We start from the raw sequence: 72089 nt of genomic DNA, 5'->3' as shown, positions 1-72089 counted from the left end.
CGGCTGAGTTTATGGATCAGAGATAGTTTTCAGTTTACGAGTTATTGAGTTTGTGTAATCGGTGATCAGTGAATCACGTGTTTTCGGTTGCAATACAACGTGTCTTTGTTTATTGTAACGTGTGTTTAATCGTGTTATCGTGTATCGTCTTCTACGCTCGTATCGTCTTACGTAGGGATTCCGCACCTACGTAGAACGAGATATTCCGTGTAGATCCGGCTGGGAACCTACACTCTCACTCTTCCTCATCCATGTCGTCTTGGTCGAATAGGTCATCATGATTCCTTGATACCTGTTCGATGAGGACGAAGCATTATGTTGTGACATAAGAGCTAGAAACTCCGGGTCGCTAAAAATTCGATCTAGTTGAGCCTATAAGTAAAAAGAATAATTAATTACTAACATGTATGGGTCAAAATTACCTAATCCAAATTACCAAAATAAAAAAATATATATATATATATTTTTACTGGTGTAAAGAATGGCTGTGATGTCGGCTCCTTATCATATTGATCCGCGACACTCGAAGATGCGGCTATAGAAGGCTTAGGCCCGATACCTCTCGTACACCCGCGTCGACGACCCAACACCTTTTCAAATATTCCAACCGCATTTGAAATCGGCTCATCAGTTTCTTCAAATTCGCCTTCGCTATTAGGCTCAGTTTGCTCCTCGATCTCTCTCCTTAATTCATTCTATATTTTATAACAACACAAAATATGATTAATGTATTTGAAAAATATACTTTAATAAATATATGTGAAAAATATACTTTAATAAATACATACATATTGACGCTCCGCCACCTCACTATCAATAGTGCCATCCCGTCGACAATGAGCTTTCTTAAAAACTTGGAGCTCGTTCAGGCGGCGCCGTATAACATTAAATATTAATATGCAGACAATAAATATATATATATATATAATTTTTGTATGTGTGTGTAAAAATATAAATCATTACATTTTTGTAGCCATAGCTGCTATAGGATGCCGTCCCCCCCTGTTTGTGTATTGCTGCTTTTGTCGGTTTGCTGTGTTGACTGACGACCAGTTTTCATGTGACACGGTCTGGAAAAGGTTGATAGATTTCTTCCAGTTTTCGTCACTCATCTCCGTGGGGGGTTTGCTCTTTGTTAAGTCTATATTAGCCTTTCCACCCACAGCCGTATAATGGCCTTTTGCTTTGCTTTTTCGATCTCTATATCGCTTTGAGATCACAAAGTCAATGCCACCCCTTAACCGATTTTTTTGTGGATCTTGCTCTATCTCTTGTAAATTGAAGTATCGCTAGAAGCAATTAAAAGAAATTAGTTAATTAAATAAAAGACAAATAATTAAATGAAGAATATTCAAATTAACAAATCACTTACACCAAGATGCTCGAACAAAGCATTTTTCTCCGCTTCAGACACATTCGCCCAACTTTCCTTGTCAAAGGCGATGTTCCTCCCCATGAATATTCCCACTTCGCGAATAAACATGTCGGCAACCTCACCAATCGGAATGAATGTAGCACTCCTGTCAAATATGAGGGACAAAGGCCCCCCATTTTTCTTGTATGCAGCTGCCAATTTCTTATTTTTGGCAGGACCTCGTCCCTTACGTCGAGGAGGTAAAGCTACAAATACAATTAAAATTTATTGGTCACAACATGTATAAATATAACAATATATGTATTTATAATAAATGAATAAAATATAGTAAATAAATAAATTATAGTAACCCTTACCATCCTCCTCGTGAACACCTCGCCGAAAACCACCTGGAGGTGGCAGATCCTCAGCACCATCGCCGCCATGTCCTCGAGGTATGACGTCCGCCATGATCTGAAAAGTTATAAGATATGCAATACAAATATATAATACGATTCAAGTTTTCTATTGCTACATAAAAATACAAAGTTTTCTTATAACCACATACAAATACAAATTACAACTATTATTTTAATCAAACTCTCCCTCGAATTCTTCAGTGTCTGCCTCCTATCCCTCCGTGTCGTACTCAAAATCATCCTTGTCATTATCACTCTCGTCATCAGACAATGTATTAGCGGTAACCGTTGGTGGATTAACTTCAGTTGACTTCTCACCCACAGTGACATGAGAAGACGTGTTTAACAAGTATTGAGTAAAGGCAATGGAAAGTAAACAATTAGATGAAGAATTGTTATGAACAACGTCAAGATCTTCTACTAAGTCATTGTCAACATTTTTAGCATTTTCAACGCGGCCATCGTTTAATGTAGGTGGATCCCAAATTTTTCGATGATTAACATTCTCGACAACCCATCGGTGGTTATTATTTTGGTTTCCTCGACAAGGTTCTTGAATGTAAAACACTTGTTTGACTTGTGAAGCAAATATGAGTTGATCTTCTTTGTCCTATTCGTGCTCTATGTTGATACTGGTGATATTATTATCATGTCTAACACCCCTTCGAGTATCATACCACTTGCACCGAAATAGGACAGTTGAATACCCATTTCCATAACACAACTCAATGATCTCTTCTACTTGGCCATAGTATTTCTCATGGTTCACTCCTCCTGCTAGAACCCCGTAGTTTTGCGTTGTTCGTTCTACGTCATGACCACGCACTATAAACCGAACACCGTTGACTATGCAAGCCCTGTAAGTAAGGCATTTATTTCCGCATCCATTGACAGAGCATACAACTCTGGGTGGAATTCAGGAGAATTTTGTACATTCATTGAATATAACTAACAAATATAGAATAATGCATTACTTCATCAGGTAAATGCATAACTAAATGAAAAGGGAAATACCTAATAGATTATATGGTTTACCTTCTCGAGAAACCACTTTGGAAATTTAGTTTTAACGTCATTTTGGGGATGTTCATATCTGAATTCACTAAGTCGACGACAAAAATATAGACCCAATAAGGAAAGAGAAAATACTTAATTGATTATAAAAAGTTAAAGAGATGAGTGCTTACTTCATATAGTCCCTAACTTCTTGACAGCTATCGAGGACAAACCATTCGAAATTGACCTTCTCATTGATAGTAAGATATTTGATCTTCTTGGCTAGCCAGGCGACATTTAGACTCAAACACCCACAACTTAGTTTTTTTGACAACGGCATCTTCGTTTCTGTCGGGGCGATTGAACCGAGTTTGAACATCTCGAAGATACATCGAACAAAATGATAGAGCCTCTTCAGCAACATAACCTTCAGCTATAGAACCTTCTGGCCTTGCCTTGTTTCTAACATAATGTTTTAGTTTTTTCATATACCTTTCAAATGGATACATCCATCTCATACAGACTGGACCTCCACGAAGTGCTTCATCTGGTAAATGCAAAACTAAATGAACCATAATGTCAAAAAACGCCGGAGGATATGTCAACCTAACTTGCATAATATCAAAAGAATGGCTTTCTTTGCTTTCTTCATATCATCTACCAATAGTGTTCTTGAACAAAGCTGCTTAAAGAACGTGTAAAGGTCTACTATAGGCGTATAAATATCTTTGGTCAAAAACCCTCGAAAACCAATCAGTAACAAGCGTTGCATGAGAATATGACAATCATGAGATTTCAACCCAGTAATGTTAGAGTTGTTATCTGTGACTCTCTTGCTCATATTAGATCCAAACCCATCCGGCAGTTTAACATCTTTTATAAATTGACAGAAAAGCTTTCGATCACCGACCTTTAGTGAGTATTTTGGGTGGGGCCTATAAAACTTGTTACCCTTTCGTTCCAACCATTGTGTTCTTCGAATATTTAGATTTTTCAACTCGACTCGTGCATTTGCCGTGTCTTTGGTTTTATCGTTCATTAGAAGAGTACCCAGTAAACTATCACACACATTTTTTTACTATATGCAGATAATGTGACTAAAAATTACAATTACTATAAATATAGAGATTTGCATACTTAGTAGGAAAAATCAAGATAATGTTGGAACGGAAAAAAGAAGAAAACATTACAAAAGTCCATAAATTTAGCATTAAGATTTATACTATTAAAAATTTAAAAGTAAGTTCTCAGATTACCTTTACTTGAGCTTTGACTCTCAAAAGTCGAACCAAAACCAAGTATTAGGCTAGAACCTTTTAACAAAAAACTTTTTTGAATTTTAAAACATTCCAAATTAGTCTTTTGTTCTCAAACTAACACGAAATCAAAATAACTTAAAACTTTTTACTAAAATAAAAGTCAATAGCACACTAATCTTTGATTTGTAGCCAAATGAACCTAACGCATTGAATTTTGAGACAAAATTACCATTTCATACTTACATCAAATTGCCAATCTGGGGCTGCTACTGATTAAGTTTGACCAAAATTAATCTGCTGCAAATTAAGCCCAAATTGAATATGTTAACAATATGTTTGTTGCCTGAATTACCAATATACCTTTTTAAAGACCCTTACGTCCATTAACGCTCGCTAGTTTACGTTTGTTAAGTTCGTTAGTTTACGTCCATTAATATATTTTATATTAGCTTTTATAAAACCTTTATGTCCAACACATAATTTTTTAAATTACTTTAAACTGATTTTAGCTCAATTATGTATGTTCAACTATGTTCAATTATGTTCGGTTGTTATGTTCATGAGCCATTTGTTTATACTGTTAATGAATGAACACAAAAAAAAATCACGCTCTTTATGTTGAATTGTTCGTTTCAATCGTTTAAATAGTTAAAGTCAGACGGACAAACATGAAAACACTCTGTTTGTGTTCGTTTACAAGCCAAGCTTAGCAATTAGTCACAAATTTTAGATTTTACTTAGCGTAAATAACCATCTCCATTGCAATTAAATATACACATTATTACTGGTAAGTCAAACAACTGATTGTTAACTTTATAAACATTAAGAATGTATAAACCCTATCTGCCCTAACCTGAGCTTGGCAGCCCATATCTTCCCAGCATTATATCTACTAGTTCATCCAAATCTTCGTTTTTCCCATATCAGATTTCGTTTTAATATGATAGATACCTCTTTTGTGCAAAGAACTCCCAAATGTGTTAACTTCATAACTAGCTCCATGTAATACCCATAATACCATAAGAAAATTCCAAAAGCAAGCATGACTGGTATATAAATAATAATAATAATCGAGCGATGATAAATTTCGTTTTCAAATTTGATACAATAATATCCATGTTTGACAATCATTATGTTTCTTTATTTGTTAAATCTAATTAGAGCATTTGCCTTTTGCTTCAACTAATAAGAACCCTACTTAAGATAAAAATAGCGATAACAAACCGTAAATGGGTCACAAAAATGAATCTTCCTACTCATAAAATTACCTAAATTAGCGACTAAATCAGCATCTATTTTTACATATGAATTGAAAATTAAGGGAATACAAGAACATTTAACATTTTTACCTATATTTAACATTGGACAAAATAACTCAATTTGTTAAATATTGGAATCCAACTAGCCTTTATATTATTTAATAACCGTAAAGGCATTATTAGTTATTGGCACAAGAGCTTTGTAAGCAACTAGTTGTGACCTATCTTTCTTGGCAATTGCCAAAATGTGATTTGTCACTTATACATATATCAGAAGTTGAATACTAGGTTTAATTCAACTAGACCCTGACCATGACCAACCTTTTTGGTGTGAGCACGCAGGTGAAGGTTTCATTTGACTGAAATATTGAAATAATCAAAGATGGTTTGATATAACGTCGCATATTTTGCAGTATAAATAGAGTTGATGTGTTTAGCATTTGTCACACAACCTGAATTTTGAATACGTACCTCTCTGATCACAAAAGTCTTTCAATTAATTATGGAATCATCAGCAGCAGCGGAAACTCCGAAATCTCAGCTATCCTTGCCCTTGAGAACACGAATTGTACTATCGGCAATAGACCTTGCAATCGACCCACTTCTCCGGGATGACGGCACGGTGCCCCGCGGTCTTCTCAATCTCGTGGACTTTCAGATCCCGGCATTGTCCATACCCGTCAACGGTGTCAAGACACACGATGTCATGGTGGATCCAACTCGCAATCTCTGGTTCCGTGTATTTGTCCCCACGCAATACGCTGAAGAAGATCTCCCAGTGATGGTGTACTTTCACGGCGGTGGATATATTTTCCTCTCCCCGGATGTGGCGATATTAGACTATGTGGGCCGCAAGTTCGCGAGCGAATTGCGTGCCATTGTTGTTTCTGTCGACTACCGTCTTGCACCAGAGAACCGACACCCTTCCCAACATGACGATGGGTTTGATGTGCTGAAATTTCTGGACAATGAAGATAACCGGTCAAAATGGCTGCCGGAGAATGCCAGCATTTCACGGTGCTTTATCGTCGGTGATAGCGCTGGCGGACACCTAGCTCATCATGTGACTCTAAGAGCCTCCCAATTCAAATTCCAGCAACTCCGGGTACGACTTAACTATATATATGTATACATATGCTACTGGATTCATGCATTATTATCCGTATATAAACATATCTAATTTCCTAGTTTGAAAAATCAACAACTTCGTATCTTTCTAATTGAAGCATCGTACACACGTAAGTTGTATTTTGTAAGAAATTAAGAAGAAATGAGTGATCTAAAATCCAACAACAAATACCACCCGCATGATTGCTGATGAACAGTATGATGGCTTGTAGGTAATTGGGCTAGTGGCGATCCAACCGTTTCTCGGCGGGGAGGAGCGAACAGATTCTGAAATACGGATGGATGGATCAGTACCTCTCGTGACAATGAAGCGGACCGATTGGTTTTGGAACGCGTTCATGCCCCTAGGTGAACCCTTCAACTGAGACCATCCTATCATCAATGTTACCGGGCCAATGCCGTGGACATATCCAAAATGGATTTTCCCGCGACAATGGTGGTCGCGGCTGGGTTTGATACCCTCCGGGACCGACATATAAGGTACTACCAGTGGCTCAAGAAGTCCGGGAAGGAAGCGTACTTGATTGACTACCCAAACACATTTCATGAGTTCTTTCTCTTCTCGGAGTTGCCAGAATCCGATCAACTTATGTTAGATATGAAGGACTTCATTAACAAGGTCTTAAATAAGGTATTGACGAAAAGCCTCCAAACACTAAATCTTTTGTTTCTGTTAATTTGTTCATGTATTTCATAATATTCATTTCACATGCTCAGTTATCCTTTGTATATTGCTTGCTTTCAGGTTTAGAAGATTTACATTGACATGGGGTTTATGAAAAGACTAATAATATTATGAACTTTTATTCATTTGTATGTTATTTCCTTTGATTATCTTTTCATTTTTTAAATAAACACAAGTAGCTTTTATGCTAAAATATTTGTAAATATGTAGTATCATATTTACCTTCTTCTTATGTGCATTTGAGTTAATGTATATTGTACGTAACTGAATTATAAACGCTCTTTAATCCTCCATTGTATTAGTATTATTTACATGCTGGTTTTTTTATTTTGTTTTATTATGTTTTTTGGCATTCATATGTGTGTGTGAACAATCCAGCTTGAATACAAACAATTAAGAACGAATTCATTTATTATTCTGATTTTAAAAATATTAAAATCACAAGAAAATTGAATATATTTGATTTTATGTATGTGTTGTAATTATTTCTAACTTCTATGTTCAAAAATTAAAACGTATATTCCAATAAATCAACTTGACGGCTTTTAATTCGCATAAAACACTTGGAAAACTAGGTTGTAAGCACCCAAACAACTCAAAGCTCATAAATTTGGTTTTTTGCATGTTTCTTTTGGATAGATTCCAGATAAGCTCCGTATGATTATACACATTTTGCAATACCTTTGATCCGCTTTGACTCTTAGCTAAAACCATCCAGTTATGCGAATATATAAACGGCACATTTAGTTATTTACTCCAACAAATTTGTTGAAACAACCGGTTAACATAATTGACAATATTTAGGATTTACGTATATATTTATATTACATATCATTATCACATGAATGTGTGTAACCGTAACATCCCGAGATTTCGTTTGACAAACTTTAAGTATTTAATTGAGGCAACTGATTTATATTAAATATAAAGAAAATAATGAGATTTGGTAGTTAAAGAGGGTAATGTGGAACTATCCTAATACTTTGTTAATAATCAACCCCAACCTCATCTCCTTTGTTAGAACAAAAACGATTCCAAACATCATCGAATCTCAACTGCAAGGTTTGGTTTGGTTCGGTTCGGTTCGGTATAAGGTACTTGTCAACTAAAAAGCTTTATTAACGGTTTTGCATAGGACCACAAAGGATTGATAATCGAGGTGTGTGGAATATAGTAACGATGCTAATTTATTTACAAGACTAAACGGTTCGAGCACCCGTAACAAATTGAATTAGGGTTTCTCAAAAACTGAAGTAAGTTTTCGCATGTTATTAAGTAATCACATGCATGGTAGTAGTTGAATTGATATAGTTCATGCTATGTATTGTGTCGGACGGTATAGGTATCGCATAGATATATAGTTACCGCAAGGATATAGTTATAGCATAACACATTTTTCATCTAAGTTTGGGGTTTAAGCGACAACTTTGGACGTGGGATTACTTTAACGAGTTTGCTTAATTATGTGAATCAATTGTTTTGCCGCTATCAGATTAATGTGAGCATTGTAGTGTGTGATACTTGGTCAATGAGAGAATTTTGGTAGGCTCTATGCTTTAGATGAAGCGATTACTTTAAAGTTCTAATATAGAATGTAAATGACAAGATGAAGTAGTTACTACTATACAATGGTTTGAGTAGGGATGAAGATTATTAGAATTAAAAGCTTGCACGCCAAATACGTTCTAGACACAAACGCACAAACATATATACATATATATGTGTGTGTGTGTGTGTTTGATGCTATGTGTAGCGCCAATATTCTATATTGTTTTTAGGATTGTGTATGTCGTTCTAGTTTGCTTTTAGTCGATTTATTTCGCACTCGGTGCGTTTATTTTGTACGGTTAAGATGTAAACTTTGGAAAAATGGGAACCCTATAAAAGGTTCACTTAACCCATTTGGGTGGGGTCGGTTCTTGCTTCTTTTAACCGATTACAGTGTCGTTCACTATTTATATTATTGTTATATTGTTTTGTTCGATCGTATGATTTCATCCCACCCATCTTGACCGTTTATCAAGAACAAAGCTGTTCATTGTCGGATCTGGTTTCGGGATCTACAATTGGTATCAGAACTTTCGGCTCTACTAGTTGTAATTTTTGGGTCACAAGCTTGAGTCTTGATATTTTTTTGAGTGTTTGAGACGTGTGGTTTGTGTGAAAAAGTGAGTTGTGGGTTCACAAAAGAAAGTTCCAGTTTCTTTGGTTTTGGTTGTGAAAAGTTTGTGAAATTTCAGTGTTTGAGTGTACTTGTAAGTTCTTGGTTAGCGAAAAGATCTCTTGGAGCCTACTGAAATTTTTTGGTTCAATTCGGTTGGAAATTTTGTTTCAAGTCATTCCATTCCACTCAACTATTCCATTCCACTCCACTCCCCCATTTCATTTCATTCCAATCGAGTCGAGCAACTTCCATTCGAACCATACCATTCGTTGATTTTTTATCCGAGTGCATTAGTCACTGGAGACCTGGGTTTCTCCTCCTTCAACATGTGATTTTCAATCGTTTCATGCTCTGCAGCCTGCAGAAATGAAATCACATCATCCAATTTAAAGTTGGGAAAATTTTCCTTCTCTCTGATGAATTTGATTGTTGTGTACCATTCACCTGATAAGGATGTGAGTAGTTTCTTGTTGAAATTAAAATCAAAGATCTATAGATATGTGGTTCTGATTTCATTCACTATAGCCATGAATCTTTGCAGTACAGACTTCAATCTCTCACCATCCTTGAATTTGAACCTGTCAAGTTGTTGTTTCAATCGATCCTTCTTAATATCCCTTAACTCGACATTCCCTCAAACATTTCTACAACTGCATCATACATCGCTTTAGCATTAGTGTGATGATTCACACTGCTGAAAATCTCCCAAGAAAGTCCTAACTTCAGCATGGACATGGCTTTGTCCTCTCTCTTTTTCATCTGCCTTTCCACATTAGCATTGTTATTTGGGGTAAGAGAAGGAACATAGGGTCCATCTTTAATGGAGTTCCATAGTTTTGTATCATTGTAATTAACAGCGGCCTCAAACAACACTTTCCATTTGATGTAGTTCTCTTGACCGACTAGTCTCGGGATCTTATTAGTCGACACTTCTTGTTCATCCATGGCTTGACTTCTCTTCAGATCTGAACTCAGTCACGCACAAAAGCCTTTAAAGCTTCAAACTTTGATACTCAACCTTCTGTCTCGTGGCCTTCAGCAAGCTTACACAGCTCTGATACCACTTGTTAGGACCGGACCTAGCGCAAAACCTATAGAGGTTGACAAGATCACACTAGATCTAATAACCCAAAGGCCACTTGAATATACCGACGGAATCAGTATATTCAAATATTGGGAACGAAGATTTAAATGACAATAAATATTTAGTAATGTCAATAAAAGCAGTAGATAAAGATTTACTATATTGATATATCGTTTAATGAACAGTGATTTAATGTTGCATGGAATGTCTAGAGTTTCGTGACGGCGGCGGTACGAGGTAGCATAAGAGGAATATTCGCTCTTGTGGTTATGCTCTCGTAATCCGTAAAAACTCGTCCCTTTTCATGGGAAACCTATGACTCTATTTATAGACCCAGACATTCCTTCTAGAAACCCTAATGATTACATAATAATGACAAAAATAAATACAAGTGTAAACAAGTCTTCGAGTATGATGTTTCCTTGTCGAGCATACTTGTAATGCATAGCGTACTCGAAACAAGTGTTCGAGCAGACTTTACTTAAAATATTTTCAGTAGAAAATATTCTACTCCTGCAGACTTCTATCTTCATAACTTATCCTTGCTTTGCTCGAATATGTCCTACGAGCAAGCATGTACTTCTCAATCTCTTCAATCCTGCCTTGTGACTTATTGTGAGCAATCTTCTACATACTCGGGTGTGAAGCTTGCTCGGGATTGAACCATGCTAGAAGTTTGTACTTAGAACCTTTGAGATCTTCCTTTATTTTATCCATGCTCGACTGTAACGTTCTCGTTTCGACAATAAATAAAGTATTACGAGTTATTTTAGTTATCGCATTGTGTGGTGTTGGATTAAATTAATTAAACAATAAGAAAGGATGAGATTATTAAGGTTAGTGGACTTAAAACATATTTTTGGGCCTAAAAGCCTTTGAGCTTTGCCTATTTAAACTCATAAACCCTAATTTCCATCATTATCCTCATCATTCCGTCATCATTCTCCCAATCATTATCACTCCCATACACACACAAACAGACCTCCTGCACACCAAACATTCCAAATCCAATCATCCATCCTAGATCTAGTCCAATCACACTAAAAAGGTAAATATTATATTCATTTAGTTCAATTGCTATTTAAGATTATTAACATGTAACCAGGTCAAACCAACATAAAAGAGTCGACATAAACGAACTCGATATACAAGGGATTCAATTGAATCGTAACAATAACAAGAAAATAAATAATACAAATAATAATAATACAAATTGCAATGAGATCCCACGCGAGTTTGAAACCCGTTCCGGTGAGCAACGGGCAGACGCGAACCAGAGGTGCAGCCACCGACCCAGATCTGAACCAGAAACGACTCGATGAGTCTCGTATCCGAACCCTTTCGAAAATCGCATCCAAACCTTACCTTGTCTGTCCACCATTGAGCACCCAAGAACGGCCAGGATGCAGAATTGACAAAACCAGCATGCGAACCCCAATAAAAAGAAACCTATGCGAATGATTTCTGGAATTCGCGTCGCATCCTAAGAGAAACCCTTGCCGTGCGAATTCTTTGCCGAATTTAATTTGCATCCTATGCGAATTGTTGGAATACGAATGGATTAGAGATGGCCAGCCATCTTAGATCTTCTGTGTTGACACCACGGTTGCCAGAGATGGAGGGAGATGAAGGAAGGAAGGTGCAGGTGATGGTGGCCGTGAATAATGGAGAAGGGAAGGAGAAAATAAAGATAAGGAAGAGAGGGAATTGCCAGACATGGGGAAGTGGCGGCGGCGGCGGCGGCGAAGGTGGGTGAGAGGGGAAGAAGAAAGAGATGAAGATTAAAGTGATGATTGGGGGGGGGTTTTCGACAGATATGTTAAAGTGAAGGGAGATGCTTGGATGATGATGATGATGATGATGATGATGATGATGATAATAATAATAATAATAATAATAATAATAATAATAATAATAATAATAATAAAAATAATAACAATAATATTAATGATAATAAGTTATTAATATAATAATAAAAGGATGGTAATGATGTGTAGCAACCGGTAACCCGCCTTACGTAAAGGAATGAAATTATAAATAACGGTTAGCTTATCAACAACAAATGAGAAACTAACTAAGCATGAGTCAAATATGAGCCCGGCACAAACCCGCACCCGCTAAGGATGTTAAACTCATGAATGCATTGAGGACATGAGTTAATAATAATGGAGTGGGTATAATATAAATATATAATAACAATAAATGAGGATTAAAGTATATTAAATAATATGAACGGCTAAAGAAGAATGCATGTCGGTTCAGTTGAGTTGGAAGTTAACCCCGTTAACTTAGAAATGAATAATAAGGAATTATAGAGGATTAATATGTGTACGTTATTAACAGTTAGTCGAGCACAGTTGAAGAAAGGAATTACGATTAACTCGGAAATGAATCGTCTATAGGTGAGTTCTAGCCCCCTTTTTCCTTTAAACGTTTTTGGGGCTGTATGCATATTCGTATGTGAAAGAATATATATATGTATATATATATAATTTTAGTTAATGACATTTATCTTGTAAGAACGTGTCTATATATTAATTCATTAATATATATTTGAATGTTTGATTGATAGCTGATAGAATAGAAAGAGTTAGGGAACAAACCCTACTAATGATTGCGTAGAATGTTATAGGAATATAAACGAGTATGCATATTTTGTATAGAAGAATGTGTATACGTTCATGCGTAGATCCTTCGGGCCTCATGTATGCACAATAAGTTAGGATGGAAAATCCCTCTAACTTTATATGGCTCAGTTACGAGCAAGGATAGGAGGCTCGGTTATGAGCAAGGATAGGAGGCTCGGTTACGAGCAAGGAAGGCTCGGTTATGACCAAGGATTGGAGGCTCGGCTAAGAGTAAGAGTAGGAGACTTGGTTACGAGCAAGGATAGGATGCTCGATTACGAGCAAGGATAGGAGGCTCGGTTACGAGCAAGGAAGGCTCTATTATGAGTACGGATAGGAAGGCTCGGTCATGATCAATGATAGGAAGGGTCAGTTATGAGCAAGGATAGGAGGCTCGTTTAAGAGCAAGGATAGGAGGCTCGGTTACGAGCAAGGATAGGAGGCTCGGATGGGGGCGGTGCATATGAATATAGTTACGAAACGATTGATAGACAGGCATAGAAAAAATAATAAAGGTTATAAGCATTTTGCCATATATAATTGTATTAAAAATGTGATGTATTTACGAATTATATGTAGTGGTAAGTAAAGAAACTTTAGAACTCGCTCAGCGTGTAGCTGACTTTTAGTATGCATGCAGGTATTATTGATGACGTGGTAAACTTGAGGCGCGCACGAGGCTATCCATATTAAAGATTATTTAGAGGAGGAAGTTATTATGTAAAAATTTTATTTTCCACTGCAAATTGATTATGCTTTCGCTGTATCAAAATGAGTTTATAAGTAAGTCCAACACCGAAGGTAAGGCTACCGGGCTCAAGGCCTTACAAGTTGGTATCAGAGCAAAAATTTGAGAGATTTTAAGCATCCTTACGTCCTACTATTCAAGCTGCGATTACTTAAGCTATTGCTGCTGCGGTGAAGAATCTCCAATCGGGCAAGTCTACTGAAAGCCGTACTAAGACTGTTAAGAAGACTGATGAGAGTAGTAAGAAGGATACTGAGACTGAGGTTGAAGCATCAAGTGAAGTTCGTTCTTTGAAGGTTAATGACGGTAAGAGAGGCCGAGGTGGTTGCAACTACAGAACCTTCAAAGGTTTTGACCCACATCAGCAGACAGGTACTGGTGACGCAATCGCTACCCTTCAGTGGATAACCGCAATCGATATGGTTATCCGCATTAGTTAGTGCCGTCCCAACCAAGCTGTGGGCTTCGCTACTCAGTCATTTTGTGATAAAGCTTTGTTCTGGTGGGAAACTGTTGAGCAAAGAAAGACTGCTGCTAATATTAAGGCCATGAAGTGGGAAGATCTGAAGGAGATGGTAATGAAGAAGTTTTGTGCTGATGCCGAGGTTGAACGGGCTGAAATGAAGTTTCTAAATCTAAAGGCGGGAAAAATGATACACCGTGAGTATACAACCGAATTCAACCGCATGTCCAGGTTGATAACTGACATGGTGAACACTGAAGTGAAGCGGATCAAGTGTTACATCAGAGGACTTCCGCAGAATGTTCGCTCCATAGTCAGGACCAGTAAACCTGCCACATTCGACTCTACCGGTGATCTAGCAGAGATGGTTTAGCACGATCTGGCTGTGGATGAGGTGGAGGTAGAAGAGAAGGAAGGAAAGAAACCAATCTCCAAGAAGACGGATACTGAAAGCGATGAGCCACCCAAGAAAAAGGCAAAAACGAATGAGATTGCTGCTTGTAACAACTGTGGAAAGAAACACTGGGGAGAGTGTAGGATGGGGTTAAACGCATGTTACAGATGCGGAAAGATGGGACACTTATTTTGGGAATGTAAGAAGGACAACAGGTGTTTCAATTGTGGGGATGCTGGACACAAGGCTTATGAATGTAAGAAGCCTAAAGCAGGAGGGGGAGAAGCAGGAAAGAAGTTGCAGACTTACAGTTCCCTATCAAGGAAGGAAGCTGAAGTAAGGAACATTCGAGAAGAATGAGTTATTTTGTTTTAAGTATTATGTTATGTATGACTTTAAAGATTTCGTGCTCAATGTTTAATTTTAAAATTTAGACTCATGTTTGAATGTGATGTTTATGGATTGAGTTATGATACGAATGAATCCTTGTGAACGGCAGTCACGTGATACGTGACTTTAGAATTTAAAGTAAGCGGTAGAGTTAGAATAGCATAATACAATGTCTTTTAAAGAGACGAGACTAGACTTGTTAAGTTAAGATAAGAAGCATATCATCGAGGGCTTCATGGGCAAGCTACCTTGAACGGCTAATACTCGTGAACACCACTCAGTGACTGCAAGGCCGAGAGTAAGAAGGATAAACCGGTAATCTAGGGAGCTAAGATGGTTCAAGAAAGGAAATGAATTCAAGGAGCGTTCGTTTGTACAATGATTAGGCAGCTTTTGGGACGAAACCTTTTTAAGGGGGAGAGACTTGTAACGTCCTCGTTTCGACAATAAATAAATTATTACGAGTTATTTTAGTTATCGCGTCGTGTGGCAATGGATTAAATTAATTAAATAATAAGAAAGGATGAGATTATTAAGGTAAGTGAACTTAATCGTATTTTTGGCACTAAAAGCCTTTGGGCATTGGTTATTTAAACCCCTAAACCCTAATTTCTATCATTATCCTCATCATTCCGTCATCATTCTCCCAATCATTATCACTCCCATACACACACAAACAGACCTCCTGCACACCAAACATTCCAAATCCAATCATCCATCCTAGATCTAGTCCAATCACACTAAAAAGGTAAATATTATATTCATTTAGTTCAATTGCTGTTTAAGATTATTAACAAGTAACCAGGTCAAACCAACATAAAAGAGTCGACATAAACGAACTCGATATACAAGGGATTCAATTGAATCGTAAAAATAACAAGAAAATAAATAATACAAATAATAATATAAAGAGCAACGAGATCCCGGCGAGTTGGAAACCCGTTCTGGTGAGCAACGGGCAGACGCGAACCCGACATGTAGCCAATAACCCAGATCTGAACTAGAAACGGCTCGATGAGTCTATTATCCGAACCCTTACGAAAATCCCATCCAAACCTTACCTTGTCTGTCCACCAGTGAGCACCCAAGAACGGTCAAGATGCAGAATTGACAAAACCAGCATGCGAACCCAAATAAAAAGAACCCTATGCGAATGATTTCTGGAATTCTCGTCGCACCCTATGCGAATGATTTCTGGAATTCTCGTCGCATCCTAAGAGAAACCCTTTCCATGCAAATTATTTGCCGGATTTAGTTCACATCCCATGCGAATTGTCGGAATACGAATGGATTAGAGATGCTCAGCCGTCCTAGGTCTTCTGTGTTGACACCACGGTGGCTGGAGATGGATGGAGATGAAGGAAGGAAGGTGCAGGTGGTGGTGGCCGTGAATAATGGAGAAGGGAAGGAAAAAATGAAAATAAGGAAGGGAGGGAATGGCCGGACATGGGGGGAGTGGTGGCAGCGGCGCAGGTGGGTGAGTGGGGAAGAAGAAAGAGATGAAAATGAAAGTGATGATGAGGGGGGGGGGGGGTTGGACGGGTAGGTTAATGGGACGGGGGTTGCTTGGATAATAATAATAATAATAATAATAATAATAATAATAATAATAATAATAATAATACCAACAACAATAATAATGATGATAATAACTTTTTAATATAATAATAAAAGGATGGTAGTGATGTGAGACTTAAACAAAAACCCGAACCCGAGACCCGACTCGTCTACCAACCCGTAACCCACCTCACATAAAGGAATGAAATTATAAATAACGGTCAGCTTATTAGGAACAATGAGAACCTAACTGAGCATGAGTCAAATATGAGCCCGTCACGACCCGCACCCGCTAAGGATGTTAAACGCATGAACACATTGAAGACATGAGTTAACAATAATGGAGTGGGTATAATATAAATATATAATAACAATAAATGAGGATTAATGTATATTAATAATATAAACGGCTAAAGAAGAATGCATGTCGGTTCGGTTGACTTGGAAATTACCTCCGTTAACTTAGAAATGAATAATAAGGAATTATAGAGGATTAATACGTGTACGTTATTAACGGTTTGTCGAGCACAATTGAAGAAAGAAATTACGATTAACTCGAAAAGGAATCGTCTACAGGTGAGTTCTAGCCCCCTTTTTCCTTTAAACGTTTCTGGGGCTGTATGCATACTCGTATATGAAATAATGGATATATGTAATTTTAGTTAATGACATATATCTTGTAAGAACGTGTCTATATATTAATTCATTAATATATATTTGAATGTTGATTGATAGCTGATAGAATAGAAAAAGTTAGGGAACAAACCCTACTAATGCTTGCGTAGAATGTTACAGGAATATAAACGATTATGCATGTTGTGTATAGAAGAATGTGTATACGTTCATGCGTAGAGCCTTCGGGCCTCATGCATGCACAATAAGTTAGGATGGCAAATCCCTCTAACTTTATATGGCTCGGTTACGAGCAAGGATAGGAGGCTCGGTTATGAGCAAGGATAGGAGGCTCGGTTATGAGCAAGGTTAGGAGGCTCGGTTACGAGCAAGGAAGGCTCGGTTAGGAGCAAGGATAGGAGGCTTGGTTATGAGTTAGAGTAGGAGGCTCGGTTACGAGCAAGGATAGGAGGCTCGGTGTCACACCCCGACTAGCACAATGCGGAAGCGTAAAACGGGAATGTAATAGACACCTCTGGTATCAACAACATTGTTTATAAAGAAACATTACAAACTAATTTACATTGTATTACATTTCATTGTTCTATCATTGTTTCACAGTCTAGGTGATACAAACAAAACTAGTTCGTTAACTATACGATCTTACTACTAGCACCCTTGCTTCTATTCACATAGCATCAACCAAATACCTTGGGCAAGTAACAGATCACCAAATCATTCCGATTTTGGTACACCTGAAAAGCAGTTTAAAACGGGTCAACTACTAGAGTTGGTGAGTTTCACAAGTTTCAAGAAAACAGTTATGAGTATTCACAAGTTAACACTTGTAATCATGATATAGGTATGTATGTATTTATGTAAATGATGTAATTATGCTAAGCTACAGTGAAGCCTTGACTATTTGTGCTGCGTGCATCCATTTCCCACGCATAATCAACCACTATGGCTCCCTTTCTGCCCATAATATGCCCCAAGTAGCTATGTCTAACACTACATAGCGTGTTGTATAATTATGGTCATGTGCAAACAGGGTAAAGTCTCAGCAACACATGCCGGCTCCGTTTGGGTTTGTCAAACCAATAGTACTATTCACAAGCCACCGGCTCGAAGTTAATCACTGTGTTAGTGGGGACTTTCGTGTGTTAGCACTAGATAATTCACATCAATACATGTTTCAGGTATGTATATGTAATCAAACATGCTTTTCACCCCAAAAGTTCGTAAAACAGTTTAGAAGTGGGGTCATGAAACCCACTGTTTAGTAGATAATTAGTAGCACGTCGGTTCAAGGTTTGTGTAACTTGTAATCACAGTTCACTATATTCAATATTATAATAATATTAGTATTTTAATATTATTATAATCTCAATACTAAACTGGGCTGTATAACTAATCTGGGTATAGCTGGAACGCCCAGAAAGTGGCAATAGGCTTAGGTTGTGATGTTATTCAATGTCTAATACTTAAAACTGAACTTGACTCAGATTCCCGTTTTCCCAGCTGGGCCAAGTTGTTCGTTTACGCGTTCAGAAAACAGTTATGGGGAAGTAAGCTTGGGTAAATGTATTGGTTAATAAAATGATTAAGTTATAAAGAAGGATCAAATACTGGGTCCGGATTAGCTACGGGGCCCGTTTCCGTTTATTTAGTTTGATTTGAGAAGAAACGCGCACAATCTATCTAGATTGTCCAGGTTTCTCATAGAAAGGTTCGTTTTTACTTAATTAATCCAAAAATATGATTTTTGATCACTCTTGGTGTTTTGATATTCCCGCAGGTTCGTTAATCGCGTACTTATCGGTTTTTATAATAATTGAATTTGTTTAATCTTCAAATTAGCATAATTAATTAACCGTTAATCATTAAATTATGAAAATTTAGCCACTTATCAATTAAAATATGTATATTTTAATAAAAATATTTCTGGAATTATTTACTGATTTATTAATTTAAAAAAAATTATTTTATCAGCTATATTTCGCCTGAATACACAAATTATGTCCCAAAACATCCTGTATCAATTCCAGAATGTTAAAAGCTTGTGAAATATTCTTTTCGGCCCAGACTCGACTATAAAAATTCACACGAACGCATATGCATAAAACACCTTTAGACTTCTCCAAATGATCCCAAAATTCATATGTGATCAAAATACATTAAATTTTAGTTACCAGAAAAATTTCATAATTTTTGAAGCATTTTAACTATTTTTCCCCATTAAACGTCCCAATTCGGTAATAAATAAGCCAAATATTCTCGGATGGTCGAAATATTACCAAATTTGAACAGGGACTCAATGACATGGTCCCTGATGTCTCTGCAAAATTTCAAGGCCTAATAATATGTACATCACAACCTTAACCTAAACAGCCCGTAAGCGAGTGTTTCGACATTACCTTAGCGGTTTTGGTTCGTTTCCGCCTTTCTAATCAACTTTTCAAGATCTTGTGCTCCTATCTAGGCTAGATACAAGTTTTATATCACAAACCATGCAATTTTTCATCAACATAATAGCCCTTAACTTAGGGTTTTGGCTAGTGCACAAAAACGAACTTTTGAACCGTAAAAATGCCGTTTCAACCCTTTAATCCGTGTTTATGGCCAAAAAAACTATCAAACCAGGTTCCTTACCATGTGTATGATTAAAACATGTTTATGGACCATTTTTAAGGGTTTTACATGGTTAGGAATGATTTTTGGTAATTAAAACATGTTTATATGGTATTAATCAAGGTTAAACAAGTGTAAAAGTTACTTATTTAAGTTGTTTACCTTAGGGTTTGAAGGGTTTCCTGATGAAGAAAGGTGTTTCCAGAATTTGATTGTGGATGAATGTGTAAAAATATCTTAGAACTAGTTTATATGTGAAAGAAATCAAAAGGGGGGGGTTCCAATGTTGCGGCCGGAAGGTTGCTTGGGCCCATTTTGGCCCAAATAACCGATTCAAAGGCCCAAACACGAGAAGCCCGGTCCAAATTTAGTTCGGGTTCGGTTTTTGGAGCGAAAAACTTATCGGGTGCGTCAAACAGTGCGAAAACGAGTGTTTTTCTGCTAGTTTTGTGTAAATTTATAAAAACATACTATATATTTGTAAAAATCAAAAATATTTTCATGAATCGCTTAAAACATTTCAAGTAAGTGTTTGGTAAGTCTTTTTCGGCTTAATGGATGATACAATGCTTGGTTTGTAACTATCTTTCGCGTTTAAATATATAGCGGGTAGTTAAACGAGCATGTTTTCGTTTAACTTGTTTGCTATCGAACTAAGGCCATATTACCAATATTTTAGCTTATATTAAATGTATATCACTTATAGATTCCTCCCGGGATATCTGGGTCATAACCGACCCGTTCGGTTAATCGTTCGTTTGTTACGCAAAAAGCGTTTATTTGCTTAATCGGTAAATACATACTGAGGTGTACCTTGTTTTGGCTCAAATGTCACACTCGGTTACGAGCAAGGATATGAGGCTCAGTTACGAGCAAGGAAGGCTCGGTTATGAGCAAGGACAGGAAGGCTCGGTTAGGAGCAAGGATAGGAGGCTCGATTAAGAGCAAGGATAGGAGGCTCGGTTACGAGCAAGGATAGGAGGCTCGGTTACGAGCAAGGATAGGAGGCTCGGTTAGGGGTAGGTGCATATGAATATAGTTACGAAACGATTGATAGACATGCATAGTGAAAGTAATAAAGGTTAGAAGCGTTTTGTCATGTGTAAGTGTATTAAAGATGTGATGTATTTACGAATCGTATGTTGTGGAAAGTAAAGAAACGTTAGAATTCACTCAGCATGTAGCTGACTTTTATTATGCATGCAGGTATTATTGATGATGTGGTAAACTTGAGGCGCGCACGAGGCTATCATATTAAAGATTATTTAGAGGAGGAAGTTATTATGTAAAAAGTTGTAGTTTCCGCTAATTGATTATGCTTTCGCTGTATCAAACTGAGTTTATGAGTAAATCCAACACCAAATGTAAGGCTACCGGGCTCAGGGCCTTACATCAAACCACCAATGTGCTCGGAATACTTGGTTTAAGCTGGATATATCTAGTTGTTTGCTCGATTGGCAATCCATACTCGATGAAGAACATCCTTTCTTGACTAAGTGCAGCTTGCTCGAAGCCTTCAACATTTGGAAGAAATTCCAGAAGATAGTCTTATGAGCATAAGACATCATGCTCGAGGTATTAAAACCGTGCTCGAACGTCCAAGCTTGCTCGAAGTCCATACTTAGCGATTTATTTGAGGCGGCTGAGAAGATTCCAATTTTCCTTGTAAATTTCCGACTCAAAAGTTTAGTCAGTCCCCCAAAAGGGGCTTTTAGAAGCCCAGATTCAAGGACTATTATGCTGATAGTGAACTCAGTGAAGTGGATGTGAGATTCAAGGTTAATGAAATAAATCGCAAAAAGAAACCTTTTTTGGAAAACCAAGAAGGATAAAATCTAAAAGGATCCTAAGATTGTAAAGAGTGCGGATTCACTAAAAACAGTTCTAAAAATAAGAAAAGAAAAGTACAAAATTGACAAAACCAAGGAACAAGTTTTTGCTTGGATTCCTAAGAACTATTCTTCATCAAGTGAGGCTATACCAAGAAATAAATTGTTTTTAGGAAATAAATTCTAGTTTGGTCTATTTGCGGTTGACCTTCTTGGGACAAAAATGTCTCGGGAACCCATGTCTACGTAAACTCTTAGTGCATGCTGGGCCAATCAAGGAGGACTATCAGTTGTATTCGGTACTTAGATAGTGATTTCACCCGGCATATGATAGGAGACGAACCCCTACTATTTTATGCTAAACCAATTGATGGTGAATTCGAGTCTTTCGTAAGCGACACGGGGGGACAAACTTCAAGGAATGGGAAATGTTTCATATGGTACTTTGTGCTTCAACAATGCCAACCTTGTTCAAATGGCTCAACCACAAAATAATGAGCATTTCTCAAACTAACCTCGTCCTCAAGTTATGGATCCAGCATCAACTGTTCTGTTTGAATCTCTTCAACTTTGTTATACAATGTAATAATGCAAGTTTAAGATAGTTCATCCGGCAACAACTTTGTTGATCTTTTCACTAAAGCCATCGATCGTGCATGATTAGAATTTATGGTCAAATCGCTTGGCATGATCAATTTTGATTAAAACAACCTATCTATCTTTTTGTAAGTAAAGTTGTTAATATTTTTCAATATGTCATAATTTTAGAGATGGGAAAATGAGTAAGATTAATTCACAAGAAAAATTCTCATTTTATCTTTTAGAAAAACAAAAATTGAGTCACTTAACTTATCAAAAATATTTTCTTTTCTTTTTAAGAAAATCAGAAAATATTTCAAAAGAAATTTTCGCGTTTAAAGTGAGCTCCTATTTAGAGGGAGTCGGGTAATTTATAAATTATAAAATTTTGAGAAATTGATACGACCTTTGAAAAATGTTAATAAATTGTCTTTAACGATCCTAGCACATGAAAATAGTAGATCAAAAGCCAACCAGATCAACGATTGATATGTAGTTAGCCTTGACAAATGAGTAAGTGTCAGAGTAATAAAAACTAAAATACCTGCATATGCTAGTGGTTACACATTTATGAAGCGGTTGCCAACTCTGATAAAAGTCATATCAATGAAGGCAGAAACATAAATAACATGTCATACTCAAGCATCTCTTCACCTAATCACGGTTGTCTTATAAAATCAAGTGTTAATTTTACTTTATTGTGTCAAGAAAAGCGCCAAGAAAAGAAAAGAAAAACAAAGAAAAAGAGTACGAAAAGAAAAGGAAAGTTCAAAAGAAGTCTGTCTTAGGATTTTTAACTTCTGATTTATTTCTTCCTTTATTTTGATTCATGCCTTGAACTTTCTATGTTTGTAGTCATACAAGATTTAATTTTTAATGCTATGAATCTTCTGCTTTATTTTGATTTCTTTCTTTTTGTTCAAGCCTGGGGCTTTCTTTGTGTGATAATATGGTATTATCCGTCATGATTGTTAAGGTCTTGAACTTCTGCTTTATTTTAATTTTCTAGATAGAGTCTTGTGTACAACGTAAAGTTTCCAAAGTGTCAATAAGTTTATTGTGATCAAATAAGAAAGGTTTAAGTCAAGTTAAGGTGGCATATGAAAGAACACTAAGCCCGAGGTATGATGGAGTCTGTAATTTGTTCGATTAGATGGGGACCATACAAGCACTGTACCTAATTTATAACCTAACATATCACATTGATATCAAAATACTTGTTAAGTTTAAAGTGGACAAAATATATCTGCAATCGACTTTGGGTTTTTAGCATAATAACATTAAAAAGAAGTGCGATCTAGGACGTTATAAGACAATATGATTCCATGATGTGATCTTTCTGACAAAAATATTATTATAACTAGACAATTTTGTAAATATTACTGATATATGATATTAATTTCATCTTTACTCCTATCTTATTTTTATTTTTATTTTATGTTTCAACTTCAAAATATTATGTATATATTTTCGTAATTTTAAAATATATGAAAATGCTAAAAAGATTTTAAGTTTTTATTGTGGTCGTGCATATTTTATTAAATCTTTTCTTATTCAAAATCATGTTTTTTGTTGTCAAGGTCGTTCATGCACAGTTGGTTGGACCTGGAACTTAAACAAATCATTTAATAGTTGAGGGATTAAAATTTGCATTATATGAAAAGTCAAGATAAAATAAATATTTTAGAGTTATTCTGCAAATACTTCAAACCAAGGGCACATTTTGAAAAAGAAAATTCTTCTTCGACCCTCGAGAGGCTCGGTGAACGAATCAAGTCTACTTGGATGCAGAAACTGAAGTTGCATATGATGAAGCGCTTAAAAGAAAACGAGAACAAGAAAGCTGGTTGTTGAACCTAAAAACGAACTGATTATGTCTGAAGACAAGGAAAGAAACCAGTCGGCTCAAGAAAGTTAACAAAAGAAAATTAGATGTCTAGCCTCCCACATCTGATGTTTCTAAAATTTTCTATTGCCAATCCTTTCCAGAAAATAAGATTTAAATTCAACTTTACTAGAACAGAAAATAAAGAATCGATATCATTAAGTATAGTTATCGCAGAACACATTTTTCACTTATGTTTTGGGGTTTAAGCGACAACTTTGGCCATGGGATTACTTAAGTGAGATTGCTTAATTGTGTGAAATCTATTTTTTGCGACTACCTGATTAATGCAAGCATTGTAGCGTGTGAATACTTGGTCAATGAGAGAATTTCCGTAGGCTCTGTACTTTAGATGCAACGATTACTTTGAAGTTCTAATATAGAATGTAAAATGACACGATGAAGTAGTTACTATTATACAAGGGTTTGTGCAGGGAAGATTTTTAGAATTAAAAGCTAGAACGCCAAATGAGTTCTACACACACCCACCCACACACACACACACATATATATATATCTGTGTGTGTATTTGACACTATGTATGAGTAAATAAAGTATCGAGTTAAATGGGTAAATAAGAAGTTAAAAAGGACTAGGGGAGAATTAAAGCAAAATTTTGCGATTTATCCTACTATAAAAGTGTAGCCCCCATCTCATTCGCCACATACAATTTCCACCAAAAGAATTTAAAGAACCAAGCTGAAGCACCACAGTTTACGTTTTCGAGTTTCCAAATCGATTTCGGAAAAGAAGGATTCAAGATTTTGTGTCGAACTAACGCGAAAATGCGTTCGAACTTCGCTATCTTCAATCGACAAGGGCATGCTTCAATTTTGGAGCGAAAAGGTAAGAACGTTGTGTTGGTTTTGCATTTTTATTAACAAGTTTTATTTGGGATGATGTCACTTTGGGGTTTTGTGATGTTTTTAATCATAAAGTCATGCTCTTAGAGGTTTTTGATTGGGAAGAAGAGACAACCACATTTTTGAGCTTCTTAGGGTTTATTCAAGATAAAGTAAGTTCACAAAAATGTAAGGACAAGCAAAAATAAGTATAAGAGAATGGAAGTTCAAGCAAAGTAAATCCAAGAGAAAGTAAGGTTAAGTGAAAGTAAGTTCAAGAGAAACTAAAGGAAAAAACAAACTTAAAGTGTGCTCTTAACAAAAGAATGGTCTAAGTGAAAGTTCACTCAAATGAAAAGAAGGTGGTGGTATGATGTAAAAAGTATCTAATGCTTCACTTATACGTTTAAACGATACTATAAAAGTTAGAGTTTTCAAGTTAAACAAAACTTGAACAATTTCACATGTGAAGCTTAATTAACTATCAAAGGGTTCAGTATGCGGAGGAATCACTCGGAGCCTAGAGTTATTGAAATCTTAAGTATGCGGAGGAATCACTCGAAGCCTAGAGTTATTGAAATATTAAGAGACAGTTGAGTTAAAGATACACTTTACCTACTATGAGGTGGTGCGTATACATAGTAATGCTTTCAATTCAATGTTTGTTTTTTTAAGACATTCAACGATTATAAGAAAGGAAACATTTTCGGCTTATAGCCGTGATGTTGGTATGATGTTTTTCTATGAAATAAAGGTAATGCTTTTATAAGTATTTGCATTGTTAAATCTTGGTATGATGATGTTCGGATAAACCAAAAGAGGCAAGTTTTGGTAATGAATGATTTGGTATGGGATTTCTTTGTGGCTTGCTACTTTAACTATTACTAGGGTATGTTATGGGAATGAAAGTCACTCATTCATCAATGATAGTATCGAGATGAGTGCGGATGAGTAAGCCACTAGGTCATAATGATCTCGTGGTATGTGCATGTTAAGAGGCGGTGTGCCAATCCAAGATATTGTAAGCAATGGACTTGTGATATATGAAAGGAATAATTTCTTTAAATGTCACGTAGTTGTATAATGCTTTCATGGTTGATGTAATGCTATGATTCATGAATTTTAAAGAACTCAGTCAACTATGCTGGCTTTTAGTATGCATGCCGGGTTTCCTGGTTGTAATGGTAAAACATGGGAATAACCAGCACTAATAACCAGCAGATATCTTGACGTTAATCTTTTCATTAAGTTAATGGACTTTGTAGTTTGCATATGGATTTAGCACATTTTATATGAATGATGGTCAAGCTTGGAGCGATTATGCTACATGTCATTTTAAGTTTCTTAAGTTTTTTGAATTATATTGCATTTGTAAACATAAACATAGAGACCTACTAGTCCAGGGCTTTTTAATTTGTATAACACAAAACACTTACGAAACTTTCCTAAAAACACCTGAACAACTCAAAGCTATGGTTTGTAGACACAACGTAGCCTACAATATCAAGATGAAATAAAACATGAAAGATTGAATAAAATTGTAATACAAGATGACATGGGTTATAGATCCATGAATCAACTTCCTTTGTAGTTGATAATCTTCACCCTCATGAAGTTGTAGACGATAATCGGATGCAGAGTGAGTGGAGTAGTCAGGTTTTCTCTCAAATAGTGGTCTCTGCTCCTGACTAAATGTGCTGAATTATGTAAAACATGCTTATGGAAGATGTACGACACTACAAAAGCGTGCATGGAAATGTATTGTGGTACACAACCCATAAATTTGCCTTTTTGCATATTTCGTTTTGTCGCACGTTGTTAAATGGAGGCAAGATGACATTGCAAGATATAAAATTTAATACCAAGTAAATTCGCTTGTATAGTTTCTCAAGGTATGCCCAACTATTAGCAAGGGAATCTAAAGTCCACAAGGCTTCCACGCATGTTTGCTAACAATTTTCATTTATGCTTAAGCTAGCTCGTCCTTAATGGTAGCCCAAGGGTCTCCTCCTTAAGCCAAAAACTACAAAAAAAAACGTTATACTACCCAAAAAAAACACCACAAACATGTGTGCCACATTGTCAATCGTTGAAACGGTCTGCTGAAACATAAAAAAAAAGTCACCTAAAATCTTAAAAAAAAACCTAGTTTAGCAAAAACATAAATAAATATATAAAAATAAATTAAAAAATAACAAAATTTGACCTTCTTGTGGAAATGGATTGAAAAGCTTTCAAGCTCTAGGGCAAAAGACAATGGGCTATGTCCTAGTGGTATTCGAGAGTGTGTGGGCTTATTTATTTATTTATTTTGCCAAAATGGCAGGGCTCGAGCATGAAAAGGAGGTAGTGGAGTATTTCTCAAGTGTAAATGTGGTGCGGGCTAAACTTTCTTGGTAGAGTTTTACTATTTTCAAAAGGGTCAACTCCTATTTTGAAGTAACTCCTTGAACCCCTGCATGTCTCAACCAACCATTTGAACATTACTAATTTGTTGCTAGCGAAAAGAACATCCATTTCATATGTGAAAGGGAAGAAGATGCAACAAAAATAACCACCCATATTATAAATAAAACAAAATAGTTAGAAACAGTTACCTAATTCAGCTTAGTGGAATGGGTTTGATATAAGATATTTTTTGCTTGCAAAAACAAGACACCAATGAATAAATTGAGCATGCAAGCGAATGAAGCTGACGTAGGGAACTGAGCAAGGATAATATTCTTGTGTTAACACTCGTTCTTGATTACAATTCATATGAATTAACGAGTATGAGAACACATAAACATTTAACATTTTTAGATATTTCATGTAACAGCAATTTATATTTAATATTGGACAAAATAACTCAAATTGCTAAATATTGGAAGCCAACAGGCCTTTATATTACGCACTTAATAACTGTAAAGGCATTATTAGTTATTTACACAAAAGTTTTGTATGCAACTAGTCGTGACCTATCTTTCTTGGCAATTGCCCAAGTGCAATTTGTCACTTTTAATATAACAAAGTTAAATACTAGGTTTTTAAAGAACCTATCATAGTTGAAAGCCGAGCGCAAGTTGAAATATAGTATCGTCATTTGAAAAACATTACTAAATCCAATAATAGGTGAAAGTTTATTTAATTTGACAGAAATAATTCAACTAGACCATGATCTCTAACCATCCTCTTTCGTGATTCACTACAAGAAAACTGCGTATTAGTGGTGAAACATGTCGCCGCTAATAGCTACCAAAATCGCCGCTAATAGCTTGTCGCTAATAGTCACAAGTCGCCGCTAATAAGTCTCGGTTGCCGCTAATACTTTGTCGCCGCTAATAAGTTGTCGCCGCTAATAATATATTTCACCGCTAATATATAGGGTTTTAGCCGCGACATGTGTCGCCGCTAATAGTCACATGTCGCCGCTAATAGTAGCAGGCATGCTGTCCAGCACCGCTCTATTTTCGGTTCCTTTCCTGACCCGTTCTCCTGCATTTCATGATAATTCCAGATTTTCAAAACAACAAAAATCCAAAAAATTTCAAACGCATATATATCATAAACATAAAACATCGTCTATTAAGATAAAACACGAAAACAACCGTATTAAACATAACAATCATCTAGATAAAACATCGTCCAAAATACTCTCACTCTTCCTCATCCATGTCGTCTTGGTCGAATAGGTCATCATGATTCCTTGATACCTTGTTCGATGAGGACGAAGCATTATGTTGTGACATACGAGCTAGAAACTCCGGGTCGCTAAAAATTCGATCTAGTTGAGCCTATAAGTAAAAAGGATAATTAATTACTAACATGTATGGGTCAAAATTACCTAAACCAAATTACCAAAATAAAATATATATATATATATATATTTACTGGTGTAAAGAATGGTTGTGGTGTCGCCTCCTTATCATATTGATCCGCGACTCTCGAAGATGCGGCTATAGAAGGTTTAGGCCCGATACCTCTCGTACACCCGCGTCGATGACCCAACACCTTTTCAAATATTCCTACCGCATTTGAAATCGGCTCATCAGTTTCTTCAAATTCGCCTTCGCTATTAGGCTCAGTTTGCTCCTTGATCTCTCTCCTTAATTCATTCTATATTTTATAACAACACAAAATATGATTAATATATTTGAAAAATATACTTTAATAAATATATGTGAAAAATATAGTTTAATAAATACATACGTATTGACGCTCCGCCACCTCACTATCAAAAGGGCCATCTCGTCGACAATGAGCATTCTTAAAAACTTGGAGCTCGTTCAGGCACTGTATAACATTAAATGTTAATATGCGGACAATAAATATATATATATAATTTTTGTATTTGTGTGTAAAAATATAAATCATTACATTTTTGTAGCCATAGCTGCTATAGGATGCCGTCCCTCCCGGTTTTTGTATTGCTGCTTTTGTCGGTTTGCTGTGTTGACTAACGACCAGTTTTCATGTGACACGGTCTGGAAAAGGTAGATAGATTTCTTCCAGTTTTCATCACTCATGTCCGTGGGGGGTTTGCTCTTTGTTAAGTCTATATTAGCCTTTCCACCCACAGCCGTATAATGGCCTTTTGCTTTGCTTTTTCGATCTCTATATCGCTTTGAGATCACAAAGTCAATGCCATCCTTTAACAGATTTTTTTGTGGATCTTGCTCTATCTCTTGTAAATTGAAGTATCGCTAGAAGCAATTAAAAGAAATTAGTTAATTAAATAAAAGACAAATAATTAAGTGAAGAATATTCAAATTAACAAATCACTTACACCAAGATGCTCGAACAAAGCATTTTTCTCCGCTTCAGACACATTCACCCAACTTTCCTTGTCAAAGGCGATGTTCCTCCCCATGTATATTCCCACTTCACGAATAAACATGTCGGCAATCTCACCAATCGAAATGAATGTAGCACTCCTGTCAAATATGAGGGACAAAGGCCCCACATTTTTCTTGTATGCAGCTACCAATTTCTTATTTTTGGCAGGACCTCGTCCCTTACGTCGAGGAGGTAAAGCTACAAATACAATTAAAATTTATTGGTCACAAAATGTATAAATATAACAATATATGTATTTATAATAAATGAATAAAATATAGTAAATAAATAAATTATAGTAACCCTTACCATCCTCCTCGTGAACACCTCGCCGAAAACCACCTGGAGGTGGCAGATCCTCGGCACCATCGCCGCCATGTCCTCGAGGCATGACGTCCGCCATGATCTGAAAAGTTATAAGATATGCAATACAAATATATAATACGATTCAAGTTATTATTTTGGTTTCCTCGACAAGGTTCTTGAATGTAAAACACTTGTTTGACTTGCGAAGCAAATATGAGTTGATCTTTTTTGTCCTATTCGTGCTCTGTGTTGATACTGGTGATATTATTATCATGTCTAACACCCCTTCGAGTATCATACCACTTGCACCGAAATAGGACAGTTGAATACCCATTTTCATAACACAACTCAATGATCTCTTCTACTTGGCCATAGTATTTCTCATGGTTCACTCCTCCTGCTAGAACCCCGGAGTTTTGCGTTGTTCGTTCTACGTCATGACCACGCACTATAAACCGAACACCGTTGACTATGCAAGCACTGTAAGTAAGGCATTTATTTCCGCATCCATTGACAGAGCATACAACTCTGTGTGGAATTCAGGAGAATTTTGTACTTTCATTGAATATAACTAACAAATATAGAATAATGCATTACTTCATCAGGTAAATGCATAACTAAATGAAAAGGGAAATACCTAATAGATTATATGGTTTACCTTCTCGAGAAACCACTTTGGAAATTTAGTTTTAACGTCATTTTGGGGATGTTCATATCTGAATTCACTAAGTCGACGACAAAAATATAGACCCAATAAGGAAAGAGAAAATACTTAATTGATTATAAAAAGTTAAAGAGATGAGTGCTTACTTCATATAGTCCCTAACATCTAGACAGCTATCGAGGACAAACCATTCGAAATTGACCTTCTCATTGATTGTAAGATATTTGATCTTCTTTGCGCTAGCCAGGTGACATTTAGACTCAAACACCCACAACTTAGTTTTTTTGACAACGGCATCTTCTTTTCTATCGGGGCGATTGAACCGAGTTTGAACATCTCGAAGATACATCGAACAAAATGATAGAGCCTCTTCAGCAACATAACCTTCAGCTATAGAACCTTCTGGCCTTGCCTTGTTTCTAACATAATGTTTTAGTTTTTTCATATACCTTTCAAATGGATACATCCATCTCATACAGACTGGACCTCCACGAAGTGCTTCATCCGGTAAATGCAAAACTAAATGAACCATAATGTCAAAAAACGGCGGAGGATATGTCAACCTAACTTGCATAATATCAAAAGAATGGCTTTCTTTGCTTTCTTCATATCATCTACCAATAGTGTTCTTGAACAAAGCTGCTTAAAGAACGTGTAAAGGTCTACTATAGGCGTATAAATATCTTTGGTCAAAAACCCTCGAAAACCAATCAGTAACAAGTGTTGCATGAGAATATGACAATCATGAGATTTCAACCCAGTAATGTTAGAGTTGTTATCTGTGACTCTCTTGCTCATATTAGATCCAAACCCATCCGGCAGTTTAACATCTTTTATAAATTGACAGAAAAGCTTTCGATCACCGACCTTTAGTGAGTATTTTGGGTGGGGCCTATAAAACTTGTTACCCTTTCGTTCCAACCATTGTGTTCTTCGAATATTTAGATTTTTCAACTCGACTCGTGCATTTGCCGTGTCTTTGGTTTTATCGTTCATTAGAAGAGTACCCAGTAAACTATCACACACATTTTTTTCGATATGCATTACATCTATGTTGTGCTTCAGCTGGAGAGAGGACCAGTACTCAAGTTCAAAAAATATGCTTCATTTGTTCCAGTTCAACTTGAAATCCTCTCGCTTTATCTTAACACCTCCATAATCGGGATGCTTGCCCGGTACACGATAGAGTAGACGACTGAGTTGATCTTCTATGTCAGCAGCACTAAATTGTTTCGGAGGGGATCTTGTCTCGGGCTCTCCGTTAAAGTCCAAACTTTTTCTCCACGCATGGTTAGCATGCAAAAATCAGCGGTGACTGACATATACGACTTTATTTGTTACATGCATTGAAGGAGTGTCTTCATTACAAGTCGGGCATGCCTTGTAGCCCTGCCCGCTCCAACCAGATAGACTACTACGAGCTAGAAAGTCATTTACGGTCCATAATAGCACCGCCTTCATTGTGAAGAATGTGTTTGTCGCCGCGTCTTTAGTACGTACGCCTTCTTGCCACAAATGCTTAAGCTCACACACCAAGGGCTTAAGGAAAACGTCCATGTCCTTTCCGGGTGATTTAGGCCAGGAATTAGCAAGGATAACATGAATGAGGACTCTTTCATGCATAGCCATGGAGGCAAATAGTATGTGGTGGGTACAACTGGCCACGTGCTATGAGCCAAAGACATGTTACCAAGTGGATTGAAATTGTTAGTTGCAAGCCCTAGGCAAACATTTCGAGGTTCCCTAGAGAAAATAAGGTACTTTTTATCAAATTATTTCCATGAAGATCCATCGATAGGATGACACATCATACCATCTTCTGATCGTCCGGTACTGTGCCATATCATTTCTTTTGCCGTGTTCCTCGAACAATACAAACGTCTTAGTATGGGGTCAAAGGAAACTATCGTAACACCTTGTGAGGTATTCTGCCCAGAAGAGAGCACATTCATTTTTGCACACATCTATCGACTCATACCCCATGCCAATCTTCTTTAATGTCTTTTTCACTTCATAATGCGAAGCGGGAATCTTGTTGCCTTCTGGATGTGAAGATTGCAATAGCTCGAAGAGCTCATCAAGCGAACTATTAGTCCATTTGTTTTTCACCTTTATATGCATAAGCTTTGTTAAAAAGTTGAGGGAAGAAAACTTGGTACAACCAGGATATAATTCTGACTGGGCTTCTTTTAACAACTCTTCAAAATCATCACGGACATCGCTACTGTTTGAACCCGAGTCCCTATCATCAACGTTGGTATCCTCTTCCCTACGCTCATTCATAACGTCTTCGATAACGTCAGCCATATCGTTAGTTTGCGTAATCTCGTCTACAATCACAACCGGAGGAATTAAACTTTCGCCATGATAGATCCACTCAGTATACGTCCGACAAAATCCATATGCACGTATATAACCTTTCATAGTTTTGTAAGGTATTACTAAAGAATTCTGACATTTTGAACACACACATCTTACAAAGCCTCTGCTATCAACTTGCTTTTTGCACATCTCGATAAAAGACTGGAGTCCTTGCTGATACTCAGTTGATCTAATGCTTGGATTGGGGTAATCCAATTTTTATCGGCGGACATGATCATACAACTGAAACATAATTTAGGGTTTCAGGCTACGGGAAAATATTGGAAGATTGTTTGGACGGCCGATTGATTTTTTATAAGGGTAGGCTGCTAAACCCACCTTTTGAATACTTTATCTCATATATGAATATGTGTTATACGATTGTTTGTTTATGAAAAATTCGGCAGCTCCCAAGTATATATATATATATATATATATATATATATATATATATATATATACCCGAGGAGCAAAAGGAAAATGACAACCGAATCTTTCTTAAATGAACAATCATATAATACACATTCACATCCTAAATGAGATAAAGCATTCAAAAGGCAGTCCCAAAACGAAGACAACCCAAAATTGATTTCTAAATCAATTTTGGGTGGGTATTCTAAGTTTGTGATGAGTAAAATGAGTGGCCCGCAGCATGAGATTCTCATGGTTCTTTGATAAGTTATGATTTACATGGTGGACTTTATAATAATTTCATTACACTAGTATATTTGAATATTAAAATAATAAGTAAACTTTGAATACTTGAATAATATTTAAATAATCGGCACCTTTGTTTATAAAATAATATTTGAATAATAAAATAATAATATTTGAATAATATTTAAATAATCATCACCGTTGTTTATAAACAAAAATCAGTTCTAATTAACAGGGGTGTTCGTGGTCCGGTTTTGACGGTTTCTAGGTCAAACTGTGAACCAAACCATTAATCACGGTTTTTTATTATAAAAACCGAAACCGAACCAAACCGTTTTCGGTTCGGTTTCACGGTTTTTCAATTTGTAGTTTGCTTTTTGATTAGAATTCAAAACTAAAAATATTTGTAACTAAAAGACATGTGCATTTTTTAGAAACATTTATATGTTGATTCAAATGATAGGTGAGATAAAAAAACGAATGATATCTAATTTTTATATTATAGTGCATTAATATACTTAAACATCCTACTTCACAATTGAAAAAAAGTGACTAATAATGTACTAATATAACTTTAATATTTTATCCCAACTAATATAGATCTAAATTCATTACAGTTCGGTCCGGTTTTTTACAGCCGGTTTGCGAGATAAACCGTTTGCTACGGTTTCAAACCGAACCATGAAGACCCCTACTAATTAACACCACATATCAGTCTAATTAACACCATTTTTCAAACACAAACATCAGTCCTAATTAACATGTTAAATTAAACCGATCGGTTCACTTTGCTATTTATAAAATAAAAAAATCAGCAATATCCCTAAAATTATAAACAAAGATGAAAACATACATTTCCCGGGTGTCTGAGTGGTGGCCGGAAAGTGGTGGTAGCGTCGGAGTGGTGGCCGGCGGGGGCGGGGGGGGGGGGGCAGCGTCGTAGTGGGCACGGAGTGGTGGCCAGCAGCGGCGATTCCCGGCAAGTGATGGCTGGCAGTGGCGATTCCCGGCAAGTGGTGGCTGGAGACGACAATTGGGAGAGAAGAGAGATGTGTGAGAGCTGAAAAAGAGAGGGAAAAAAGATAGATATTCCCGGCAATGTTATAACACTTATTAGCGGCGACAACTTCGTATAAAACCCTAGCCTTGGATCAACACAACAATCAACGGCCCATATCCGTTAAGACGCGGATCAAGGGCGTCGTCGCTAATAACCCGTCGCCGCTAATACCTTTTTTTTTGTAGTGATTGCCCATCTACATTTGTCAGTATTAATTTTCAAAAAGAGCGCTCCTTCGAAAAACCATGGGACCTCGGCTTTGACCAGTCAGAAGCATGATCACTTGTTTGTTACTCTGTCCAAAATTTTATAAAATGTATATATTATAAAAAAATTGATATAGAAGCGTTTAAAAAGTATATAAAAATTGTTAAAGAATTGACCCATTGATCGTTAAAAGCTTGTAGTCTACCACATTGTGAATTAGGTTCTTGTCGCCCCCCATCCCAAGATTACTGATCCGCTAATGGTAGAGTGCCCAAGGCTGATTTGACACCTGAATGAATGTATAATATTTTAGTTTAATTTGTTACACTTTGGTTTTGAGAAGTTAATTTTATTGAGTCAAAAACTTTTTTTTTACTATATGCAGATAATGTGACTAAAAATTACCATTACTATAAATATATAGATTTGCATACTTAGTAGGAAAAATCAAGATAATGTTGGAACGGAAAAAAGAAAGAAACATTACAAAAGTTCATAAATTTAGCATTAAGATTTATACTATTAAAATTTTTAAGTTAGTTCTCAGATTACCTTTACTTGAGCTTTGACTCTCAAAAGTCGAACCAAAACCAAGTATTAGGCTAGAACCTTTTAACAAAAAACTTTTTTGAATTTTAAAACATTCCAAATTAGTCCTTTGTTCTCAAACTAACACGAAATCAAAATAACAACTTAAAACCTAGCTGACTTTTTACTAAAATAAAAGTCAATAGCACACTAATCTTTGATTTGTAGTCAAATGAACCTAACGCATTGAATTTTGAGACAAAATTACCCTGCCACTTTATTGTAATCGTTTTATAGTAAATTATATAAAACTTCGATTTGATTTAAAAAAAAAAAAATACTTATATCAAATTGCCAATCTGGGGCTGCTACTGATTAAGTTTGACCAAAATTAATCTGCTGTTAATTAAGCCCAAATTGAATATTTTAACAATATGCTTGTTGCCTGAATTACCAATATACCTTTTTAAAGACCCTTACGTCCATTAACGCTCGCTAGTTTACGTTTGTTAAGTTCGTTAGTTTACGTCCGTTAATATATTTTATATTAGCTTTAATAAAACCTTTACGTCCAACACATAATTTTTTAAATTACTTTAAACTGATTTTAGCTCAATTATGTACGTTCAACTATGTTCAATTATGTTCGGTTGTTATGTTCATGAACCGTTTGTTTATACTATTGATGAATGAACACAAACAAAAAATTCCATTTTTTCACAGTCTAGGTGATACAAACAAAACTAGTTCGTTAACTATACGATCTTACTACTAGCACCCTTGCTCCATGTAATACCCATAATACCATAAGAAAATTCCAAAAGCAAGCATGACTGGTATATAAATAATAATAATAATCGAGCAATGATAAATTCCGTTTTCAAATTTGATACAATAATATCCATGTTTGACAATCATTATATTTCTTTCTTCGTTAAATCTAATTAGAGCATTTGCCTTTTGCTTCAACTAACAAGAACCCTACTTAAGATAAAAATAGCGATAACAAACCGTAAATGGGTCACAAAAATGAATCTTCCTACTCATAAAATTACCTAAATTAGCGACTAAATCAGCATGCTATTTTTACATATGAATTGAAAATTAAGGGAATACAAGAACATTTAACATTTTTACCTATATTTAACATTGGACAAAATAACTCAATTTGTTAAATATTGGAATCCAACTAGCCTTTATATTATTTAATAACCGTAACGGCATTATTTGTTATTTGCACAAGAGCTTTGTAAGCAACTAGTTATGACCTATCTTTCTTGGCAATTGCCAAAATGTGATTTGTCACTTATACATATATCAGAAGTTGAATACTAGGTTTAATTTAAAAGAACCCATCATAGTTGAAAGCCGAGCGCCAAGTTGAAATATATTATCGTCATTTGAAAAACACTACTGAAGACAATATTTGGTGAAAGTTTATTTAATTTGAAAGAATTAATTCAACTTGGCCATGGTTTCCAACCATCCTCTTTCGTGACAGTTGCCCATCTACATTTGTCAATATTAATTTTCATTTATTTAGTACAAAATGTTTGCCATTTGTAAAACTAAAACGTTGAAAGTTTTTTTAAAAAAGTGACGGCTTATCTGAAATAAAAAGTGACGGACAAACATTCAATGTAAAACAAGTTAACGAAGGGGAAAATCATGAATAGAGCCTTTTATTTTTGACAAAACTAAAAAGTTGTAATAGACATTAGTTATTGACTGAAGATGAATTTTTTAATTCAACTAGACCCTGACCATGACCAACCTTTTTGGTGTGAACATGCAGGTGAAGGTTTCATTTGACTGAAATATTGAATTAATCAAAGATGGTGTGATATAACGTCGCATATTTTGCAGTATAAATAGAGTTGATGTGTTTAGCATTTGTCACACAACCTGAATTTTGAATACGTACCTCTCTGATCACAAAAGTCTTTCAATTAATTATGGAATCATCAGCAGCAGCGGAAACTCCGAAATCTCAGCTATCCTTGCCCTTGAGAACAAGAATTGTACTATCGGCAATAGACCTTGCAATCGACCCACTTCTCCGGGATGACGGCACGGTGCCCCGCGGTCTTCTCAATCTCGTGGACTTTCAGATCCCGGCATTGTCCATACCCGTCAACGGTGTCAAGACACACGATGTCATGGTGGATCCAACTCGCAATCTCTGGTTCCGTGTATTTGTCCCCACGCAATACGCTGAAGAAGATCTCCCGGTGATGGTGTACTTTCACGGCGGTGGATATATTTTCCTCTCCCCGGATGTGGCGATATTAGACTATGTGGGCCGCAAGTTCGCGAGCGAATTGCGTGCCATTGTTGTTTCTGTCGACTACCGTCTTGCACCAGAGAACCGACACCCTTCCCAACATGACGATGGGTTTGATGTGCTGAAATTTCTGGACAATGAAGATAACCGGTCAAAATGGCTGCCGGAGAATGCCAGCATTTCACGGTGCTTTATCGTCGGTGATAGCGCTGGCGGACACCTAGCTCATCATGTGACTCTAAGAGCCTCCCAATTCAAATTCCAGCAACTCCAGGTACGACTTAACTATATATATGTATACATATGCTACAGGATTCATGCATTATTATCCGTATATAAACATATCTAATTTCTAGTTTGAAAAATCAACAACTTCGTATCTTTCTAATTGAAGCATCATACACACGTAAGTTGTATTTTGTAAGAAATTAAGAAGAAATGAGTGATCTAAAATCCAACAACAAATACCACCCGCATGATTGCTGATGAACAGTATGATGGCTTGTAGGTAATTGGGCTAGTGGCGATTCAACCTTTTCTCGGCGGGGAGGAGCGAACAGATTCTGAAATACGGATGGATGGATCAGTACCTCTCGTGACAATGAATCGGACCGATTGGTTTTGGAACGCGTTCATGCCCCTAGGTGAACCCTTCAACCGAGACCATCCTATCATCAATGTTACCGGGCCCAATGCCATGGACATATCCAAAATGGATTTTCCCGCGACAATGGTGGTCGCGGCTGGGTTTGATACCCTCCGGGACCGACGTATAAGGTACTACCAGTGGCTCAAGAAGTCCGGGAAGGAGGCGTACTTGATTGACTACCCAAACACATTTCATGAGTTCTTTCTCTTCTCGGAGTTGCCAGAATCCGATCAACTTATGTTAGATATGAAGGACTTCATTAGCAAGGTCTTAAATAAGGTATTGACGAAAAGCCTCCTAACACTAAATATTTTGTTTCTGTTAATTTGTTCATGTATTTCATAATATTCATTTCACATGCTCAATTATCCTTTGTATATTGCTTGCTTTCAGGTTTAGAAGATTTACATTGACATGGGGTTTATGAAAAGACTAATAATATTATGAACTTTTATTCATTTGTATGTTATTTCCTTTGATTATCTTTTCATTTTTTAAATAAACACAAGTAGCTTTTATGCTAAAATATTTGTAAATATGTAGTATCATATTTACCTTCTTCTTCTGTGCATTTGAGTTAATGTATATTGTACGTAACTGAATTATAAACGCTCTTTAATCCTCCATTGTATTAGTATTATTTACATGCTGGTTTTTTATTTTGTTTTATTATGTTTTTTGGCATTCATATGTGTGTGTGAACAATCCAGCTTGAATACAAACAATTAAGAATGAATTCATTTATTATTCTGATTTTAAAAATATTAAAATCACAAGAAAATTGAATATATTTGATTTTATATATGTGTTGTAATTATTTCTAACTTCTTTGTTCAAAAATTAAAACGTATATTCCAATAAATCAACTTGACGGCTTTTAATTCGCATAACTCAAAACACTTGGAAAACTAGGTTGTAAGCACCCAAACAACTCAAAGCTCATAAATTTGGTTTTTTGCATGTTTCTTTTGGATAGATTCCAGATACGCTCCGTATGATTATACACATTTTGCAATACCTTTGATCCGCTTTGACTCTTGGCTAAAACCATCCAACGCTCTTTAATCCTCCGTTGTATTAGTATTATTTACTTGCTGGTTTTTTTATTTTGTTTTATTATGTTTTTTGGCATTCATATGTGTGTGTGAACAATCCAGCTTGAATACAAACAATTAAGAACGAATTCATTTATTATTCTGATTTTAAAAATATTAAAATCACAAGAAAATTGAATATATTTGATTTTATATATGTGTTGTAATTATTTCTAACTTCTATGTTCAAAAATTAAAACGTATATTCCAATAAATCAACTTGACGGCTTTTAATTCGCATAACTCAAAACACTTGGAAAACTAGGTTGTAAGCACCCAAACAACTCAAAGCTCATAAATTTGGTTTTTTGCATGTTTCTTTTGGATAGATTCCAGATAAGCTCCGTATGATTATACACATTTTGCAATACCTTTGATCCGCTTTGACTCTTGGCTAAAACCATCCAGTTATGCGAATATATAAACGGCACATTTAGTTATTTACTCCAACAAATTTGTTGAAACAACCGGTTAACATAATTGACAATATTTAGGATTTACGTATATATTTATATTACATATCATTGTCACATGAATGTGTGTAACCGTAACATCTCGAGATTTCGTTTGATAAACTTTAAGTATTTAATTGAGGCAACTGATTTATATTAAATATAAAGAAAATAATGAGATTTGGTAGGTAAAGAGGGTAATGTGGAACTATCCTAATACTTTATTAATAATCAACCCCAACCTCATCTCCTTTGTTAGAACAAAAACGATTCCAAACATCATCGAATCTCAACTGCAAGGTTTGGTTTGGTTCGGTTCGGTTCGGTTCGGTTCGGTATAAGGTACTTGTCGACTAAAAAGCTTTATTAACGGTTTTGCATGGGACCACAAAGGATTGATAATCGAGGTGTGTGGAATATAGTAACGATGCTAATTTATTTACAAGACTAAACGGTTCGAGCACCCGTAACAAATTGAATTAGGGTTTCTCAAAAACTGAAGTAAGTCTTCGCATGTTATTAAGTAATCACATGCATGGTAGTAGTTGAATTGATATAGTTCATGCAATGTATTGTGTCGGACGGTATAGGTATCGCATAGATATATAGTTACCGCAAGGACATAGTTATAGCATAACACATTTTTCATCTAAGTTTTGGGGTTTAAGCGACAACTTTGGCCGTGGGATTACTTTAACGAGTTTGCTTAATTATGTGAATCAATTGTTTTGCCGCTATCAGATTAATGTGAGCATTGTAGCGTGTGAATACTTGGTCAATGAGAGAATTTTGGTAGGCTCTATACTTTAGATGAAGGATTACTTTAAAGTTCTAATATAGAATGTAAATGACAAGATGAAGTAGTTACTACTATACAATGGTTTGAGTAGGGATGAAGATTAGTAGAATTAAAAGCTTGAACGCCAAATGAGTTCTAGACACAAACGCACAAACATATATACATATATATATATATGTGTGTGTGTGTGTGTGTGTGTGTTTGAGGCTATGTGTAGCGCCAATATTCTATATTGTTTTTAGGATTGTGTATGTCGTTCTAGTTTGCTTTTAGTCGATTTATTTCGCACTCGGTGCCTTTATTTTGTACGGTTAAGATGAAAACTTTGGAAAAATGGGAACCCTATGAAAGGTTCACTTAACCCATTTGGGTGGGGTCGGTTCTTGCTTCTTTTAACCGATTACAGTGTCGTTCACTATTTATATTATTGTTATATTGTTTTGTTCGATCGTATTATTTCACCCCACCAATCTCGACCGTTTATCAAGAACAAAGCTGTTCATTGTCGGATCTGGTTTCGGGATCTACAATTGGTATCAGAACTTTCGGCTCTAATAGTTGTAATTTTTGGGTCACAAGCTTGAGTCTTGATATTTTTTTGAGTGTTTGAGACGTGTGGTTTGTGTGAAAAAGTGAGTTGTGGGTTCACAAAAGAAAGTTCCAGTTTCTTTGGTTTTGGTTGTGAAAAGTTTGTGAAATTTCTTTGGGTGTACTTGTAAGTTCTTGGTTAGCGAAAAGATCTCTTGGAGCCTACTGAAATTTTTTTGTTCAATTCGGTTGGAAATTTTGTTTCAAGTCATTCCATTCCACTCAACCATTCCATTCCATTCCACTCCACCATTTCATTCCATTCCATTCGAGTCGAGCAACTTCTATTCGAACCAAACCATTCGTTGATTTTTTAACTGAGTGCATTAGTCACTGGAGACCTGGGTTTCTCCTCCTTCAACATGTGATTTTCAATCGTTTCATGCTCTGCAGCCTGCAGAAATGAAATCACATCATCCAACTTAAAGTTGGGAAAATTTTCCTTCTCTCTGATGAATTTGATTGTTGTGTACCATTCACCAGATAAGGATGTGAGTAGTTTCTTGTTGAAATTAAAATCAGAGATCTGTAGATCTGTGGTTCTGATTTCATTCACTATAGCCATGAATCTTTGCAGTACAGACTTCAATCTCTCACCATCCTTGAATTTGAACCTGTCAAGTTGTTGTTTCAATCGATCCTTCTTAATATCCCTTAACTCGACATTCCCTCAAACATTTCTACAACTGCATCTTACATCGCTTTAGCATTAGTGTGATGATTCACACTGCTGAAAATCTCCCAAGAAAGTCCTAGCTTTGTCCTCTCTCTTTTTCATCTGCCTTTCCACATTAGCATTGTTATTTGGGGTAAGAGAAGGAACATATGGTCCATCTTTAATGGAGTTCCATAGTTTTGTATCATTGTAATTAACAGCGGCCTCAAACAACACTTTCCATTTGATGTAGTTCTCTTAACCGACTAGTCTCGGGATCTTATTAGTCGACACTTCTTGTTCATCCATGGCTTGACTTCTCTTCAGATCTGAACTCAGTCACGCACAAAAGCCTTTAAAGCTTCAAACTTTGATACTCAACCTTCTGTCTCGTGGCCTTCAGCAAGCTTACATAGCTCTGATACCACTTGTTAGGACCGGACCTAGCGCAAAACCTATAGAGGTTATCATGCTCGGATGTAAATCTTGCTCCGAAACTGAACTGTGCTCGAAGTCCTTGCTTTGATCACGTGACATTTTCTTATTGCATCCATGCTTGTCCTCATGTGCTCGATCATCCTGTGCTTGTAACACTTGGTTAAAACTTGTATGATCAAGCTATTTGCTCGATTGGCAATCCATGCTCGATAGAAGAATACTCTTGCTTGTTGAAGTGTAGCTTGCTCGAAGCCTTAACACTTAGAAGAATTAACCATTTAAGGTTCTGAAGACCTTGCTCGAAGTAGTAAAACCATGCTCGATCGTCTAGGCTTGCTCGAATTCCATACTTAGCCGTTTTCTGAGGAGGTTGAGAAGATTCCAATCTTCCTTATCATAAATCCGACCCAACATTTGATAAAGAAATATTGTAAATCCAAGTATGAGCCAATTAGGATTACTATTCAATAAAAACCCAACTCAAAATATTTAAAAGTGTATGAAATATGACCAGCACTAAAAAAAGACAACGTGGTTGAAGGCAGGTATCCCGAAGTCAATCTTTTCATTAAGTTAATAGACTTTGTAGTTTGCATATGGATTTAGCACTTTTTATACGAATGATGGTCAAGCTTGAAGCGACTATGCTACATGTCATTTTAAGTTTCTTAAGTTTTTTTGAATTATATTGCATTTGTAAATATAAACGCAGAGGCCTACTGGTCTCGGGCTTTTTAATTTGTACAACACAAAACACTTATGAAACTTTCCTAAAAACACCTGAACAACTCAAAGCTATGGTTCGTAGACACAAAGTAGCCTACAAAATCAAGATGAAATAAACATGAATGATTGAATAAAATTGAAATATAAGATGAAATGGGTTATAGATCCATGATTGAACTTCCTTTGTAGTTGATAATCTTCACCCTCATGAAGTGGCTGACGATAATTAGATGAAGAGTGAGTGGAGTAGTCGGGTTTTCTCTCAAATAATGGTCTCTTCAGACTAAATGTGTTGCATTATGTAAAACATGCTAATGGAAGATGTACGACTCTACAAAAGTGTGCATGGAAATGTATTGTGGTACACAACCCATTAAATTTGCCTTTTTGCATATTTCGTTTTGTCGCACGTTGTTAAATGGAGGCAAGATGACATTGCAAGATATAAAATTTAATACCAAGTAAATTAGCTTGTATAATTTCTCAAGGTATGCCCAATTCTTAGCACCTGAATCAAAAGTCCACAAGGCTTCCACGCATGTTTGCTAACAATTTTCATTTATGCTTAAGCTAGCTCGTGCTTAACGGTAGCCAAGGGTCTCCTGCCTTAAACCAAAAACTATAAAAAACGTTATACTACCAAAAAAAACCACAAACATGTATGCCACATTGTCAATCGTTGAAACTATCTGCTGAAACGTAAAAAAAAGTCACCTAAAATAAATATATAAAAAAAACTTAAAAAAATAAATTAAAAAAATAACAAAAAATTGACCTTGTGGAAATGGATTGAAAAGCATTCAAGCTCTTGGGCAAAAGACCAATGGGCTATTCCCTAGTGGTATTCGTGAGTGTGTGGATTTATTATCTTACTACACTAATGAAAGAAAATGTTGAAACTTAGGTGTCAACCCATATTTCTCCTAATTCCTAATCTCTCTTCTTATTCATTCTAGCTATTCATGGGTCATGAGACAAAACCATTTTGTCTAATGGGTTATAACGTAGTGTGGATTTTATTCATTATTGAATTAATTATCATTTTCGTGCATGATGGTTGACCAATTACGCAACATTAGTACATTTTTTAAATTTCTTGCAAATCAACACCTGACGTTTCTAAAATATGCTACATTAAATTAACTTATAACTATTTTGACAACCATAACTGAAATAACTGGTCTTATTTATTTTTATTATTAAAATCCAATTTTCCAATTCTAAATACTTCTTTGTATGCAGCATTTTATGTTATATTTGAAAGATTATCATCACCATCTAAGATAACAACTTTGAGGTTGACCGTGTTTAAAACAAACTTCTAGGATGTATTTACATTAACACCCAAACACCCCCTGATAACAAATATGTAAAAATAGGTTAAGGTTCGATATACAGTTACCTAAAATATATAATGCAGCTATTAGTACATCTAGGGAAAGAAGTAGAGTAAGAAAATATCAAGTGTAATATTTTAATATTGACTTTCTTGTTGTCTTCAACTGCATATAGTTCTTTTACAAGTTACATAATAATATTATAAATGATTAGAAAAAATTGAAGAAGAAACATAAAATATAAAATTGAAGCACAAAACTACTTTGACATCAAGCATGGTTCAATATGCAGAATAATTAAATTGGCCATAATTACAGTATTCGCAACCCAGCCCGTGCACACTTGTTCATAATTAGAATATTCCAATAATATTATTATGAAACTATTTAAGTAGACAACAAATGTACCCTTTGTTGTCTTCAAGACGTGCCGTTTTTTCAAAAAGAGCGCTCCTTCGAAAAGACCATGGGACCTCGGCTTTGACCGGTCAGAAGCATGATCACCTGTTTGTTACTCTGTCCAAAATTTTATAAAATGTATATATTATAAAAAAATTGATATAGAAGCATTTAAAAAGTATATAAAAATTGTTAAAGAATTGACCCATTGATCGTTAAAAGCTTGTAGTCTACCACATTGTGAATTAGGTTCTTGTCGCCCCCCATCCCAAGATTACTGATCCGCTAATGGTAGAGTGCCCAAGGCTGATTTGACACCTGAATGAATGTATAATATTTTAGTTTAATTTGTTACACTTTGGTTTTGAGAAGTTAATATTATTGAGTCAAAAACTTTTTTTTTACTATATGCAGATAATGTGACTAAAAATTACAATTACTATAAATATATAGATTTGCATACTTAGTAGGAAAAATCAAGATAATGTTGGAACGGAAAAAAGAAAGAAACATCACAAAATTTCATAAATTTAGCATTAAGATTTATACTATTAAAATTTTTAAGTTAGTTCTCAGATTACCTTTACTTGAGCTTTGACTCTCAAAAGTCGAACCAAAACCAAGTATTAGGCTAGAACCTTTTAACAAAAAACTTTTTTGAATTTTAAAACATTCCAAATTAGTCCTTTGTTCTCAAACTAACACAAAATCAAAATAACAACTTAAAATCTAGCTGACTTTTTACTAATATAAAAGTCAATAGCACACTAATCTTTGATTTGTAGTCAAATGAACCTAACGCATTGAATTTTGAGACAAAATTACCCGTTCATACTTATATCAAATTGCCAATCTGGGGCTGCTACTGATTAAGTTTGACCAAAATTAATCTGCTGCAAATTAAGCCCAAATTGAATATGTTAACAATATGTTTGTTGCCTGAATTACCAATATACCTTTTTAAAGACCCTTACGTCCATTAACGCTCGCTAGTTTACGTTTGTTAAGTTCGTTAGTTTACGTCCGTTAATATATTTTATATTAGCTTTAATAAATCCTTTACGTCCAACACATAATTTTTTAAATTACTTTAAACTGATTTTAGCTCAATTATGTACGTTCAACTATGTTCGGTTGTTATGTTCATGAACCATTTGTTTATACTGTTAATGAATGAACACAAACAAAAAATCCCGCTCTTTATGTTGTATTGTTCGTTTCAATCGTTTAAATAGTTAAAGTCAGACGAACAAACATGAAAACACTCTGTTTGTGTTCGTTTACAAGCCAAGCTTAGCAATTAGTCACAAATTTTAGATTTTACTTAGCGTAAATAACCATCTCCATTGCAATTAAATATACACATTATTACTGGTAAGTCAAACAATTGATTGTTAACTTTATAAACATTAAGAATGTATAAACCCTAACTGCCCTAACCTGAGCTTGGCAGCCCATATCTTCCCAGCATTATATCTACTAGTTCATCCAAATCTTCGTTTTTCCCATATCAGATTTCGTTTTTAATATGACAGATACCTCTTTTGTGCAAAGAACTCCCAAATGTGTTAACTTCATAATTAGCTCCATGTAATACCCATAATACCATAAGAAAATTCCAAAAGCAAGCATGACTGGTATATAAATAATAATAATAATTGAAGAAACGTGGATCGACTCACTGGTAGACGATCTACTTTCCTCGGGTGTGATTATGCTTCTTCACCGATGGTTTTTCTGGATCTGGGCTCTTCCACCTACAAAATGAACAGCACTGTCAACTTACCCCTCAGAAAGGGACAGAGGGGTCCTCTTTGGGGTAACCCTCCGGTGTGAGAATAAGTATTTGTGGGAGAAGATAATAATATCAGAGTAAGGAAATCTGGAGAGTATTGCTTAATAGCTCAATACTCTGTAATTGGATGTGATTGTGTGTTACTGACTGTAACTGTCTGTGATTGAATGTAATTGAATATCATTGAATCCCTCTCCTTGTGGAGTTGATGCTGTATTTATAGTGCTAGGGTTTCCACTGATTGGGCTCAGCCTTGTTGGCCTCCTCCAATTGCTCTGCGCCACGTGTCCTCTAGGACACCTGGTGCTTTCTCATTGGTTATAATCACGTGGTAGCACATGGGTTATGCTGAGTTGTCCACCTTTCATTTGGCAGCTGTCAACATCAGCATATTCTTATTCCTTAAAAAGATACCTTCTGGAAGGTTGTCTGACGTGCACAATCAAGGTTGCCCTAATCCTGATTTGGATAAGGGCGAGGTTGATTATGTACATGTGTGATATGCGCCTATCCTGAGGATGCGCTAGGTCTTCTCTTTATTCTCACGCGCAGATGTTTCATGCGCAAATGTGATATGCACGAGCATGTGATATGCGCCGCGCGCGGATGCGCCACGCGCAGATGTGATGTGCGTGAGCATATGTGATGCCTGAGCATATGTGATATGCGTGAGCATATGTGATGCCTGAGCATGTGATGCCTGAGCATATTGTGATGCTTGAGCATGTTGTGATGCCTGAGCATGTGATGCATGAGCATATGTGATATGCGCCATGCGCATAGGTTTTGGCTTTGTGCCTTCATAATATCTTGATTTCAAGACTCTTGTCTATATCTTGTGGGTTGACCCGCCTCGCTCGGTGTTGAGGCGGGTACATACCTCTTCAAGCCCCCAGTCTAATGTGTGTCTTGTCTCGCGCGAGCGAGGCAAGATAGATGTTAGACTTAACAGTTTGCTCTTTTAGTAGGGGTTTGTCTTTTTCTTCTTATTACTCGTCATTGCGCGAAATTCTATCCTTTTGGTTGAAAACGAATCGTCTATGTACGTGATGGAGACGTGTCAGACCTTTCGTGTGCTCGAGGTGCTACAGTTGCCTTTCGTGTCCCCTCACAGAGTGTCAGGAACACGTGTCGCGCTTCCGTTGGCTTACCCCTGCGAGTGGGGGCGCGTGAAGTCCGATCAGCACCCATTTTTCTCTCTCCTGGGCCTATAAAAGCCAGCCCTTTTTGTTTTTATCCTTCATCTTCTTGTTTATTATTCTGAGCTTTTCTTTCTTTCATTCTATTCCAATTAGCTGTCTTCTGCATCCAGGTCTCTGTTCTTCAGATCATCCTTTGTTCGTTGTCACAATTGTATGTCTGATAGCTCAGACAACACAATCTCCCCCATCCATTGCCGTAGAAAATCATTAGTAATGTCTACATTGAAGAAGACCGGCAAGGGGAAGAAGGCTGCTGAGGTCTCATCGGAGGAGGTAGGGAGGACCAAAGCCGTGAAGAGGTGGAATGAAATCCCCTGCAAACTGAGGCAGGCTGATCTTGACAGCCTTATCGCCTCTCAGGGTTTTCTCCCTGTGTTTGGCTGCATGTTGCCTGGGGCCGGGCAAACGGCGGCGGACCCGCCTGCCGGCTATATATCCCTTTATAGCCATTTTTTCACCCACTGCAACCTTCGTCTCCCGATGATAAGGTTTGTGGGTGCGGTGCTTAGGTTTTATGGGATTCATATATCCCAAGTCCATCCGTTTGGACTCGTGCGCATGACTCACTTTGAGTTCATGTGCAAATCTCAGCACGAGGAGCCCACCCCTCGGCGCTTTCAGTTTTTTTACAAGCCCAAGATCCAAGATTCTTGGTTCTCATTTATTCCTCGCAGTCAGAAGGTGAAGTGCTCCACTGTTTCATTCAAGAGCCTTCATGACTGGTCTGAGAGGTTTTTCTATATAAGGGCTGGTGTGATCCCCATCCGTATGACCATGCGCTCGATCTCTTCTGCGCCTGCGGATGTGGGTGTCCTCAAGAACCCAACTGGCGCCTGGGTTAATAAGTTGACCGCTGAACCATCCCCCGCCAAGAACATTTGTGAGGAGGCGCTGGTGGGGGTTGGTATGAGCAGGAGGTGGGCGGACAGCGCGCTTGAGCCCGTTATCCAAGTCGACGGATTGTGTAAGTTAATCTCATTGCTTTACTTCTGCGCGAATATAATTCGTTTTGTTGATATCATTTGACTTGTTTTTGTGCAGTCACCAAGGATTATATCCACGCCGCCTATGATGAACATATGGAGGGTGGCTCCGTGGGAGGTTGGTTTCCCCGATCGCTTCGATGACATGTTCATCCCTGTTGATCTGGGATTTGTCTTCGACAGCGATGCGCCTGGTAAGCCTTTGTACTTATGCAATTTCCTTTATAATACCAAATCTTGCTAACACTTCTGTTGTGTGTATTGTAGATGCGCTCGAAAACTACGAGCTGGAGCTCGCAGAAGAGGAGGAGGAGGAGGAGGAGCCGCCCCAACTAAAGCGTAAACTAAGCGGAAAACTGGCGCAGGGGCCAGTAAGAAGCAGAAGAAGGATGATGCCCCTGTTGTTCAGGATCCTCCTACTAAGGCGGGGGGATTTGGGAAAACCCAGGAGTTTACCACCAAGGTTTCCTTGTCTTCCCTGCCTCAAAAAGTGGGCAGACCTCCTGTCCACTTGAGATATGGTGGCGCTACCTCCTCCCTTCGCGCGGCGGAAAAGGGAAGCGGTGTTGCGCCTTCGACAGGTATATTTTGCTTATCCTTTGCTTATCTTTTATGGTTCTATGAGCGCGATTCTGATAGAATTGCTAATGAATATTTGCTCACTCAAATGTTTGTAGAGCCGGCGACAGCGCAACAAGATGCCGAGGCTGCCGGAGGTCGCTTCGAAGTCCCCTGTTTTACCCTCAAAGAAGGGTAGAATGGACTTCATGGCGATGTTTGCTTCGCGAACGGAGTTGCGCCAAGGTACGTATTGCGCTCTTTTTTTCTGACTTTCTTTTAGATCAAGTCATGAACCATTTCTTTTTGTTGATTTTTTCATAGAAGCCGTAGCTGGCGTACAAGCTGCTGGCGGCACTCCTGGCGCCGGTGCCAGCGCTGTTGACTCTGCTCCTGCTTCTGCAAGCGATGAATCTCCCCTCATCGGGATTACTAAGGAGCAGGAGGCCGTTTTACGCGCCGATCTGGCGTCGTCGAGACCTCCCTCACCTCCTCCTGCGCACAGCCCTCCTCGCGAGACCGATTTTGGCTCTAGGTCGCAGGAGAAAAGGCCTGTTTCCGAGGAGTATGAGGAGTTTGAAGTTGAGGACTCCAACCGCGGTCGCGCCAGTCCTGCAGCGCCACGAGGCTTCGCGGCGGAGCCTTCTCGTGGGGCTGGCGCTGACTTTTCTGCTTCATCCCCGCAGGTATAGTTTCTTTCTTGCTTCGCTGCGCGGACTTCCATCTTAATGTTTTTATGACTTAGATAATTACTTTGTTTTTGCAGGAAGCCGATCACATTTACCGCCCGAGATGGAATATTACTGAAGACAGCACATTTCAGTCCATGGGTGTGTGTGCGGAATTCTGGGCTCATGCTGTGCCTCTATCTGAAAGGAGGTTCCAGGAGGACCGCGCTCGCGACGACTTGCTCAACGATCAAATGTTTACTGGGTCGGCCTTCTTTGCTGCCTCCCAAGAGCTTCGCTCTGATTACGTAAAAGTACGTGATGCTCTTGCGGAAGCCAAGCAAGAGGCTAAGGTGTCTGCTTGGCATCTTTCTGATGCTCGCGAGAGAGCTGAGAAGCTCCAAGCAGAGCTCAGTGAGAACAGAGCAAGTGCCAACGGCGCCTTCGTGAAGCGCGGTCATGAGCTTCAGGCTGCGCGGGAGAAGCTGCAGGCGGCGGAGGCGGACGCGGCCAAGTACGCGCGCAGAGCGCGCGACTTGGAGCTGGAGGCGGAGGCGCGTGACCAAGCTCTTGTCCAGTCTATAACTGAAAAATCATCGCTGGAGAGTGAGGTTGCGCGCCTGAAGAAGGAGCTGGCGGCCGCGCAGGCCGATAAAGATGAAGCCTTGGCGACGGCAGCGTCTAGCCAGGAAGCACTTGATGCTGCGCGGGCGGAAAAAGAAGAAGCTTTGGCGGCAGCAGCGTCCGACAAAGAGGAGCTGAAAAAGACTAAGGAAACTGTTGAGTTATTAAACTCTCAGGTTCCTGCCCTCGAGACGTCTGTTGCTGGCCTCGCGCAGGATCGCCAATGGCTAATCTCACAGGGCATGACTCGTTGCGCTTTCGCGATGAAATACTCAGACGAGTTTCAGGCCCTTGTGATGGACTGCAACGCTGCCGCGCGCTTGGTGGGTCGAGCTGAAGGGTTTACGGATGGCTATGAATATGGCATGTTGAAGAAGAACCCATCCGAGTACCCTTATCAGAGCGACGTTGCCTGCGTGGACATGGCCGTGATGGGGGAGAAGTATATGAATACTCCCATTCCCATCCTTGCGCAGGTATTTTAACCTTAATGAGATTACCTTGACTTATTTTCTAAGTCTTTTTGTACTTATATTTTTCCTTATGATTTGCAGATATCCGCGCTTGCTGACCAGCCCGACCTCGGCGCGCTAAAGAAATTACTTGACGAGTGCGAAGGGGCTGGTGGCGGCGATGATGGCGCGGGGAATGCTGCTCCTGCAAGCGGCTCTGGCGTGGCCAAAGGATCCGCTCCTGACACTGTTGTGATAGAAGACTCCATTCAAGATGAACAACTTGACTATGGTCAGTTTGGAGATGACGAGGAGCAGGCTGCGCCAGATGCCGAGGGCGATGATGAGGATGATGAAGAGGCTGATGTCAACGTGGAGACTTGAGAAGCCCTTCATGTTTTTTTTTTTTTTTTTTTTTTTTTATTTGTAGTTTGTATCTCATCTTGTAAACTTGTAAATTTCAATGCTTTGGAAGGAAATTCTGTTTTTCCCATCTTCGCATCTTGCGCATTCCCCATTCATCTCTTTATATTGAATGTTTGCTTGTTGAATATAAGATATGCTTGCACGTTGGAATAAGAACAAGGTTGTAAGGAATTTATTATACTTAACCCTTGCCATATTGTAAGTGATTTTGCCATATCTTGATTATGTTGACACGTGTCTTGGCGCTTTCATTATTCCTCTTTTGCGCGACGTTATTGCGCGTTTATGGAATTATGAGATTTTTAGCCTTTACGCGTCAATGTGTTACTCAGATATCCACTACAATTTCATGCGCGACCCCAACCTGAGACCTTAACAACTATGTTTTGGCATTTGCTTTGCCTTAGTTGTGTTTAGGTGTTTTATGGTCAGGCCGCGCAGCATGTAAGATGGATGTTGTGAGTGATTTGAGCTAAGGCTCACATTATTGGGCTAAGGCCCTGGCGTTTTAGAGTTAAGACTCATTAACGCGTTTGAGCTTGAAGCTCGCGCATGTATGTTTTACTTCGTTTTATTTCATTTTGATGTCAATACCATGTTGTCATATTGCTCAAAATTAATAAAGAGAAGTGTGAAACATGTATGCAAAAGGTAATAGAATTGGGCTAAGGCCCTGACGTTTTAGAGTTAAGACTCGTTAACGCGTTTGAGCTTGAAGCTCACGCATGTATGTTTTACTTCGTTTTTATTTCGTTTTGATGTCAATACAATGTTGTCATATTGCTCAAAACTAACAAAGGGAAGTGTGAAACATGTATGCAAAAAGGTAATAGAATCCACATTAAGAGAAGATAGCGCGTATCATTATTCATAATGGCTTAAAAAGCCTTGATTACAAACTTGACATTTTTACATGAAACATTTTCTAAGCTGTGCTGCGTTCCATGCGCGCGGGATCTTCTTTCCATTCAAATCTTTTAAGGCGTATGCGCCTTTTCCCAATTCTTCCAAGACTTGATATGGTCCCTCCCAATTGGGGGACATTTTTCCCGGGGGTATCGCGCGGCTAGCTTCATTGTTTCGAAGGACAAAATCATTTTTCTTAAAGTGGCATTCTTTCACACGCTGGTTGTAATATTTTTCCAGTTTTTTCATGTATTTGGCTTCACTGATGATAGCCGCCTCTCTGCGCCCTTCAAGTAAGTTGAGATCCAACCTTCTTTCGTGCTCGTTATCAATCTTGTTCATCATGAGCAATCTATGGGATGGGCATCCAATTTCTGCTGGAATCATTGCCTCTGTTCCATAGGTTAGGCTGAACGGGGATTCGCCATTGCTGGTTTTGCTTAATGTCCTGTGTGCCCACAGGACATTAGGTAGCTCTTCGATCCAAGAATGGGATTCTCCCTCCAACCTTTTCTTCAGCCCATTTAACAAGCTTTGGTTCGCGCGTTCCACTTGTCCATTCCCCTGAGGGTGATAAACTGAAGTGAAAATTTGGTTGATGGCAATTCCTTGAGCCAGCTGGATATCTTCTTGTTAGTGAATTGCTTGCCATTATCGCTCACAATTTCCATGGGCAAGCCAAAACGGCATATGATGTGGCTCCAGATAAACTGCTTCATCGCTTCGGCTGTTATTTTTGCTAGTGGCTTGGCTTCAACCCATTTTGTAAAATAATCTACTGCCACTACCAAAAATTTTACTCGCCCAGGCGCTTGCGGTAGGGGACCCACAATGTCGATTGCCCATTTGTGGAAAGGCCATGCGGAGGTCATCGGAATCAAGTTGTTCTTTGGCCTTATGGTGTTTGGCGCATAGCTCTGACATGCTTTGCATTTTTGGATCTCTTTTAGAGCGTCCAAGTACATGCCAGGCCAATAGTAACCTGCGCTCATTGCCTTGGCAACCACCATGCGCGGGCCAGCATGTATTCCACAGATTCCTTCGTGTATCTCTCTGATCACATAACTTGCTTCCTCAGCATCTAGGCATTTCATGAGCGGCCCAAGATAAGAGCGTCGATATAATGTGCCATCAAGGAGTTCATAGTTCTGCGACTTGTGTCTTATCTTCCTCGCCTGTGCGCGATCATCTGGTACCTTTCCCTCCTTCAAGAATTCCATTATTGGAGTTATCCATGATGAAGGGGTTGTATGAGTTACAAGGACAGACTTCGCTACCACCGACGGGTTGCTCATTACTTCTACCCTGACATCTTTGCCAAAGTGATCAAAACTGGTTGATGCCATCTTACTCAGCGCGTTAGCAGATTTGTTTTCACTGCGCGGAATATGAATGATTCTGAAGCAGTCAAATTGCTCGATGAGCTTTTTCGCCTGCTCTAGATACAGAGGCATGGTGTTCTCCTTGGCATCATAAAGGCCATTGACCTGTGCTGCTACCAAGTATGAATCAACATGGCCTCCAGCTTTTTAACTCCGAATTATGCGCGATGCGCAGGCCAGCCAGCAGGGCTTCATACTCAGCCTCATTGTTGGTGCTCTTGAAGTCCAACCTGATGGCGTAAGTATATTCATGATTCTCTGGATCCACCAGTTTGAGGCCTGCGCCGGACCCTTCATTGTTTGAAGCTCCGTCAGTGAACAATCTCCAAAAATTTTCTTCATCATTGGCTCGCGGAGGGTCTACCTCGCGCTGAGCCTCTTCAATTTTTCCTTCGGGGACTTCTTCAATGAAATCAGCCAAGACTTGTCCCTTTATTGCTGGACGGGGCTTATAGGAGATCGTGTGCTCTCCTAATTCCAGCGTCCACTTTGTCAGCATTCCTGAGAGCGCGGGACGCCGCAAGACTTGCTGGATGTTGTAACCAGTCAGAACTTCAATGGGATGACCATTGAAATATCTATGAAGCTTGCGCGACGCGTGTGTTAGTGACAAAACTAACTTTTCCATGATAGAGTAGCGCGTCTCAGGATCTGTCAGCACCCGACTCACATAGTATATTGGCGTTTGAATTCCCTTGCGATCCACCAATAATACTGCGCCGATGGCGCGCTCTCCTGCTGATAGGTATAATGTCAAAGTTTCACCAGGAAGTGGAGCTGTGAGCGCGGGCAGATTTATCAAACATTCTTTTATCTCCCTGAAAGCTTGCTCGGCCTCAGGAGTCCATTTGAATTGGCTTTTCTTTAAGCAATTCCTCAATGTGTTGACAAACGGGGTAGATTTGCTTGCATGGTTCGCTAGGAACCTGTTGATTGAAACCAATCTACCATTCAGCTTCTGGACTTCTTTCATGGTGGATGGCGAGGGCATGTCAAGGATGGCCTCCACCTTTTCTGGGTTCACCTTGAAACCATCCTTGGTGACCATTACACCTAGAAATTTTCCCTCTTGTACGCCGAAAGTGCATTTGCTCGGATTGAGCTTCATGTTAACTTCCTTTAGGCGCCCAAGGGTTTCCTCGATGTCTTTGAGCATCTGTTTTTCCTCCCTGCTTTTGATCACCAAATCATCCACATAGACTTCTAGGTTTCTTCCGATTTGCTCACTGAAAACGGCATCCATAAGTCTTTGGTAGGTGGCGCCCGCATTCTTCAAACCAAAGGGCATTTTTGTGTAGCAAAAAACACCCTTGTCGGTTCTAAATGCGGTCTTGTCCTCATCTTGTGGTGCCATTTGAATCTGGTGATAGCCTTTGTAGGCATCCAGGAAACATTTGAGCTTGAATGGCGCCACGGAGTCCACCTTTGCGTCGATGTTTGGGAGGGGGTAACAATCTTTTGGGCACGCTTTGTTGAGGTCTTTGAAGTCAATGCACATCCTCCACGACCCGTTACTTTTCTTTACCATCACAGGATTGGCTACCCATGTCTGGTATTGTATCGGGCGGATGATGTTTGCGCGCAGTAAATCCTCAACTTGCTCATTCATGGCCCTCGCTTTCTCATCCCCCATGACTCTCTTTTTTTGAGCAATTGGCTCTACAGACTTGAACGTGCTGAGAGAATGTTGTGCCAGGTCTCGCGGAACCCCAGTCATATCAGGGTGTTGCCACGCGAAGACCGACATATATGTTGTGAGCAACCTTTTCATTCTCAACCTCGTGTCGTCTGATATCGTAGCGCCAATTGTGATTTTTTGCTCCGGGAATTTCGGGTTGAGAATCCATTCCTCTGGCGCGTTTTCTGCCATTGGAATTTTCATTCTCCCCTCCCGCGGAGTACTTATCACTGCGCACAAATGATCTCGGTATACAAAAGATACACCTGTTGGTGTTGGGAACCCCAACGCGCCGTGCGCTGGCGACGGTATGGCGTTGAATTGGGCAATCGTTCCCCTACCCAAGATCATATTGTGGCAAGAAGTGGTGGGCAAGACCAAGAAGTTAACAACTTCAGCTCGCTTGTGTTTCTCATCCCCCATAGTTATCTCAAATTGTATTTGACCTAGGGGATGAATGATTTCATTTGAAACACCAGAGATTGGTGCATTCACAATTTCAAGCCTTGCTTGGTCTGCCGGGTCCAGTTTCCTGAAACATTGCTCATACATGATGTCTGACTCGCTGCCAGTGTCCACCAGGACTTTTGACACTTCGTAATGAGCAATGTGTGTAGTGATGACCAGAGGACTGCTAATTGAAGGGCCTCCCTTGATTCTTGGGAAGATTACTTGTTGCTCGCGCCAATCTCCTTGGATTTGCGCGCTTCTTTTTCTTGATGTTTGCCCTTGCCTTCCTCCCTCGGCTACACAGATTCTTTTGTACTTTTTGCTGGCAGAGGCTCCTTCTGGTTGTTCATTTTCTGGTCTTGAGTTTTTTACCAGGTGAGCCAGCTTGCCTGATTTCACATCCTTTTCAATTGCATCCTTCAAGTGGTAGCATGCATCAGTGTTGTGTCCTATGGACTTGTGAAACTCGCAGTACTTGCCACTGCCTGATGGTCCCTTGTAGTGTAGTGGCTTGGGGCTTTTGAATTGGACATTCTCAGTGCTTAACACCTGTGAAGGCGTTTTAATGAGGGGAGTCCATATTCTTGGCAGAGGTCTGTTAGGATCTCTACCGCCTTCCCTCTTGTCACCCTCCCCGCGATTACGAACATCTTTTTGGGGCTGGGGTGAGCTTGGTTGCGCCTGCTTTTCTGCGGAAGAAAAACTGGTTGGTTGCAACCTGGACCATACAGAGTTCTGTTTGCCCCTTTTTTCTTTGCTGCGCGGTGACTCAGCTTGATGCGCTCTTTCTCTTGCCCTATCTTGGGCAATTTGTTTTTCATTTCTCGCGAAGACTCGCGATGCTTCCATTAGTTTGGCCCAAGTGGTGGGCATGCCATCTCTGCTTACGAGAGCTCGGCGGAGTTGATCACTGCGCGCGCCTTGTATAAAGGCCACGCGCAATAGTTGCTCAATGATACCTCCGATTGCCAGAGACTCCTGATTGAAACGAGTGATGTAGTCTTCAATCGTTTCATCATTCCTGCGCACGCAGTGCATGATGTCATCAGGGTCGCGCGTGTGTCTGCGCTGCTGTACGAAGTGGGCTTGGAACTTTTTCAATAGTTCCTCGAACCCATAAATTTGCCCAGTCGGCAAGCTCTCTAACCATACACGCGCCGCGCCCGTGAGGCAGCGAGCAAACATGTGACACCATGTTGGCATCGTCCAGCTCTCTAGGTTTCCCGTGTTGTAAAAACCTTGCAAGAAATCGTCTGGATCTGTTGTGCCGTCATATTTGCCCAAACCACTTGGCATCTTGGTTTTGTGCTGGATGGGAGCCTTAGCGATGCGCTCAGTGAACTTTGAATGTTTCACCAAGATGGCTGGTCTGTATGGTGTGGTTACGTCCACTTGCCCTCTAACTGGTGGGCTGTACGGTATGTGCAGATCCAGATCGGCTCTGGCTCCAGGCGCCATGTTCACAGGCGCGCGGAGCTGTGAGCCTCTGCATGAGTATCTCGCGTCTTCCTCATGCTGTGAACTTCTTCATCACTGAACTCAGTGTGTGCAGTGTGAACAGAATGTACTTCTTCCGGCGCGCGCGGCCTTTTTGTTCCATGAACAGTTTGCTTATCAAACGCTTGCCTTTGTGTTAAGTCGGCTAGCTTTTTCTGTTTGACCATCTCATTGTACTTGTCCATTAGACGCCGCTGCTCGTTGATGAGCCATTCTTTAGGATCATTTGTTTCATCTTCTGGACCCATTGGTCCGTTTTGTTTCGCGCCGGCAAGATTTTGTAACGTGAGATCGTCTGGAGGAGTTTCAGTCTGGCCGTGAGGAGTTGTGATGAAGGGACGGTTACTGGTGGTGCGCGTGGAATCACTCGGCCCCCTCAGAAACTGCTGTCCCTCATTAACATCCTCACGTTCAATATCCTCCAGAACTTGATCAACGTTACGAACGCCCGAAACCATGGTGATTTTTTTTTATATATATAGATCTGATGAGATTTGATTGCCGTTATAACAGTGGATGGCGCCAATGAAGAAACGTGAGAATAAGTATTTGTGGTAACCCTCCGGTGTGAGAATAAGTATTTGTGGGAGAAGATAATAATGTTATGAGAGTAAGGAAATCTGGAGAGTATTGCTTAATAGCTGAATACTCTGGGTGATTGTGTTACTGACTGTAACTGTCTGTGATTGAATGTAATTGAATATCATTGAATCCCTCTCCTTGTGGAGTTGATGCTGTATTTATAGTGCTAGGGTTTTCACTGATTGGGCTCAGCCTTGTTGGCCTCCTCCAATTGCTCTGCGCCACGTGTCCTCTGGGACACCTGGTGCTCTCTCATTGGTTATAATCACGTGTTAGCACATGGGAGAAGATAATAATGTTATGAGAATAAGTATTTGTGGGAGAAGATAATAATGTTATGAGAGTAAGGAAATCTGGAGAATATTGCTTAATAGCTGAATACTCTGGGTGATTGTGTTACTGACTGTAACTGTCTGTGATTGAATGTAATTGAATATCATTGAATCCCTCTCCTTGTGGAGTTGATGCTGTATTTATAGTGCTAGGGTTTTCACTGATTGGGCTCAGCCTTGTTGGCCTCCTCCAATTGCTCTGCGCCACGTGTCCTCTGGGACACCTGGTGCTCTCTCATTGGTTATAATCACGTGTTAGCACATGGGTTATGCTGAGTTGTCCACCTTTCATTTGGCAGCTGTCAACATCAGCATATTCTTATTCCTTAAAAAGATACCTTCTGGAAGGTTGTCTGACGTGCACAATCAAGGTTGCCCTAATCCTGATTTGGATCAGGGCGATGTTGATTATGTGCATGTGTGATATGCGCCTATCCTGAGGATGCGCTAGGTCTTCTCTTTATTCTCACGCGCAGATGTTTCATGCGCAAATGTGATATGCACGAGCATGTGATATGCGCCGCGCGCGGATGCGCCACGCGCAGATGTGATGTGCGTGAGCATATGTGATGCCTGAGCATATGTGATATGCGTGAGCATATGTGATGCCTGAGCATATTGTGATGCCTGAGCATGTTGTGATGCCTGAGCATGTGATGCATGAGCATATGTGATATGCGTGAGCATATGTGATATGCGCCATGCGCATAGGTTTTGGCTTTGTGCCTTCATAATATCTTGATTTCAAGACTCTTGTCTATATCTTGTGGGTTGACCCGCCTCGCTCGGTGTTGAGGCGGGTACATACCTCTTCAATAATCGAGCAATTATAAATTTCGTTTTCAAATTTGATACAATAATATCCATGTTTGACAATCATTATATTTCTTTCTTCGTTAAATCTAATTAGAGCATTTGCCTTTTGCTTCAACTAATAAGAACCCTACTTAAGATAAAAATAGCGATAACAAACCGCAAATGGGTCACAAAAATGAATCTTCCTTCTCATAAAATTACCTAAATTAGCGACTAAATCAGCATGATATTTTTACATATGAATTGAAAATTAAGGGAATACAAGAACATTTAACATTTTTACCTATATTTAACATTGGACAAAATAACTCAATTTGTTAAATATTGGAATCCAACTAGCCTTTATATTATTTAATAACCGTAACGGCATTATTAGTTATTGGCACAAGAGCTTTGTAAGCAACTAGTTATGACCTATCTTTCTTGGCAATTGCCAAAATGTGATTTGTCACTTATACATATATCAGAAGTTGAATACTAGGTTTAATTTAAAAGAACCCATCATAGTTGAAAGCCGAGCGCCAAGTTGAAATATATTATCGTCATTTGAAAAACACTACTGAAGACAATATTTGGTGAAAGTTTATTTAATTTGAAAGAAATAATTCAACTTGGCCATGGTTTCCAACCATCCTCTTTCGTGACAGTTGCCCATCTACATTTGTCAATATTAATTTTCATTTATTTAGTACAAAATGTTTGCCATTTGTAAAACTAAAACGTTGAAAGTTTTTTAAAAAAGTGACGGCTTATCTGAAATAAAAAGTGACGGACAAACATTCAATGTAAAACAAGTTAACGAAGGGGAAAATCATGAATAGAGCCTTTTATTTTTGACAAAACTAAAAAGTTGTAATAGACATTAGTTATTGACTGAAGATGAATTTTTTAATTCAACTAGACCCTGACCATGACCAACCTTTTTGGTGTGAACATGCAGGTGAAGGTTTCATTTGACTGAAATATTGAAATAATCAAAGATGGTGTGATATAACGTCGCATATTTTGCAGTATAAATAGAGTTGATGTGTTTAGCATTTGTCACACAACCTGAATTTTGAATACGTACCTCTCTGATCACAAAAGTCTTTCAATTAATTATGGAATCATCAGCAGCAGCGGAAACTCCGAAATCTCAGCTATCCTTGCCCTTGAGAACACGAATTGTACTATCGGCAATAGACCTTGCAATCGACCCACTTCTCCGGGATGACGGCACGGTGCCCCGCGGTCTTCTCAATCTCGTGGACTTTCAGATCCCGGCATTGTCCATACCCGTCAACGGTGTCAAGACACACGATGTCATGGTGGATCCAACTCGCAATCTCTGGTTCCGTGTATTTGTCCCCACGCAATACGCTGAAGAAGATCTCCCGGTGATGGTGTACTTTCACGGCGGTGGATATATTTTCCTCTCCCCGGATGTGGCGATATTAGACTATGTGGGCCGCAAGTTCGCGAACGAATTGCGTGCCATTGTTGTTTCTGTCGACTACCGTCTTGCACCAGAGAACCGACACCCTTCCCAACATGACGATGGGTTTGATGTGCTGAAATTTCTGGACAATGAAGATAACCGGTCAAAATGGCTGCCGGAGAATGCCAGCATTTCACGGTGCTTTATCGTCGGTGATAGCGCTGGCGGACACCTAGCTCATCATGTGACTCTAAGAGCCTCCCAAGTCAAATTCCAGCAACTCCAGGTACGACTTAACTATATATATGTATACATATGCTACTGGATTCATGCATTATTATCCGTATATAAACATATCTAATTTCCTAGTTTGAAAAATCAACAACTTCGTATCTTTCTAATTGAAGCATCGTACACACGTAAGTTGTATTTTGTAAGAAATTAAGAAGAAATGAGTGATCTAAAATCCAACAACAAATACCACCCGCATGATTGCTGATGAACAGTATGATGGCTTGTAGGTAATTGGGCTAGTGGCGATCCAACCGTTTCTCGGCGGGGAGGAGCGAACAGATTCTGAAATACGGATGGATGGATCAGTACCTCTCGTGACAATGAAGCGGACCGATTGATTTTGGAACGCGTTCATGCCCCTAGGTGAACCCTTCAACCGAGACCATCCTATCATCAATGTTACCGGGCCCAATGCCGTGGACATATCCAAAATGGATTTTCCCGCGACAATGGTGGTCGCGGCTGGGTTTGATACCCTCCGGGACCGATATATAAGGTACTACCAGTGGCTCAAGAAGTCCGGGAAGGAAGCGTACTTGATTGACTACCCAAACACATTTCATGAGTTCTTTCTCTTCTCGGAGTTGCCAGAATCCGATCAACTTATGTTAGATATGAAGGACTTCATTAACAGGTCTTAAATAAGGTATTGACGAAAAGCCTCCAAACACTAAATATTTTGTTTCTGTTAATTTGTTCATGTATTTCATAATATTCATTTCACATGCTCAATTATCCTTTGTATATTGCTTGCTTTCAGGTTTAGAAGATTTACATTGACATGGGGTTAATGAAAAGACTAATAATATTATGAACTTTTATTCATTTGTATGTTATTTCCTTTGATTATCTTTTCATTTTTTAAATAAACACAAGTAGCTTTTATGCTAAAATATTTGTAAATATGTAGTATCATATTTACCTTCTTCTTCTGTGCATTTGAGTTAATGTATATTGTACGTAACTGAATTATAAACGCTCTTTAATCGTCCATTGTATTAGTATTATTTACATGCTGGTTTTTTTATTTTGTTTTATTATGTTTTTTGGCATTCATATGTGTGTGTGAACAATCCAGCTTGAATACAAACAATTAAGAACGAATTCATTTATTATTCTGATTTTAAAAATATTAAAATCACAAGAAAATTGAATATATTTGATTTTATGTATGTGTTGTAATTATTTCTAACTTCTATGTTCAAAAATTAAAACGTATATTCCAATAAATCAACTTGACGGCTTTTAATTCGCATAACTCAAAACACTTGGAAAACTAGGTTTTAAGCACCCAAACAACTCAAAGCTCATAAATTTGGTTTTTTGCATGTTTCTTTTGGATAGATTCCAGATAAGCTCCGTATGATTATACACATTTTGCAATACCTTTGATCCGCTTTGACTCTTGGCTAAAACCATCCAGTTATGCGAATATATAAACGGCACATTTAGTTATTTACTCCAACAAATTTGTTGAAACAACCGGTTAACATAATTGACAATATTTAGGATTTACGTATATATTTATATTACATATCATTATCACATGAATGTGTGCAACCGTAACATCCCGAGATTTCGTTTGATAAACTTTAAGTATTTAATTGAGGCAACTGATTTATATTAAATATAAAGAAAATAATGAGATTTGGTAGTTAAAGAGGGTAATGTGGAACTATCCTAATACTTTACTAATAATCAACCCCAACCTCATCTCCTTTGTTAGAACAAAAACGGTTCTACAAGCTATGGAGAAAGAGTAGAAAGAGAAACTCAGAGGAAAACTAGAAACACCCTTCTTGTATCCAAACTCATTAGTAAAGAATTAAGGATTATGTTTGGCAAAGATTAACTATATCAAAGGTTTATGTCAATTCCAAACGTCATCGAATCTCAACCACAAGGTTTGGTTTGGTTTGGTTCGGTTCGGTATAAGGTACTTGTCGACTACAAAGCTTTATTAACGGTTTTGCATAGGACCACAAAGGATTGATAATCGAGGTGTGTGGAATATAGTAACGATGCTAATTTATTTACAAGACTAAACGGTTCGAGCACCCGTAACAAATTGAATTATGGTTTCTCAAAAACTGAAGTAAGTCTTCGCATGTTATTAAGTAATCACATGCATGGTAGTAGTTGAATTGATATAGTTCATGCAATGTATTGTGTCGGACGGTATAGGTATCGCATAGATATATAGTTACCGCAAGGATATAGTTATAGCATAACACATTTTTCATCTAAGTTTTGGGGTTTAAGCGACAACTTTGGCCGTGGGATTACTTTAACGAGTTTGCTTAATTATGTGAATCAATTGTTTTGCCGCTATCAGATTAATGTGAGCATTGTAGCGTGTGAATACATGGTCAATGAGAGAATTTTGGTAGGCTCTATGCTTTAGATGAAGCGATTACTTTAAAGTTCTAATATAGAATGTAAATGACAAGATGAAGTAGTTACTACTATACAATGGTTTGAGTAGGGATGAAGATTATTAGAATTAAAAGCTTGAACGCCAAATGAGTTCTAGACACAAACGCACAAACATATATACATATATATATATGTGTGTGTGTGTGTGTTTGAGGCTATGTGTAGCGCCAATATTCTATATTGTTTTTAGGATTGTGTATGTCGTTCTAGTTTGCTTTTAGTCGATTTATTTCGCACTCGATGCGTTTATTTTGTACGGTTAAGATGTAAACTTTGGAAAAATGGGAACCCTATAAAAGGTTCACTTAACCCATTTGGGTGGGGTCGGTTCTTGCTTCTTTTAACTGATTACACTGTCGTTCACTATTTATATTATCGTTATATTGTTTAGTTCGATCGTATGATTTCACCCCACCCATCTCGACCGTTTATCAAGAACAAAGCTGTTCATTGTGGTTTCGGGATCTACGTATCAGAACTTTCGGCTCTACTAGTTGTAATTTTTGGGTCACAAGCTTGAGTCTTGATATTTTTTGAGTGTTTGAGACGTGTGGTTTGTGTGAAAAAGTGAGTTGTGGGTTCACAAAAGAAAGTTCCAGTTTCTTTGGTTTTGGTTGTGAAAAGTTTGTGAAATTTCAGTGTTTGGGTGTACTTGTAAGTTCTTGGTTAGCGAAAAGATCTCTTGGAGCCTACTGAAATTTTTTGGTTCAATTCGGTTGGAAATTTTGTTTCAAGTCATTCCATTCCACTCAACCATTCCATTCCACTCCACTCCACCATTTCATTCCATTCCATTCGAGTCGAGCAACTTCCATTCGAACCAAACCATTCGTTGATTTTTTAACCGAGTGCATTAGTCACTGGAGACCTGGGTTTCTCCTCCTTCAACATGTGATTTTCAATCGTTTCATGCTCTGCAGCCTGCAGAAATGAAATCACATCATCAAACTTAAAGTTAGGAAAATTTGCCTTCTCTTTGATGAATTTGCTTGCTGTGTACCATTCACCAGATAAGGATGTGAGTAGTTTCTTGTTTAAATTATAATCAGAGATCTGTAGATCTGTGGTTCTGATTTCATTCACTATAGCCATGAATCTTTGCAGTACAGACTTCAATCTCTCACCATCCTTGAATTTGAACCTGTCAAGTTGTTGTTTAAATCGATCCTTCTTAATATCCCTTAACTCGACATTCCCTCAAACATTTCTACAACTGCATCATACATCGCTTTTGCATTAGTGTGATGATTCACATCGGTGAAAATCTCCCATGAAAGTCCTAACTTCAGCATGGACATGGCTTTGTCCTCCCTTTTTATCATCTGCCTTTCCACATTAGCATTGTTATTTGGGTAAGAGAAGGAACATAGGGTCCATCTTTAATGGAGTTCCATAGTTTGTATCATTGTAATTAACAGCAGCCTCAAACAACACTTTCCATTTGATGTAGTTCTCTTGACCGACTAGTCTCGGGATCTTATTAGTCGACACTTCTTGTTCATCCATGGCTTGACTTCTCTTTAGATCTGAACTCAGTCACGCACAAAAGCCTTTAAAGCTTCAAACTTTGATACTCAACCTTCTGTCTTGTGGCCTTCAGCAAGCTTACACAGCTCTGATACCACTTGTTAGGACCGGACCTAGCGCAAAACCTATAGAGGTTGACAAGATCACACTAGATCTAATAACCCAAAGGCCACTTGAATATACCGGCGGAATCAGTATATTCAAATATTGGGAACGAAGATTTAATTGACAATAAATATTTAGTAATGTCAATAAAAGCAGTAGATAAAGATTTACTATATTGATATATCGTTTAATGAACAGTGATTTAATGTTGCATGGAATGTCTAGAGTTTCGTGACGGCGGCGGTACGAGGTAGCATAAGAGGAATATTCGCTCTTGTGGTTGTGCTCTCGTAATCCGTAAAAACTCGTCCCTTTTCATGGGAAACCTATGACTCTATTTATAGACCCAGACATTCCTTCTATAAACCCTAATGATTACATAATAATGACAAAAATAAATACAAGTGTAAACAAGTCTTCGAGTATGATGTTTCCTTGTCGAGCATACTTGTAATGCATAGCATACTCGAAACAAGTGTTCGAGCAGACTTTACTTAAAATATTTTCAGTAGAAAATATTCTACTCCTGCAGACTTCAATCTTCATAACTTATCCTTGCTTTGCTCGAATATGTCCTACGAGCAAGCATGTACTTCTCAATCTCTTCAATCCTGCCTTGTGACTTATTGTGAGCAATCTTCTACATACTCGGGTGTGAAGCTTGCTCGGGATTGAACCATGCTCCAAGTTTGTACTTAGAACCTTTGAGATCTTCCTTTATTTTATCCATGCTCGATTGTAACGTCCTCGTTTCGACAATAAATAAAGTATTACGAGTTATTTTAGTGATCGCATCGTGTGGTGTTGGATTAAATTAATTAAACAATAAGAAAGGATGAGATTATTAAGGTTAGTGGACTTAAAACATATTTTTGGGCCTAAAAGCCTTTGAGCTTTGCCTATTTAAACTCATAAACCCCAATTTCCATCATTATCCTCATCATTCCATCATCAATCTCCCAATCATTATCACACCCATACACACACAAACAAACCTCGTGTACCCCCAAACATTCCAAATCCAATCATCCATCCTAGATCTAGTCCAATCACACTAAAAAGGTAAATATTATATTCATTTCATTCATTTGCTCGTTAAGATTATTATCATGTTACCGGGTCAAACCAACATAAATGAGTCGACATAAACGAACTCGATATACAAGGGATTCAATTGAATCGTAAAAATAACAAGAAAATAAATAATACAAATAATAATAATAATAATAATAATACAAAATGCAATGAGATCCCGGCGAGTTTGAAACCCGTTCCGGTGAGCAACGGGCAGACGCGAACCCGAGGTGCTGCCACTAAACCAGATCTGAACCAGAAACGACTCGATGAGTCTCGTATCCGAACCCTTTCGAAAATCGCATCGAAACCTTACCTTGTTTGTCCACCATTGAGCACCCAAGAACGGCCAGGATGCAGAATTGACAAAACCAGCATGCGAACCCCAATAAAAAGAACCCTATGCGAATGATTTCTGGAATTCACGTCACACCCTATGCGAATGATTTCTAGAATTCGCATCGCATCCTAAGAGAAACCCGTGCCGTGCGAATTCTTTGCCGAATTTAATTCGCATCCCATGCGAATTGTTGGAATACGAATGGATTAGAGATGGTCAGCCATCCTAGGTCTTCTGTGTTGACACCACGGTTGCTGGAGATGGAGGGAGATGAAGGAAGGAAGGAAGGTGCAGGTGATGGTGGCTGTGAAAAATGGAGAAAGGAAGGAGAAAATAAAGAAAAGGAAGAAAGGGAATTGCCAGACATGGGGGAAGTGGCGGCGGCGGCGAAGGTGGGTGAGAGGGGAAGAAGAAAGAGATGAAGATTAAAGTGATGATGGGGGGTTCGACAAATAGGTTAAAGTGAAGGGAGATGCTTGGATGATGATGATGATGATGATGATGATAATAATAATAATAATAATAATAATAATAATAATAATAATAAAAATAATAACAATAATATTAATGATAATAAGTTATTAATATAATAATAAAAGGATGGTAATGATGTGAGACTTAAACAAAAATCCGTACACGAGACCCGACTCGTCTAGCAACCCGTATCCCGCCTCACGTAAAGGAATGAAATTATAAATAACGGTTAGCTTATCAAGAACAAATGAGAAACTAACTGAGCATGAGTCAAATATGATCCCGGCACATACCCGCACCCGCTAAGGACGTTAAACTCATGAACGCATTGAGGACATGAGTTAATAATAATGGAGTGGGTATAATATAAATATATAATAACAATAAATGAGGATTAAAGTATATTAAATAATATGAACGGCTAAAGAAGAATGCATGTCGGTTCAGTTGAGTTGGAAGTTAACCCCGTTAACTTAGAAATGAATAATAAGGAATTATAGAGGATTAATATGTGTACGTTATTAACAGTTAGTCGAGCACAGTTGAAGAAAGGAATTATGATTAACTCGGAAAGGAATCGTCTATAGGTGAGTTCTAGCTCCCTTTTTCCTTTAAACGTTTTTGGGGTTGTATGCATATTCGTATGTGAAAGAATATATATATATATATATATATATATATATATATATTTAATTTTAGTTAATGACATATATCTTGTAAAAACGTGTCTATATATTAATTCATTAATATATATTTGAATGTTTGATTGATTGCTGATAGAATAGAAAGAGTTAGTGAACAAACCCTACTAATGATTGCGTAGAATGTTACAGGAATATAAACGAGTATGCATATTTTGTATAGAAGAATTTGTATACGTTCATGCGTTGAGCCTTCGGGCCTCATGTATGCACAATAAGTTAGGATGGAAAATCCCTCTAACTTTGTATGGCTCGGTTACGAGCAAGGATCGGAGGCTCGGTTACCAACAAGGATAGGAGGCTTGGTTACGAGCAAGGAAGGCTCGGTTATGACCAAGGATTGGAGGCTCGATTATGAGTAAGAGTAGGAGGCTCGGTTACGAGCAACGATAGGATGCTCGGTTACGAGCAAGGACAGGAGGCTCGGTTACGAGCAAGGAAGGCTCGATTATGAGCAAGGATAGGAAGGCTCGGTTATGATCAAGGATAGGAAGGCCCAGTTATGAGCAAGGATTGAAGGCTCGGTTACGAGCAAGGATAGGAGGCTCGGATGGGGCAGGTGCATATGAATATAGTTATGAAACGATTGATAGACAGGCATAGAAAAAATAATAAAGGTTATAAGCGTTTGGCCATGTATAAGTGTATTAAAAATGTGATGTATTTACAAATTATATGTAGTGGAAAGTAAAGAAACGTTAGAACTCGCTCAGCGTGTACCTGACTTTTAGTATGCATGCAGGTATTATTGATGACGTGGTAAACTTGAGGCGCGCACGAGGCTATCCATATTAAAGATTATTTAGAGGAGGAAGTTATTATGTAAAAATTTTAGTTTCCGCTGCGAATTGATTATGCTTTCGCTTTATCAAAATGAGTTTATAAGTAAGTCCAACACCGAAGGTAAGGTTACCGGGCTCGAGGCCTTACAAGTTGGTATCAGAGCAAAAATTTGAGAGATTTTAAGCATCCTTATGTGCTTAGACTCAAATAGAGAATGGGACCAAAGGAGAAAGACAATATGGATTGTCATATTCCACTCAAGAAAGCTAAATACATAAATTTCCTTACGTATAACGTAGGGATAAGTAAGAAAGTTATATGAATTGTTAGAAGTAGGATTGCTTGTGTATATTTGAAATGCTTGATTTTCTAACTACTTTAAGTAGAACCAAGCACAAGTAGACTCACGAAAGGAAGTGTATAGGACACGGAAAGTAACTTGAGCAGCTAATCCCAGTTGACCACTGTTATTACCTGCAGCCTTACTATCCTTGTACTAAATAGTTCCTCACGTGACGATGTTTGTGTTTTCCTTTAGAAATCAAATGGCTGGTATGAAGACTACTAGACAAAGAGGATGCAAGGGACGCCATGGTAGGCCACGTGTTAACCGAGTACCCTCCAAAGAACCGACTTCTGAGCCAAGTGTAGAAAGAAGCATGTCTGCGAGAGAAGAAGAGTATCAGCTAGATCCTACTATTCAAGCTGCGATTACTTAAGCTATAGCTGCTGCAGTGAAGAATCTCCAATCGGGCAAGTCTACTGAAAGCCGTACTAAGACTGTTAAGAAGACTGATGAGAGTAGTATGAAGGATACTGAGACTGAGGTTGAAGCATCAAGTGAAGTTTGTTCTTTGAAGGTTAATGACAGTAAGAGAGGCTGAGGTGGTTGCAACTACAGAACCTTCAACGGTTGTGACCCACATCAGCAGACAGGTACTGGTGACGCGATCGCTACCCTTCAGTGGATAACCGCAATGGATAAGGTTATCCGCATTAGTGAGTGTCGTCCCAACCAAGCTGTGGGCTTCGCTATTCAGTCATTTTGTGATGAAGCTTTGTTCTGGTGGGAAACTGTTGAGCAAAGAAAGACTGCTACTGAAATTAAGGCCATGAAGTGGGAAGATCTGAAGGATATGGTAATGAAGAAGTTTTGTGCTGATGCCGAGGTTGAACGGGCTGAGATAAAGTTTCAAAATCTAAAGGCGGGAAAAATGACACACCGTGAGTATGCAACCGAATTCAACCGCATGTCCAGGTTGGTAACTGACATGGTGAACACTGAAGTGAAGCGGATCAAGTGTTACATCAGAGGAATTCCGCAAAATGTTTGCTCCTTAGTCAGGACGAGTAAACCTGCCGCATTCGACTCTACCGATGATCTAGCAGAGATGGTTTAGCACGATCAGGCTGTGGATGAGGTGGAGGTAGAAGAGAAGGAAGGAAAGAAACCAATCTCTAAGAAGACGGATACTGAAAACGAAGAGCCACCCAAGAAAAAGGCAAAAACGAATGAGATTGCTGCTTGTAACAACTATTGAAAGAAACACTGGGGAGAGTCTAGGATAGGGTCAAACGCATGTTACAGATGCGGAAAGATGGGACACTTATTTTGGTAATGTAAGAAGGACAACAGGTGTTTCAATTGTGGGGATGCTAGACACAAGGCTTATGAATGTAAGAAGCCTAAAGCAGGAGGGGGAGAAGCAGGAAAGAAGTTGCAGACTTACAGTTCCCTATCAAGGAAGGAAGCTGAAGTAAGGAACATTCGAGAAGAATGAGTTATTTTGTTTAAGTATTATGTTATGTATGACTTTAAAAATTTCGTGCTCACTGTTTAAGTTTAAAATTTAGACTCATGTTTGAATGTGATGTTTATGGATTGAATTATGATACGAATGAATCCCTGTGAACAGCAGTCACACAGAATTTAAAGTAAGCGGTAGAGTTAGAATAGCATAATACAATGCCTTTTAAAGAGACGAGACGAGACTTGTTAAGTTAAGATAAGAAGCATATCATCGAGGGCTTCATGGGCAAGCTACCTTGAACGGCTAACACTCGTGAACACCACTCGGTGACTGCAAGGCCGAGAGTAAGAAGGATAAACCGGTAATCTAGGGAGCTAAGATGGTTCAAGAAAGGAAATGAATACAAGGAGCGTTCGTTTGTACAATGATTAAGCAGCTTTCGGGGACGAAACCTTTTTAAGGGGGAGAGACTTGTAACGTCCTCGTTTCGACAATAAATAAATTATTACGAGTTATTTTAGTTATCGCGTCGTGTGGCATTGGATTAAATTAATTAAATAATAAGAAAGGATGAGATTATTAAGGTTAGTGGACTTAATCGTATTTTTGGGCCTAAAGCCTTTGGGCATTGGCTATTTAAACCCCTAAACCCTAATTTCTATCATTATCCTCATCATTCCGTCATCATTCTCCCAATCATTATCACACCCATACACACACAAACAGACCTCCAGTTCACCAAACATTCCAAATCCAATCATCTATCCTAGATCTAGTCCAGTCACACTAAAAAGGTAAATATTATATTCATTTAGTTCAATTGCTGTTTAAGATTATTAACATGTAACCAGGTCAAACCAACATAAACGAGTCGACATAAACGAACTCGATATACAAGGGATTCAATTGAATCGTAAAAATAACAAGAAAATAAATAATACAAATAATAATATAAAGAGCAACGAGATCCCGGCGAGTTGGAAACCCGTTCCGATGAGCAACGGGCAGACGCGAACCCGACGTGTAGCCAATAACCCAGATCTGAACTAGAAACGGCTCGATGAGTCTCTTATCCGAACCCTTATGAAAATCCCATCCAAACCTTACCTTGTCTGTCCACCAGTGAGCACCCAAGAACGGTCATGATGCAGAATTGACAAAACCAGCTTGCAAACCCCAATAAAAAGAACCCTATGCGAATGATTTCTGGAATTCTCGTCGCACCCTATGCGAATGATTTTTGGAATTCTCGCGCATCCTAAGAGAAAACCTTCCATGCAAATTCTTTGCCGGATTTATTTCACGTCCCATGCGAATTGTTGGAATACGAATGGATTAGAGATGCTCAGCCGTCCTAGGTCTTCTGTGTTGACACCACGGTGGCTGGAGATGGACAGAGATGAAGGAAGGAAGGTGCAGGTGGTGGTGGCCGTGAATAATGGAGAAGGGAAGGAGAAAATGAAAATAAGGAAGGGAGGGAATGGCCGGACAGGGGGGAGCGGCCGCAACGGCGCTGGTGGGGAAGAAGAAAGAGATGAAAATGAAAGTGATGATGAGGGGGGGGTTGGACGGGTAGGTTAATGGGACGGGGGATGCTTGGATAATAATAATAATAATAATAATAATAATAATAATACTACCAACAGCAGTAATAATGATGATAATAACTTTTTAATATAATAATAAAAGGATGGTAGTGATGTGAGACTTAAACAAAAACCCGAACCCGAGACCCGACTCGTCTACCAACCCGTAACCCGCCTCACATAAAGGAATGAAACTATAAATAACGGTTAGTTTATTAGGAACAATGAGAGCCTAACTGAGCGTGAGTCAAATATGAGCCCGGCATGAACCCGCACCCGCTAAGGATGTTAAACTCATGAACACATTGAAGACATGAGTTAATAAT

The 72089-nt window shown here is 38.2% G+C and overlaps 3 pseudogenes; all 3 read left to right on the top strand.

The window, feature by feature from the left end:
* Positions 1-5789: 5789 nt before the first annotated feature.
* On the top strand, positions 5790-6780 carry LOC143533440 (putative carboxylesterase 18 pseudogene; annotated as a pseudogene).
* Positions 6781-37458: 30678 nt separating this feature from the next.
* LOC143533431 (putative carboxylesterase 18 pseudogene) lies at positions 37459-38835 on the top strand (annotated as a pseudogene).
* A 21540-nt stretch (positions 38836-60375) lies between these two features.
* Positions 60376-61324, top strand: LOC143533421 (putative carboxylesterase 18 pseudogene; annotated as a pseudogene).
* Positions 61325-72089: the final 10765 nt, after the last annotated feature.

The sequence above is a fragment of the Bidens hawaiensis genome, unplaced genomic scaffold, assembly GCF_021521415.1.
Source record: "Bidens hawaiensis isolate Kalapana, Puna unplaced genomic scaffold, B.hawaiensis_p1.1 tig00000760_1, whole genome shotgun sequence".
In the NCBI taxonomy this organism is placed as follows: Eukaryota; Viridiplantae; Streptophyta; class Magnoliopsida; order Asterales; family Asteraceae; genus Bidens; species Bidens hawaiensis.
Note: the sequence above shows the minus strand (reverse complement) of the source record. Positions and strands in the feature narration are given on the sequence as shown.